Consider the following 60,442-nt stretch of genomic DNA (forward strand, 5'->3'; position numbering starts at 1 on the left):
AGTTATTACATTACAAATACTCTAAACAAACACAGTAGGACCTAAAATAGTCCTGGAACAACCATAAACCAGCACATCACTGCCTTAGATATATAGTTGAACAGTCTTATACATAACCCTCATGAATTGACAAGATATGCACTTTACCTCATCAACCATTGGTTCTATGAAGTCACATGACAGTTCCAGTTTTATGCAGCTTCTAACCTTTTGTTTTTAAATCACTTTTTACTCTCATGATTTGCATTTATTAAAGTAAACCTGTTTTACTCTCAGACCATGTTCATATTCTTTGTTCCCTTAATGAGATGATAACGTTTTAACACTGGTGGATCCTCTGACCAACAAAACTAATAGTCTAGTTTTAGACCAGATACAACATGTGGCAAATATCGACTCACTTCTTAGCTGAATGAAAGAATGAGCCCTGGTATATGTCCTCACTTTAGCTTAGCTTGACACTTCACACTAGTATCATGAACTTAACACTGTTGGTCTGTTCAACATGTCTTTTACTGAGAACTCATTCTTGTGCCTTTATACTTAGCACTTAGTTTAGACTTTATTAGAGCTTTTACCGACCTTAAACAGTTCTCTGTTTTACTGCTGCGGTCCACACTGACTCGTGTCCGCCATCCAGCAAAATGTGGGGACTCACTTTCAAACTGGTCAGTTTACTCTTTAAGTCTATAACACTATCTGTTAAGTTATAAAAAGAAAAGGGAAAAAACTTCGTAACACTTGGAGAAGCTGAGTTTTTGACAAATAACCTTTTTCAACACACACATGATGATATCGTAGTTAGACGGACTTAAACAGTTTAACCAGTTGTTTCAAAACCTGAGCATGAAAATTAAATGGGGGGCAACTATTTCTATGTCTATTACAATCACACACTGCCACACTAAACTGTTTCTAGTGTATATGCTAAGCTAAGCTATTTCCATTCTTTATGCTAAGCTAAGTGTTTCAAGTCCTTATGCTAAGCTAAGATAACTGTTTCCAGAACAAGAGGCTGATGACACAGAACAAAGTTCACAAATCTTTATAAATTAAGGGATAAAAACAAAATCAATGATCAGTGAAATGAGAGACAACAAATATCAAAGACAAGTTCAAAGTTCATTAAAAATTAAAAACATATAGAAAAAAGCAAAGAGACATGAACAAACATGAACAAAACCATGAACAGACAGGAACAAAACTAGATCTCATGGTGATGGAGTTTCCAGATGTTCTGCTGTTTTTTTAAACAATTTGACTCAGTTTTGTTGTTTTGACCTGAGACAGTGCAGCCTCTGAAACCAAATGACCATTGGATGGTGTCAGTGTCTGTTTATTGGAAATTAGCAGAGGAGAAATTCTTTTGGTTCACACACGAGTTTTAATTGAAATTCCAAACTCTTGTACAAGGATTATATGTCAGCCAAAAATCACATCTCATTGGTTAACTACAGGTGGGGGAAGTCGCGGTTTTTCACTTGACACCCCTTGTCGGTGCTCAGGCTCAGTCCTGGCCTCTTAGCACTTGTCTCCTCCAATCCCTGGGGGCCCTGTTGTGAGAACTAGGAAGTTAGAAGCCTCAGTCTTATCTGTCCCTCCCTTATTTGGAGTTATTCATCACTCAGCAGGGTCGAGGTCCAGTCTCTTCTCTGCCTCCAGCTTTCAGTGTCTAATTACTCTGAGTCACAACACAGTGTTAACCTGCTGTTCATATCTACATCTACAAAGGTATATTAGTACGCAGTATTACTGTGAGTGTAACTGCTGTGTTCCTACGCTCTTTTCAATACCTTGTGTGTCTCTTCACACCGTGGAGACAGAGCTTTAACCTTCTTTCTTTAGTGTGTCAGGTCTGCATTACTCTTTGCAACAATGTGTGCATAAACAATATTTAACAAGCTAAATGGAAGGTAACTGCTGATAACGTTTTCCCAACAATGGATTCCTGCCAAGCTCTTTAAAGGTGAGAAAAGAAAACAACCTAAAACCCAAAAGTGGACGACTCTCAGTCTGAGATAAAGGCCAAGGAATAAAAGTGGGTTTGGAGACGTTTTTTAAAAGCAGCCAGACCAGAGGACTGTCTCACATGGACTTTATTCCAGAGCACAGGCCCCACGACTGAGATCTCACGGTCTCCTCTGCTCCTGAGTCTGGTCTTTGGAAGCTCCAGGAGCAGCTGATCAGTTGACCTGAGGGACCGAGTGTAGGGATTTAAAAGGTCCGAGATATAAAAGGGGGCAAGACCATTAAGACCTTTAAACACAGACAATAAAATCCTGAAATCGACTCCAAAATGGACCAGAAGCCAGTGAAGAGAAGTTACAGGACAGGAGTGAGACTGAGGACTGGCTGTCTACAGAGCTTTACAAGAGTCCAGTGTGTTGTGATAAAAGCGTCTATGACAGGTTCAAAATTAGACTTAGATTAAAACGGTTTTACTTTGGACAAAAGTCCCAGTTGATAAAAACCAGCTTTTCCAACATTGTTAGTCTGATGGTCCAGTTTAAAATCAGGGTCCATTTTCACACCAAGGTTTGTCACCACAGGCTTGAATATGGCTTAAGTGGGCCCAGGTCCAACAGAGAGACAGAGGAGCTGTTTATAGGACTACCTCTGTTTGACTCTCATTAAAATGTAAAAAGTTAAGGGCCATGTCCCATTAAAGCTCCTCCCAAAAAACAATGTCCCCAGTAACATCATGGTTATCCACCAATAACATTTACATCTGGGATGATGGAATCTGTGGAAAAGATAAATGAGAAACATGGCTGAGGACTTTCAGTTTGTTTAGAAACCACATGGGAGCTCAGCTCATGTTTCAGTTACAGCTCAGTCCAAATCCCCTTCATTTCTTACCAATAGATTCCAATTAGTGAAGCACTTAGGTCCTGGACTCTGCTACTGTTGGAAGTCCTGAGGTCTAGACTGTCCTTTCACTGTGGTCTCTCCTAAACTGTGGAACTCTCCTCCATGTGATATTGACTGTGTCCCTGATTTTGGTCTTTGTCAGTCCAAACTTCACTAATAAAGGTTTATTGATCGATCGATCGATTGATGGAAACATGGAAATGTGCAGTTTGTCCTCCCAGTTAGTGGAGTCCCATCATGGGCCACTAATCCTCAGTCAGAGCCAGTAAATAAAGGTTTGATCTGGACATTTGACAATGACACTAAGTTAGTGAAGAAACAGGGAGTTGTGCTGTTGGTTGTTCACACACCACAGACTCTGTCTCTGTTAAATGGACCAATGGGACAGATTTCAGACTGGAACCAGTCAGACCTGTTTCCACTACAAATATTTCACTTCATACAGTCAAAGAAAATGTGTCAGTGCTGCTGCTGCTGTCTGTCCAGCTCATGTTGTGTCTGTTGTCCTCTCAGTCCCACAGGTGGAGGTGGAATCATGGGCGGAGTCTGTCCAGCTGCCCTTCATAACCACAGCTGTCCTGCCTGAAGACGTCAGAGTGGAGTGGAAGAATATGTACAACAGGAAGGTCCATGTGTATCAGGACGGCTCTGACCGACCTGAAGAACAGCTCGAGTATTACAGAACCAGAACAGTGATGAAGAAAGACCTGCTGAGAACTGGAGACCTCAGTCTGACCCTGAAACATCCAACAGTCGTAGACACAGGAACCTTCACCTGCAGAGTCTCCAGGGAGGGAAGACTCCTGAGAAAGAAACAAGTGATGCTCAGGGTCAAAGGTCAGAGGTCTCTGTGTTTGTCTCTGGTTGTTTGTTTGTCTCTGGTTGTTTGTCTCTGACTGTCTTCTGTCTCCTCTGCAGATGATTGAAGAGAATTGAGGACAAAGAAGAATCAGTGGACATCAGGAACAGAAGCAGCTCCACTGATCCAACTCCTCTGATGGCTGATCAATCAGTTTGATCAGTCTTTGATTATTGATCAGATCTGACTTTGGATCAGAGAGAAAATGGAGGTGAAGGAGCTGATGGACGATGGATGAAGAACAGAGGACGCTTTGTCTTCTTCTTCACTCTGACTCCTCCTGACTCTCACAGTCTGACACTCACTATTGATCAGTATTGATCAGTGATGTCACAGTGATCGGTGTGATGTCACTGGTATTCTGCTTGTTATTTGCAGTCGTCTTTTTCTGCACTTTCTAAATTGTGTTTTTGTTCATTTCATTCTGTGTTGATAAGTTTCCATTTTCATCAAGCAGACGACCCAAATATCTTTTTCATCCATTTGGCCACAAATAAAAATGTCTTCCTTCTTCCATCGACTCCAACAAAACCCAAAGTCCAGTGTTGAATGAAGTTTTCCAGAGTCGGCTTCAACACCTTGTCAGGTTCCTGTAGCTCCACACTCTACAGAGTCAGATGAACATTTCCTAAACAGCTGAACATTGAAGACTCTGCTAGAGTTCCTTCTTTCCCTCCCAAACAGTGTTACAGTGACACTACGAGGGTCTGGAGAACATCACTGTTCCCAGGTCCATGTTCCATATTGGACTAGTGTCAGTGTGACTCCATACAGTGGAAACTAACAGTATCCCATTTCATATTCCCATCATTCCCAATTAACACCCAGTCATTTTCCAGTTTCTGCTGTTTTCCAGTTTGTATTAATCAGGGCCCGTATTCCCAAAGCTTCTTAGAGTCCTCTCAGAGCTCCTGGCTCAGCCTCCAAAGTCCTAGCTGGGAGTCCTGGACTAAAAGTGGTTTAGGAAACTTCTTCTTCTCGTCCCTGTGCTTCATGTTAACACTGGATATGGCTGCCTTAACAAGAAACCTGGTTTGTCTTTGGTCCACGGTTGCAATAAATGATATTCCAAGAACATGTGTCTATAGTTTATATGGTTCTTAACTAGTAAAACAATAAATCCTAATCAGATATATGGAATTCTGAGCCTAAAGTGATGAGATAAAAAATACAATTAGAAGGAAGAATGATAGTTAAGGTACAGACATGTTGTACATATTTGAGTTACCATAGCAACGGTGGCACTAACACGTTTAACACATCAGAGAACGAACCATGAGGATTTGGAAACTGCTGAGTTTCTTCAGGACTCAATGCCTGTGGAAGCTGCACTTCAGGAATTCTGAGGCCTTCAGTGTGGTAGCCAGATGGGTCTTCCCAGTCTATTCTGTACCTGGTATCGGTCTGAAGAAAGGGGGGGGGGCATGAACACATAAAAACCCTTTTGAGTGATAAAGTAGATTTAGAGGTAATATATGTAAATGTCACCCTGTTGGACCATGTTGTGGTGCTTTATTAGCATGAGGTACTATCATGAGACATAAATCTGGCCAGTATCAGTTCTAATAAACCTGGGCAGGGTCTTCCCCCTCACGCTGGTTCAGGGTCCATATCTGAAGAGGTGGCCGATTGAGTTCAGTTGGCAGTTTGTGGTTGTTCCACCCTTCCTTGAAAAACTCCAGGTGCCTCTGGATGTGTGGTAAAAAGCTCCAATGCAGTGCACACAGATGGATTTCATCATCTGGACTGAGTAGACCTTCATCTTCCAAACTGCAGAAACTGGAGTAAAACAGATCCAACACTCCCCCAGAGACATCAGCCCATAACCTCTCTATCCTGCAAACATGGCAAGACCCTTAATGTCATAAGACTGAGCAGGCTGAAATAGTTGTGGTGCAGGCTGAGCCTCTACACATCTGCTCCACCTTTGGGACCCCAAAAGCTTCTTAACATATTTTAAGGTCATGTTCTAATAATTGGATAATAAGATAAAATGTCAAAGTCCAGGAAGAGAAATCATGAAATCTTAAACATTTGCTATGAACATCATCACCTCTGATCACTTGTCCTTCTTCCAGTAATGGGAGAATTACGGTTGGCTCCTCTGTGTGTTACCACATAGGGTGTCACTTCAGTATTTGCCCCTCCTGTGTCAGACCTCACACCAGATGCTAGTCCAAAGTACCAACAGGTTCCAAGAAGCCGATGAGCCCTGTTGGTGCAGGGTTATTGGTGGCTGCAGACAGGTAAACAATAAGACGGCTAAAGCCGTGGACCACCATGGACCACAGTCCTCCATCTGTAAAACAGTCCACAAGCAACATGTGACATGGGAGACATGTTTTCAGCTGCAGAGATTCTGCTTCTACTTCTGTATATTTGCTGTCCAGGTTGTTTATTGTATGAAACTATTGTAGAGGCCGACTGATTCCCAAAGCACAGCCTCACCATATTAGTCTGTGGTTGCCATCAATGTGCCACAGGCTGTTAGGAGCTGGAAATGAAGATCTCCTGAGCCTCAAAGTTCGGAGCTGTACAGTAGCACTCTGATGCCATGTGGGTCCACGGGCTTCATGGATTCTTGTTCACGTCGTCCTGCAATAAAGAACCTGCAGAAACCTGAGAATGTTTGGCCCAAACACAGATGAACAACATGGGTTTATAGGCCTGCTCTGTTATATCAAGTGTTGATCGGCTAACTCTGATGTTGGTTTAGCAAAGTGAAAGAAAATACTCCAGGTTCTGCGATAGATGACACTAAACACTTCCTTTGAATTAGTGTTCCTTAAGATGACCCATCATCATCTCATATCCTGTATCTGGATCATAACTGAGGATCTCGAGAACAGCGGCATCCAGATCATGGTCGGTAGTGACGTTCTTCAGATCAGACACCCTACAGATACGTTTTCATTCTGAAACTGTTTGAAGGAACTTTATAGCTCATTTTCAACAGCTCTGAATACAGTCACAGTTCAGTCAACATATCTAATTATTGGAAATGCGTCGCACGGCGAGCACCGCACCTGGAATGAGGCCTCTCGGAGCCCCGTCTGGTCTCTACGGTGATTCTGTGACTGTTCCCTGATGTACGTCTACAGTCCGAACGGATGAGTCCAGTCCATTTAAATAAGCTGCTATGTGTTCACGTTAATGTTGCAACGAGAAGAATGAGACAAATAATCTGCCGTAAACCGAAATAAAAGATCATCAGATCGAACGTGAACATTGGCCCGTGGCTCCTTAACACACAGGAACATCACCAGGGTTAAATTCAACACTAGTCCAGAGTTTATATAATTCTTAACCCTTAACACTCTGCAGAGAGTTAATGGGTCATTCTCCAACTATTGAAGAATTTGGGTCCCTGGCAGAAATAAGAAAAACAAAAACACATTTTTCATTTTTTATTTTTGACACTAAGATGAACATACAAAAAATAAAAGATAGATCAATTATTATTTTTATTCTATAAAATATGGTTTTGTATAACTGTTTTTTGCTATATTTCCTTTGTCCCTGGACCAGATTTTGTACATTCAATCCTCATAATATTGAGTTCAATTTTGATCTAACAGTAACTTTATGGACAAATGACACATAAACTCCTTATTTTAATGAAATGTATCATGTGTTTGTGAGATAGATTAGGATTTTATGTATTTTTCATAAAAAAGAACACCTGTCCCTTGGGTCACTGTCATTTCCACCACACACCACAAAATGCAACTTCAGTTTTGTTTTGTTTTTAAACACTGTTTACTTGCAACCACAGCAATTGTCATGTGACAGTAGAGCACATGCCAGGAGAGCATAGTTAGCTCCATGGAAAGAAACAAGAAAAAAATCAAGGTAAATGTTTGCAAAACCAGTGTAGGTTTATTGGTCGTCATTTCCAAACAGCTCATATTTCCTTTGAATGTACAAATAATGAGAAAAATAGCATTTATTATTGTGTACTTTGAGTACTATAGTAATAGTTATACAAAACACAACTTCAACACTTCAACACTTGTGTATACACTTAAACTACAAGAATAGAATAGATACTTAAAGGCGGCACCGTCTGTTCTTTAGATGGCACGCAAGACCACAGCAGCCAGATCAAAAACATACAGAGAAAGGATTAAATCAGATCCACTTAAATACCAAGAGTTTCTCAGAAAAGACAGAGAAAGATACCTGAAAAAAAAAGAAAAAGGTGTGTGTCAAATCTGTGGCAGAATTGACACACAGAGAGAAAAGAAAAGTTAGAAGACAATGGCGAACTTCTCAACAAAACAGACGCAGAAGGTTGAAAAGACTGGCTGAAGTTGAGAGTTTTATGGCTGGAACAACACCACCACAGTCACCAGAAGACATTGGTACTGATCCAGAATATGCCTCACCAGGTAACTCCAGCTCCACTGAGCCACCCCAAACACCTCGACTGCCTGCACCTAAAAACTGTGCACAGAGAAGAGGGAGGGAAAAGGTGGCAAAGACAAGGGCAAAGGTCTACAGAGATCTTTATGCAACTACTGTGAAGCTTGAAGATGCTTTACGGAAGGTAGAAAAATACAAGAAAAGTTGTGACCGACTTAAGGAGAAAATGGAAACGGCCAATTCCCCAGAGCTCAAAACCAAACAACAGATGAAGCAGAGAACAAAGGGTTTAAAAAGAACTCTCCTGTTTCAGAACACAATTATTTCACAGAGAAAAAAGAAATACCAAAATATGCACACTGCTAGAGATCGTCAAGTGAGCTCCAAAGTTGTAGCTGGTCAGCTTCTGAAGAAATACTGCTCACTCTGCTTTGCCAAAAAGGAGTTTGGGTTCTCACCTAAGCTGATGAAAACAAATGTGACAAGGGCCATCAGACTCCAGTACACCCGAAAAATGCAGTGTGACAAAATCAGCAAAGAAGTGGAGGAAAAGAGAACATCATTTCTGGAGCGTGATGACAACAGTAGGATAACAACAGGAAAGAAGGAGACAATTACAAAGAGCAAGAAACAAATGCAAAAACGTTTCCTTGTTGAGTCCATGAGAACACTTTATCAGAAATGTAGAATGGAACATCCTGAGACTGCAGTTTCTTACAGCACATGTTCCAACAATCAAGGACAGAGACACATGCCTTTGCAAAATACATGCAAACCTCCAGTTCATGGCAGACAGACTGTTTTATCACACAGTAACAAAAAGTGCCAAACCCAATGACCTAATGGAGTCTGTGGCATGCACAACTCCAACAAAGGAGTGCATGTACAGGGACTGCCCTGACCGCAAGGACAAGGAACTGCCCACCTCTGACTTTGATGCAGGAGAGCAGACCTGGTGGTTTGAATGGAAAAGCAAGGAAGAGGAGAGGGAGAAGGCTGGAAAAGATGGAACAAAAGAAAAATGTAAAGCTCACCTCACAGTCAAGGAAAAAGTCCAGGGGACTATACAGACACTGCTGGATGATGTTTCAGACCAACTTAACAAAAAGATGGGAAAACACATGTAGCATTCCCAGCTGAACCAATGCACTTTACTCTCTGATAACTGATGTTTACAAAAGCTTTTATTCCAGGACCATCCAAATCCACTTTGATTGTAAAACACCGTAAGAGCTGATTGAAGACAGAACAAAACATACACTAATTAGACATTTGCCAACTAAAAATACAAAACATGCATAAATCTTATTATCTATAATATGTTATTACGCTGACAACCGACTGTTAACTACCTGCTTAGCGTTAGCCCATAACTTCAATTAACCATAAACGGAAATTGTTTCTAAGTCACTAAATAAGAATGTGAAAGCGACACCTTGTGCCCTTTATCAGCCAGGTGCTAGACAAACCTTTCTAACTTCAGTTATCCACGTTAAATTTGTCCCACACTGAGTCTCTATCATGCCAACATATTTCAATAAAGTGTTCTTCAGTAATATTTGGCTCCATTTAATAAGAAAGTCCTTTCTTGAGAAATCCTTCGTGGAGTGATCTTTGAAGCTACACCGCCCTCTACTGGAGGATGCGAAGATGCCAAGCCAATTCAATGAATGGGGGATTTAATGGTCATTTACAACACATCTACAACATCATACATCAGTATTCTGCTCTCAGGGCCCTGAAGGAAAATATAAGCGGAGGTGATATTGTCTTGCAAATTGATTTTGCAGAAAACTATTTGTGTAAATATGCGAATGAGATCCAAGCAGTACATTTTGGTGATTCCCACAGACAGGCCACTCTCCATACAGGTGTGGCTCACACCAAAACTGGGGTGGTGTCTTTCTGTTCCATTAGCTCATCAATGCGCCATGACCCATCAGCTATCTGGGCTCATCTCAACGCAGTGCTCCCCTACCTCAAAGCACTGAAACCAGCAGCAACCACACTGCATGGCATCAGTGATGGGCCAACCACCCAGTACAGGTCCAAGAAAAACTTCTTTTTCTTAAGCAAAATTCCCTTTCAGATTGGATTCAAAAGGATCACATGGAACTTTCTGGAGGCGGGACATGGAAAAGGCCCAGCTGATGGGATTGGTGCAGCTGTTAAACGGCAGGGTGACTCAATAGTGGCAAATGGCATTGATCTTCCAAATGGAAGGGTGCTGTATGAGGAACTCTCAAAACAGCCATCTACTGTGAAGCTGATGTATGTCACTGAGAAGGAGACTGAGAAAATGGACAGTCTCCTTCGTGATGGCCTGCAGACTATCCGAGGCACAATGCAGATACATCAGGTAATTTTCACCACATCCAGATCAGTTTTTCTATGAGAAGGTGGTTTGATGTGTGTAAAGCATTTATGTTTATTCATGTTTATGTGTGTAATCTGAATACCATGCGCTCCTCTAGATTGTCTCTACAAGACCAGGAGAAATATCTTGGCGTATTCTAAGCTGCTTTTGTTCAGAGCCCCAGCTTTGCAGATGTTCTGGTCCACAGACAGTAGACATGGAAGTAACAGGTGATACTGAGACTCCTGCATCCAAAAGCACACCTGTCACCACAGCTCAGCCCATTGGAGACCTTCATGAGGGACTGATGGGAAAATGGTGTGTGGTCACATATGATGCTGATCCTTATCCAGGCATCATGCAGGATGTTGACTCTGACAGCTGTGCTTTGGTACAAACCATGAGTTGTGTTGGCAAAAACAGGTTTTTTTGGCCAATGAGAGAGGACATGATCTGGTACCGACTTGAAGATATTGTTAGACTGGTCCCAGAGCCTCAACCAGTTACAAAGAGGTACGTGATGTTGCATCCCACAGTTTGGGCAGAAATATGCGCTGCTCTTGAGCAGAAGGATACAGGAAAGCCTCCATATGCAAATTTGACAGTTGGTTTATAAGTTGAAAGCACTCATTTCAGAAAAATGAATGAATGATAATATTAGTTTCAACTTTTAACATATAATTTGAAAATGGAAAAATCTATGGTTTGAATTTGATCGCCATAAACTCTTTTAGTTCAACTTTTGCAACGTGCTTGTAGGTTTCAGCACATAGCAAACAGGGAAGGAGCAATTTTCTACCATCTGATGAAATGTTTCTTATTGTTTAAAGTTTGAATAACAATGTTATGTTTCCAAATGGATGTTATTTTGTGTCAAAGATAATAAAAGTGAACATTATTCAGCTTCGCTGTGTGTCATGTCATTTCCAACAAATGCTGTCTTTTCCACCACACAATGTCATCTCCATCACAACACATATTTATACATAAAATTCATAGTAATAACAGTCACACTAATAATATTTTCCAGTTTTAAAAATGATGCACTCATGGTTACAATTCACTTCCGGGATTGGAAAACTCATGATTGTGCCATGTAAGAACTTGATTGAAAGGCTTCAGTGACACAGTTAAAAATTGCTTGTCATCTAAAAAAAGGATAAATATTATCTTTAAAATCCTTAAAATAAATACAATTATACATTTGGGCACATCTATGTGTGACATTTCATTGAATATCTCGAAAACATGGTTTATGTTAGTAAATTTATTTGAAAAATACCTTTTTTGTGGTGTGATGGAAATGTTGGGCTAAATCCAGACCAGGTCTGGGCGGCGTGGACGACCCTCCCTCCCCTTATTCATTTAGTTTAGTGTGACGTTAAAACACTGAACAGTGTTTCAGCCTGTTTCATCCAAACCAAAGCGAAGGGAAACCTGTTTCCTTTGTTCAGCCTTAGTCACCACTGAGGCTGCTACAGCTGCTCCCCTTAGCACAACCAGCAGTCGGTCCCTGCATCAACGTCACAGGCACTGGTCCGAGTCCAGAACCCGAACCACGACACTTGGACAGTTGTGGCTAGAAGCTGAGCCTGCTGACCGACACTGGGCCTGAACAACCGTCTTCTTGTGCAGTTCTTCCCTTTGAAACAGAATCATCCTGACAAGACATCAGAGCTTTCACCACAGCCACAGTCTGACCGACGCTCAGTCTGACGTCTGGTCCAAGAGGACTCCCTCCTTCAGCGCCTTCAACAGGCCCAAACACTGGCCAGCATCTCTTAGACTTTATAACATTAAATGTTCTGTTGAGCGCTCACACTACATGAACACATTTATACCAGCTGGACCATATTAACCTGTGGAAGATGGTCGGCTTCACTTAGGCTGACGAGTCCAGGTGTCCTGTGGGAACACACTACCTATAGAGATATGCTACTTTTACTTTAATTTAAAAGTTAAACACGTCATTATAAACTGTGTGCTCTTCATTCTTTAGCCAATGCAGCTATTTGTTCCTTACTTTGTCCTGATTAAGTCGATCATGTTTGTTACTGTTAAATGAGGAGAAACAAACTTAACAACTCCTCAGTATATTTAAGTTATTTCCTCTGTAGGTTCTTTTCTTGTTATCGTCATCTCAGCTATTTAAGCAGTTTGCCTTGTCAATACTTTTCCTGTTCTAACGAGACATGTATCGTGTAGTAACAATAAACACACTGGTGTTTTCACCAAAAGAAAACACAAGTGTATCAACAGGCTCGAACAATGTCTATCAGGACCCAAAACCATGCATTAACAGCTCTCAGAACAATGGCTTCACAAAACAGTGTCTACACAGACAACCTGGCAACTAAAACATGGACAACAAAGGTATATAAAGGCAAGACACAAACAAGGAACAGGTGAAAACAGGAACTAATTAGGTCAACGTAAAGTGAACACAGTAAAACAAAAACCAGTTCCTATCAGGATCCTACAAAATAAAAGAAACAGGAAGTCAAAAGATACAGACCCTGACAGGTTGGGCACATTTTGAATGTGATACTACACACAAACTGATACTACAAAGCAGCAGTGTCAGAGCAGCACTTTGAGCTAGTAATCCATGCCTTTGTTACATCACGCCTTGATTACTGTAATGCTCTGTATGTTGGGGTCAGTCAGTTTCCCTTTCACGTCTCCAGCTGGTCCAAAATGCGGCGGCTCGTCTTTTAACTGGAAAGCGAAAATACAAGCACATCACACCAGTCCTGGCTGCACTCCACTGGCTGCCAGTGTCTTTTAGGGTTCATTTTAAGGTTTTATTATTTGTTTTTAAATCTTTAAATGGTCTTGCCCCTTCTTATCTTACTGAACTCCTTCACCCTTATACTCCTGGCCGCTCCCTCAGATCAGCCGACCTCCTGCTTCTTGATGTACCAAAAAGGAGGAGGAGGCTCTGTGGAGATAGATCTTTCTCTGTTGCTGCCCCAAGGCTGTGGAACAATTTGCCTTTGCACATAAGACAAGCCCCTACATTAGTTATGTTCAAAGTTCAACTTAAAACCTATTTGTATACTCAAGCCTTTGGACCGGTGTGATGGAGTGAATATGGACTGTTTTTATTGTTTTTATTTTATAAAACTCTTAACTTACTTTTAAAATTCTTATTTATGTAAATGTATATATATATATATATATATATGTGTGTGTGTGTGTGTGTGTATAGAAATTTTTTGCTTTGGTGTACGGCGCTTTGTGTCAGCTCTTGCTGTTCCTAAGGCGCCTTATAAATAAAGTTATTATTATTATTATTACAGTGATACTACAGTAATACTACAGTGATACTACAGTACAAAGCATTTCAAATAGTCAATGTGTGTGTGTGTCAGAACACACACTCATCTGTTTGCTGCTCCGTCTGTCATCGGTCACACGAGTCAGACGACGTTGATCCTTCATAAAACACACACACACTCCACCTGAGCCATGACCTCTGACCCCACACAGTCCACAGAACAGTTAGTTATTAAGTAACACCTGAGCAGGGATGGAACCTGATCCTGTAGTTACCAATCAGCTTCCTGGAGCTGAAAGAGAAAGAGAAAGTGTGAGGAGCTGAGGAAGGGCAGTGGCAGCTGCTGTCAACACGTCCTGAAGCTGTTTTTGAAGCTGAACTCAGTTTAGGAAGAAGCAGCTTTACGGGGACTTTGTGTTTGTTGGAGCCTTTAGTGAAGATGAAGATGTTGGTGGTGTTTGGGATCCTGGTGCACGGTAAGACCACCTTTCTCCCTCTGATCTGATTCACCAACACTTCAGCTCTTTGCTGTTTCATCCTCGGTGTAACTGCACCATGATGGTGGTTTTTCATGCCCTGAGTCTGATCCACAGCCAAAGGACTGAGAAGAAAAGGGACCAAGTATCTGTGATCTTATCAAAAGAACTTCACATCGACAAATATTGAAATCATTCAGGGCTAAAAATAAAGGAGCCTCCAATCCTAACTAGAAGACACAATTTCAACCATGACAGACTGACACAGCAGCGTCTTTGTATCACGACCACAATTAAAGTCAATCATTGACAGTCCCCAGGTCACTGCAGGTCATGGAAGAACTATATCTGCTTTATTGACTGATGAGATGTGAACACACTGACTGGAATTAGTTGGTTCTAAACTTGTCCAGTGGATCAAAAAGAGCAAATCTACAGTAAATCAGTGACCAACAGGAAACAGAACCAACAGCACAAATCTGGACCCACAGTAGATCAAAGAAATCCAACAGGACCAACCTGTGAAGCTGAAGCTCTAAAGGAAAAAGACAAACAATATCAATGAAATTCCTTCTTAATAAACACTGAACATGAGACCAAATGTCATGAAACTTCACTTGGTAACTGGTAGTTTCACACAGTGTTTGTGTCTAATGTGAACCAGGGAACCAGATCAGACCGGTCTGAGTTACTGAGGAAGGAAAGAGTAGATAACAAACCTGCCTGCAAGTCCAGTCCAGTGTTTACACACCTGTGGTAGGCAGGTACCAAACACACCTGAGGAGACTCTGCCACTGATGGATGTCTCCACTCTCCACTGCTTCTGATGATTTGTTCCCCAGAAACAAACTAATGGCCTGTGGTCTGAGCAGCCAAACAGGGACTTTCCAGTCCAGGTCCCAACAATCTGAGCACTTCCTGCCCCTGATCATTGTTAGTTTGACTCTGCTTATCCAAAGTCCAACTTTGTCATTTGGTTTGTACAAGTGTTAGTCAGCAACAACATCTGAGTCCAGTTTGAACCACTGATGCACGTTTCTGTCTCTGTGTCCTCACAGTTTCCCAGCATGCCTTTGGTGTAGAGGTGTCTGAGTGGGCGGAGTCAATCCTGCTGCCATGTTTGATCTCTTCTGTACCTCTGCGTCCCACAGTGGTGTGGAGCCGCTACGACCTCACACCTTCAACCGTCCACCAGCGGGACCTGCAAGGTGACGACCTCAAAAACCAAAACCAGCGTTACAGAGACCGAACGTCGATGAAAACTGACGCTCTGGACACTGGAGACCTGAGCCTCACTCTGAGAAAACCCCGCCTCTCTGACAGCGGCACCTACACCTGCACCATCACAGCGTTTGGAAACGAAAAAAGACTGGCAGATGTAGAGCTGCAGGTCAAAGGTCAGCACCAACACCTGCTGTAGGTACAGGTCAGAGGTCAGAGGTCATGTTGTTCTTTATGTTTCTGTTCTCCACAGAAGTTCCACCCTGGGCCAAAGGTCTTGTTGCTGTGTCTGTGGTTCTTGTGGTTCTTGCTGTTGCTGTGGGTCTTTTCATATATTGTTACTACTTCAGGACAGGTATGTCACTACTACATTACCCATAATGCTGCTGGTTACCATGTTTCCTGTAGTTGATCTTTGTGTCTCAGCTCATTTCAGGACCAAACACAGAATGAATCAGTCTCTAATAAGTAGCTGCTGATGGTCCTCAATCAGGACTGAAACCTGGACTTTAGTATCACTGGAGTCATTAGTCCAGTTCCAGTCCAATGGGACCAGACAACAAACATGTTCTTGTTGTTTCTGACCTTTTCTATCCAGCTGTGTAATTGTTGGATTTTGTCTGTAACTGTAGTTTCCCAATAATCTCACTAACAGAGTCTCAGAGTCTGGTCTCAGTCCTTTGTCATCATGGACTGCACAGTCCGTGAGTCAGTTCTTCAGGAACACTGTTACTGATTCATTCATCTGATTGGTTCCTGACTCGTTCTTTGGGAACTGCTCCAAATGTCAGGAACAATGAAACATGTCTTCATTCACAAACTAGTTTCCATTGGTTTCTGTTAGAGAAGGATGGAACAGGGAGCTGCTGTTCCTGTCAGTCCTGCTGCTGTCTGTCCAGCTCATGTTGTGTCTGTTGTCCTCTCAGTCCCACAGGTGGAGGTGGAATCAGGGGCGGAGTCTGTCCAGCTGCCCTGCAGAGCTTTAGTTAACCTGCTTCAAGTCTCCACAGTGAAGTGGACGGACAATGACAACAGGAAGGTCCATGTGTATCAGGACGGCTCTGACCAACCTGAAGAACAGCACGAGTTTTACAGAAACAGAACAGAGATGAAGAAAATCCTGCTGAGACCTGGAGACCTCAGTCTGACCCTGAAACATCCAACAGACACAAACACCTTCATCTGCAGAGTCTACAGGGAGGGCAGAGTCCTGATGGAGAAACAGGTGGAGCTCAAAGTCAAAGGTCAGTCTTTATGCTAAGCTAAGCTAACTGTCCCAGTCTTCAGTCCTGGATCTAAAGGAGAAATTCTGTTAGACCCAGTCCAATCTGCTCTGTCAGGGTTTAAAAAGCTCCATGTGTGGATCGAAGAGAGATCACAGTCACCTGTTGCTGTCTGTCCAGCTCATGTTGTGTCTGTTGTCCTCTCAGTCCCACAGGTGGAGGTGGAGGTGGAATCAGGGGCGGAGTCTGTCCAGCTGCCCTTCATAACCACAGCTGACCCGCCTGGAGACGTCACAGTGGAGTGGAAGGACAAGGACAACAGGAAGGTCCATGTGTATCAGGACGGCTCTGACCAACCTGAAGAACAGGACGAGTTTTACAGAAACAGAACAGAGATGAAGAAAGACCTGCTGAGACCTGGAGACCTCAGTCTGACCCTGAAACATCCAACAGACAGAGACAGAGGAACCTTCACCTGCAGAGTCTACAGGGAGGGCAGAGTCCTGATGGAGAAACAGGTGGAGCTCAAAGTCAAAGGTCAGTTCAAAGTCTCTATGCTAAGCTAAGCTAACTGTTTCCACTGTATATGCTAAGCTAATGCTACATGGCTAAGAACGATGGGCCGACTCAGTCTTGGTGGAACATATTTAATTTCTTTCAGAAGCTTAAAAAATACAAAGAACATTAACAGGAGTGCAGTCGGTCCATGTGTCTGCAGACTCACTTCTTAGCTGAATGAAAGAATGAGCCCTGGTATATGTCCTCACTTTAGCTTAGCTTGACACTTCACACTAGTATCATGAACTTAACACTGTTGGTCTGTTCAACATGTCTTTTACTGAGAACTCATTCTTGTGCCTTTATACTTAGCACTTAGTTTAGACTTTATTAGAGCTTTTACCGACCTTAAACAGTTCTCTGTTTTACTGCTGCGGTCCACACTGACTCGTGTCCGCCATCCAGCAAAATGTGGGGACTCACTTTCAAACTGGTCAGTTTACTCTTTAAGTCTATAACACTATCTGTTAAGTTATAAAAAGAAAAGGGAAAAAACTTCTTAACACTTGGAGAAGCTGAGTTTTTGACAAATAACCTTTTTCAACACACACATGATGATATCGTAGTTAGACGGACTTAAACAGTTTAACCAGTTGTTTCTAAACCTGAGCATGAAAATTAAATGGGGGGCAACTATTTCTCTGCCTATTACAATCACACACTGCCACACTAAACTGTTTCTGGTGTATATGCTAAGCTAAGCTATTTCCATTCTTTATGCTAACCTAAGTGTTTCAAGTCCTTATGCTAAGCTAAGATAACTGTTTCCAGAACAAGAGGCTGATGACACAGAACAAAGTTCACAAATCTTTATAAACTAAGGGATAAAAACAAAATCAATGATCAGTGAAATGAGAGACAACAAATATCAAAGACAAGTTCAAAGTTCATTGAAAATTAAAAACATATAGAAAAAAGCAAAGAGACATGAACAAACATGAACAAAACCATGAACAGACAGGAACAACAACTAGATCTCATGGTGATGGAGTTTCCAGATGTTCTGCTGTTTTTTTAAACAATTTGACTCAGTTTTGTTGTTTTGAACTGAGACAGTGCAGCCTCTGAAACCAAATGACCATTGGATGGATTCCTGCCAAGCTCTTTAAAGACAGTTTTCCTTCTGTAGGATCCACATATTGTACCATTAGTCTGGAAGACATCCAGTCCAATCCACTTTATTTATAGAGCACATTTAAAAAGTGTTGTACATGGAGCAAATACATTTTATCAATAAAACACATAAAAATAAAAACAATAACATAAACAAAATAAAATCAATCAACAATAAATAAAAGATAATAAAAGAAAAGAAAACAACCTAAAACCCCAAAGTGGACGACTCTCAGTCTGAGATAAAGGCCAAGGAATAAAAGTGGGTTTGGAGACGTTTTTTAAAAACAGCCAGACCAGAGGCCTGTCTCACATGGACTTTATTCCAGAGCACAGGCCCCACGACTGAGATCTCACGGTCTCCTCTGCTCCTGAGTCTGGTCTTTGGAAGCTCCAGGAGCAGCTGATCAGTTGACCTGAGGGACCGAGTGTAGGGATTTAAAAGCTCCGAGATATAAAAGGGGGCAAGACCATTAAGAGCTTTAAACACAGACAATATAAAATGGACCAGAAGCCAGTGAAGAGAAGTTATAGGACAGGAGTGAGACTGAGGACTGACTGTCTACAGAGCTTTACAAGAGTCCAGTGTGTTGTGATAAAAGCCTCTATGACAGGTTCAAAATTAGACTGAGATTAAAACAGTTTTACTTTGGACAAAAGTCCCAGTTGATAAAAACCAGCTTTTCCAACATTGTTAGTCTGTTAGTCCAGTTTAAAATCAGGGTCCATTTTCACACCAAGGTTTGTCACCACAGGCTGGAATATGGCTTAAGTGGGCCCAGGTCCAACAGAGAGACAGAGGAGGTGTTTATAGGACTACCTCTGTTTGACTCTCATTAAAATGTAAAAAGTTAAGGGCCATGTCCCATTAAAGCTCCTCCCAAAAAACAATGTCCCCAGTAACATCATGGTTATCCACCAATAACATTTACATCTGGGATGATGGAATCTGTGGAAAAGATAAATGGGAAACATGGCTGAGGACTTTCAGTTTGTTTAGAAACCACATGGGAGCTCAGCTCATGTTTCAGTTACAGCTCAGTCCAAATCCCCTTCATTTCTTACCAATTGATTCCAATTAGTGAAGCACTTAGGTCCTGGACTCTGCTACTGTTGGAAGTCCTGAGGTCTAGACCTAAGTGCTGGGGGACTGTCCTTTCACTGTGGTCTCTCCTAAACTGTGGAACTCTCCTCCATGTGATATTGACTGTGTCCCTGATTTTGGTCTTTGTCAGTCCAAACTTCACTAATAAAGGTTTATTGATCGATCGATCGATTGATGGAAACATGGAAATGTACAGTTTGTCCTCCCAGTTAGTGGAGTCCCATCATGGGCCACTAATCCTCAGTCAGAGCCAGTAAATAAAGGTTTGATCTGGACATTTGACAATGACACTAAGTTAGTGAAGAAACAGGGAGTTGTGCTGTTGGTTGTTCACACACCACAGACTGTCTCTGTTAAATGGACCAATGGGACAGATTCCAGACTGGAACCAGTCAGACCTGTTTCCACTACAAATATTTCACTTCATACAGTCAAAGAAAATGTGTCAGTGCTGCTGCTGCTGCCTGTCCAGCTCATGTTGTGTCTGTTGTCCTCTCAGTCCCACAGGTGGAGGTGGAATCAGGGGCATCTGTCCAGCTGCCCTTCATAACCACAGCTGACCTGCCTGAAGACGTCACAGTGGAGTGGAAGGACATGTACAACAACAAGGTCCACGTGTATCAGGACGGCTCTGACCGACCTGAAGAACAGGACGAGTTTTACAGAAACGAAACAGAGATGAAGAAAGACCTGCTGAGAACTGGAGACCTCAGTCTGACCCTGAAACATCCAACAGTCGTAGACAGAGGAACCTTCACCTGCAGAGTCTCCAGGGAGGGAAGAGTCCTGAGAAAGAAACAAGTGGAGCTCTGGGTCAAAGGTCAGAGGTCTCTGTGTTTGTCTCTGGTTGTTTGTTTGTCTCTGGTTGTTTGTCTCTGACTGTCTTCTGTCTCCTCTGCAGATGATTGAAGAGAATTGAGGACAAAGAAGAATCAGTGGACATCAGGAACAGAAGCAGCTCCACTGATCCAACTCCTCTGATGGCTGATCAATCAGTTTGATCAGTCTTTGATTATTGATCAGATCTGACTTTGGATCAGAGAGAAAATGGAGGTGAAGGAGCTGATGGACGATGGATGAAGAACAGAGGACGCTTTGTCTTCTTCACTCTGACTCCTCCTGACTCTCACAGTCTGACACTCACTATTGATCAGTATTGATCAGTGATGTCACAGTGATCGGTGTGATGTCACTGGTATTCTGCTTGTTATTTGCAGTCGTCTTTTTCTGCACTTTCTAAATTGTGTTTTTGTTCATTTCAGTCTGTGTTGATAAGTTTCCATTTTCATCAAGCAGACGACCCAAATATCTTTTTCATCCATTTGGCCACAAATAAAAATTTCTTCCTTCTGACTCTTATTCCACAAAGGAACTTTATGAGGATCAAACTGTGTTTGCAGATCATTTTCCAGCACAATAAGACTCAATGGTGGAAAACAGATATTTTAACAGGAAGTTTAGATATTCCAAAACCACATTTCAACAAGAAATCAAGGTTATCAAAAACCGCTGACGGACCCAGATCTGGTCCTTCATTTGAAGTTCAGTATTTATGATTCCAAAATCACAGGCTTTAATCCACCTTCTCTGTAGTCTACAAGGAAATCTGTTTTCCTGATCTAATGGGGTTTAGCACGGCTCAGCAGGCCTCTAGTTCCTGTGAAGGCTGAGGAAAGACCACCTCCCACCCCCCATCTTCTACAGAGGGGCTATAGAGCTGATCCTGAGCAGCTGCAGCAAAAGGGGAACTCATGGTTTGGTGAGCTCAGACTTTGCGTTGGGGGAGTCCTGCCAGCAGGGGAATTTATCCTGCCTCTGTAAAGCATGGCATCACTGAAGTACGATATGTCAGGTGGTGTCGTACATATGTGTAGGTCAGTGGACACGGTTCTGAGCATGACTGGGTTTCTGTTGTTGGGAGGCAGCAAGTCTGGCAGAGACAGACGGTTCAGACGACTGGACAGAAGCTGCTGGAGCCTCAGTTTGTGTATGTTGGTTTCATTTTCCATCTAGTGTTACGCCCCAGCCTAGGGGTTGGCGGAGCGTAACACGATTGTGGAGTTTTCCTCCAAATCTCTTCCACTCTCAACAAACACGAACGAATAATCGAATTACAATTAACAAGAATATTTATTCTGTCAAAACACAGAATACAATACAGAATGTACAAAACAAACAAAACGCTAATTTAGCCCTACGATATCAAACAAACGAAAATCAGTAACAGAAACGCTAATTTAGCCCTACTCAAACAAAAACGCTCCGTGAGCCCTACGATATCAAACAAACGAAAATCAATAACAGAAACGCTTCAATAGCCCTACGATCTCAAAACAGAAGAAACAACACAAAATCACAGGTCGTCAGCCTGGAAACTCCTAAAACAAACAGGAGAAAACAAAACACAAACAAGCACAAGCCAAATGTGGAGAAAAATCTCACAAGTGCCTTGACTATGGCTCGAGTTTTTTAATGTTCGGAGTGGCAGCACACGTTATCGTAAGGATGTATTGATTTCCGGATTTGGTTTTAGGCAACGGACCCACACAATCAATAATGACGTGCTCAAATGGTTCCCCAATTACAGGAATTGATTTTAATGGGGCAACAGGAATTACCTGATTGGGCTTACCTGACACCTGACACGTATGACAGGAACGACAGAATTTTACTACATCGGACTTGAGTCCTGGCCAGAAGAAGTAACGAAGAATACGATTGTATGTCTTTCGTATTCCCAAATGTCCTGCCATACTGTGATCATGTGCTAATGTCAACATTTGGAAACGAAAGGGTTGGGGTATTACTACCTGACAAACAGAGTCATGTACATCACCAGAGCTCGGAGTCCAACGTCGCATCAACACACCATCATTCACAAGGTAAGACACACCTCGATTACATTGTTGACTTTGTAACAATGACATACAGGAAGACAAAGTGACATCAGCTTGTTGTGCCTCAATTAGCTGGTCTCTGTCCACTGACAGAGACAGTGTTTTGTCATCAGGCTGTAGTTCAACACACACAGATTCTTCTTTTTCACATTTTGTAGGTACAACACTTGGCGGATCAGAGGTGCTCATAAAAGAATCACTGAGATCCACCAAGTTTCCAAACTTTCGTGCCTGAGCACGGGTTACAGCACACATGGGAAATACTACAGGTGAGTGTAGTGGATGATCCGGTCCCGGGGTGCACCGCCGCCGTTATCAATATTCTTGCGGTTGCGAAGCTGCCGGTGTGATGTCGTGTAAGAATGGCACCGACACGGGATTGCTCTCAATCTGTCTTTACTGGTACAAAAGACAAACACACAGTTTCCTTCAAACGTGTGTTGTAACTGCGACTTGGGTCTGGTACAGGGCAAAAATAGCACAATTACATTTAGCATCATGACTATGCGGTGACAAGCTAGCCTGTAAGCTAGCGCTAACTTAATATGCTACTAAGTGTAGACAACATAGCAGTAACATTTTATCCACGCATATTTTCAATCTGGTTTACGAAATACAATCTAGCAGTGCTTATGTACCAGTTACATACTATAAACACTGTCATAACCAGGATATTAATAATTTTTATGTCGAAAACCGGTCTAAGCCATGCTACCATGCACTTACCACCAACCAGACATCACTTGCTTTGCTGGAGGTAGTGCAGAATGCCTGTAGGACCTCTGTACATGCAGTTACATATAACAACCAGCAGGCGGCTCTATTTCCCAAATTCAGCACATCAGTTTGGGTGAAATTCATTATATTTTCATCTCTGTTACATGAGTTTAACGCAGAGTCATCTGAAACAGTTACGGAAGCGGTCGGACATTCGATCACTTCCGGTGACGGGAACACTTGTCCGCCAGCTAAATCATTCCCAAGGATAAGATCTATCCCTTCTATTGGCAATTTTTCTTGAATGGCAACTTTACATTTGCCTGACATAAATCGGAATGACAGTTGCACAAAGTGTAATGGGGCACGTACAACATTCATTTCAACTCCCCACATCAATATGTCGGACCCGCAGTAAGACTGGGCCGAGAGATGTAGTACGTCTTTACGTAACACAGACTGTTTTGCACCAGTATCTCTCAGGATCGTAATTGGAATTTGGACTGACTCATTTTCCAATGACACAAACCCTTTTGTAACAAACGGCTTAAGGGTCATTCTCCAACTACTGAAGAATTTGGGTCCCTGGCAGAAATAAGAAAAACAAAAACACATTTTTCATTTTTTATTTTTGACACTATGATGAACATACAAAAAATAAATGATAGATCAATTATTATTTTTATTCTATAAAATATGGTTTTGTATAACTGTTTTTTGCTATATTTCCTTTGTCCCTGGACCAGATTTTGTACATTCAATCCTCATAATATTGAGTTCAATTTTGATCTAACAGTAACTTTATGGACAAATGACACATAAACTCCTTATTTTAATGAAATGTATCATGTGTTTGTGAGATAGATTAGGATTTTATGTATTTTTCATAAAAAAGAACACCTGTCCCTTGGGTCACTGTCATTTCCACCACACACCACAAAATGCTACTTTAGTTTTGTTTTTTTTTTAAACACTGTTTACTTGCAACCACAGCAATTGTCATGTGACAGTAGAGCACATGCCAGGAGAGCATAGTTAGCTCCATGGAAAGAAACAAGAAAAAAATCAAGGTAAATGTTTGCAAAACCAGTGTAGGTTTATTGGTCGTCATTTCCAAACAGCTCATATTTCCTTTGAATGTACAAATAATGAGAAAAATAGCATTTATTATTGTGTACTTTGAGTACTATAGTAATAGTTATACAAAACACAACTTCAACACTTCAACACTTGTGTATACACTTAAACTACAAGAATAGAATAGATACTTAAAGGCGGCACCGTCTGTTCTTTAGATGGCACGCAAGACCACAGCAGCCAGATCAAAAGCATACAGAGAAAGGATTAAATCAGATCCACTTAAATACCAAGAGTTTCTCAGAAAAGACAGAGAAAGATACCTGAAAAAAAAAGAAAAAGGTGTGTGTCAAATCTGTGGCAGAATTGACACACAGAGAGAAAAGAAAAGTTAGAAGACAATGGCGAACTTCTCAACAAAACAGACGCAGAAGGTTGAAAAGACTGGCTGAAGTTGAGAGTTTTATGGCTGGAACAACACCACCACAGTCACCAGAAGACATTGGTACTGATCCAGAATATGCCTCACCAGGTAACTCCAGCTCCACTGAGCCACCCCAAACACCTCGACTGCCTGCACCTAAAAACTGTGCACAGAGAAGAGGGAGGGAAAAGGTGGCAAAGACAAGGGCAAAGGTCTACAGAGATCTTTATGCAACTACTGTGAAGCTTGAAGATGCTTTACGGAAGGTAGAAAAATACAAGAAAAGTTGTGACCGACTTAAGGAGAAAATGGAAACGGCCAATTCCCCAGAGCTCAAAACCAAACAACAGATGAAGCAGAGAACAAAGGGTTTAAAAAGAACTCTCCTGTTTCAGAACACAATTATTTCACAGAGAAAAAAGAAATACCAAAATATGCACACTGCTAGAGATCGTCAAGTGAGCTCCAAAGTTGTAGCTGGTCAGCTTCTGAAGAAATACTGCTCACTCTGCTTTGCCAAAAAGGAGTTTGGGTTCTCACCTAAGCTGATGAAAACAAATGTGACAAGGGCCATCAGACTCCAGTACACCCGAAAAATGCAGTGTGACAAAATCAGCAAAGAAGTGGAGGAAAAGAGAACATCATTTCTGGAGCGTGATGACAACAGTAGGATAACAACAGGAAAGAAGGAGACAATTACAAAGAGCAAGAAACAAATGCAAAAACGTTTCCTTGTTGAGTCCATGAGAACACTTTATCAGAAATGTAGAATGGAACATCCTGAGACTGCAGTTTCTTACAGCACATGTTCCAACAATCAAGGACAGAGACACATGCCTTTGCAAAATACATGCAAACCTCCAGTTCATGGCAGACAGACTGTTTTATCACACAGTAACAAAAAGTGCCAAACCCAATGACCTAATGGAGTCTGTGGCATGCACAACTCCAACAAAGGAGTGCATGTACAGGGACTGCCCTGACCGCAAGGACAAGGAACTGCCCACCTCTGACTTTGATGCAGGAGAGCAGACCTGGTGGTTTGAATGGAAAAGCAAGGAAGAGGAGAGGGAGAAGGCTGGAAAAGATGGAACAAAAGAAAAATGTAAAGCTCACCTCACAGTCAAGGAAAAAGTCCAGGGGACTATACAGACACTGCTGGATGATGTTTCAGACCAACTTAACAAAAAGATGGGAAAACACATGTAGCATTCCCAGCTGAACCAATGCACTTTACTCTCTGATAACTGATGTTTACAAAAGCTTTTATTCCAGGACCATCCAAATCCACTTTGATTGTAAAACACCGTAAGAGCTGATTGAAGACAGAACAAAACATACACTAATTAGACATTTGCCAACTAAAAATACAAAACATGCATAAATCTTATTATCTATAATATGTTATTACGCTGACAACCGACTGTTAACTACCTGCTTAGCGTTAGCCCATAACTTCAATTAACCATAAACGGAAATTGTTTCTAAGTCACTAAATAAGAATGTGAAAGCGACACCTTGTGCCCTTTATCAGCCAGGTGCTAGACAAACCTTTCTAACTTCAGTTATCCACGTTAAATTTGTCCCACACTGAGTCTCTATCATGCCAACATATTTCAATAAAGTGTTCTTCAGTAATATTTGGCTCCATTTAATAAGAAAGTCCTTTCTTGAGAAATCCTTCGTGGAGTGATCTTTGAAGCTACACCGCCCTCTACTGGAGGATGCGAAGATGCCAAGCCAATTCAATGAATGGGGGATTTAATGGTCATTTACAACACATCTACAACATCATACATCAGTATTCTGCTCTCAGGGCCCTGAAGGAAAATATAAGCGGAGGTGATATTGTCTTGCAAATTGATTTTGCAGAAAACTATTTGTGTAAATATGCGAATGAGATCCAAGCAGTACATTTTGGTGATTCCCACAGACAGGCCACTCTCCATACAGGTGTGGCTCACACCAAAACTGGGGTGGTGTCTTTCTGTTCCATTAGCTCATCAATGCGCCATGACCCATCAGCTATCTGGGCTCATCTCAACGCAGTGCTCCCCTACCTCAAAGCACTGAAACCAGCAGCAACCACACTGCATGGCATCAGTGATGGGCCAACCACCCAGTACAGGTCCAAGAAAAACTTCTTTTTCTTAAGCAAAATTCCCTTTCAGATTGGATTCAAAAGGATCACATGGAACTTTCTGGAGGCGGGACATGGAAAAGGCCCAGCTGATGGGATTGGTGCAGCTGTTAAACGGCAGGGTGACTCAATAGTGGCAAATGGCATTGATCTTCCAAATGGAAGGGTGCTGTATGAGGAACTCTCAAAACAGCCATCTACTGTGAAGCTGATGTATGTCACTGAGAAGGAGACTGAGAAAATGGACAGTCTCCTTCGTGACGGCCTGCAGACTATCCGAGGCACAATGCAGATACATCAGGTAATTTTCACCACATCCAGATCAGTTTTTCTATGAGAAGGTGGTTTGATGTGTGTAAAGCATTTATGTTTATTCATGTTTATGTGTGTAATCTGAATACCATGCGCTCCTCTAGATTGTCTCTACAAGACCAGGAGAAATATCTTGGCGTATTCTAAGCTGCTTTTGTTCAGAGCCCCAGCTTTGCAGATGTTCTGGTCCACAGACAGTAGACATGGAAGTAACAGGTGATACTGAGACTCCTGCATCCAAAAGCACACCTGTCACCACAGCTCAGCCCATTGGAGACCTTCATGAGGGACTGATTGGAAAATGGTGTGTGGTCACATATGATGCTGATCCTTATCCAGGCATCATGCAGGATGTTGACTCTGACAGCTGTGCTTTGGTACAAACCATGAGTTGTGTTGGCAAAAACAGGTTTTTTTGGCCAATGAGAGAGGACATGATCTGGTACCGACTTGAAGATATTGTTAGACTGGTCCCAGAGCCTCAACCAGTTACAAAGAGGTACGTGATGTTGCATCCCACAGTTTGGGCAGAAATATGCGCTGCTCTTGAGCAGAAGGATACAGGGAAGCCTCCATATGCAAATTTGACAGTTGGTTTATAAGTTGAAAGCACTCATTTCAGAAAAATGAATGAATGATAATATTAGTTTCAATTTTTAACATATAATTTGAAAATGGAAAAATCTATGGTTTGAATTTGATCGCCATAAACTCTTTTAGTCCAACTTTTGCAACGTGCTTGTAGGTTTCAGCACATAGCAAACAGGGAAGGAGCAATTTTCTACCATCTGATGAAATGTTTCTTATTGTTTAAAGTTTGAATAACAATGTTATGTTTCCAAATGGATGTTATTTTGTGTCAAAGATAATAAAAGTGAACATTATTCAGCTTCGCTGTGTGTCATGTCATTTCCAACAAATGCTGTCTTTTCCACCACGCAATGTCATCTCCATCATTGACCAATGACTGTAAAGTGACACAATTAAGACACGCCCCCTCATTAACATACACTCAACGAAAAAGAAATTCATTTTGAAATAAAGAAAAGGTCAATGAAAAGTTAAACAATATCTCTATAAGTGACTACATAGATAAATGAATGTGAAAATGAATGAGCGTATTATGATCCAGCTTCCTGATCAGGGGCCAAAGGTCTTCAGTCAAAGACACCGAGCACAGACAGGAAGAGTTTTGGGACCAGGCTTTTATAGAGATTTCCTGGGAGATGGAAATGTGGAACAGCACTGAGTCGAGGCTTTTCAGCTTCGTTAAGACAAAGCTGTTCCCAGAAAACAACAAGCTGTTGATCTAAACTCGTCCTTCAAAGGTTGTTTAAAGTCATTGTTAGGGTGAAACTGCTGACAGCAGCTGGTGCTGACATACCAAGTGTCTAAAAGCTTTTGGTTGTCATCAAACTTATGTTTTCTATTTATTAGAGTTACCAATAACCTTATATCCAATCCATAATCCTAAGAGACTCTGAACTATGAATCCAGTTGGTGTTTGGACTTAGTTATTAAAGAAAAAGCCAAAGTCCATCAGCCTTATTTCTGAAGCCTGTTCTGCCAACAGCTGCTTTTCTAAAGTCCAAACACCATCACTGAGTAGCCACAGTGGCTAGCGTTTGGTCAGCCGTCTCCCTTGTCACATAGTGGGCGGGTGCGTGAAGCTCCTTGTCAGTACCGAACAGAAGTCAAATATCTGTGTATCCCTGGGCGTTCTGAATAATATCAGCCAGGGTTTTCAGCAAACGGGAGATCAGTCAGTCCTCTGGGGTCAAGTCCACTGGGTCCTTATCTGGTAGAAGCATTCTGTTACGGGTTGGTGGTGTGCTGGAGAAAGAGAGGCGTAGGACCCAAAAGGAAAAAGGCTTTATTTGCCTGGAGTATCTCAGGGCTCAGGAAAAACAAAATATAACCGAATGTAACGGTATCTTTAGCACAACACCAGGCACACACTAAACATTTGCCAATGCTTCCACAACACACTAAGGGCAGCAGGGCACATATATAGGGGAAAGAACGAAAAGGAAATTGAAGTCAGGTGAAACTGATTAATGTTAATCAACGCAAAGCTGCCGGGGACCAGTACAGAGGAAAAAAGGAAGTCACTTACAAAGTAAAGGTCCCTGGCAGGAAGTCCCAACAGGGACACATGACAGAGTCAGGAGGAGTCAGAGTGAAGAAGAAGACAAAGCGTCCTCTGTTCTTTATCCATAGTCCATCAGCTCCTTCACCTCCATTTTCTCTCTGATCCAAAGTCAGATCTGATCAATAATCAAAGACTGATCAAACTGATTGATCAGCCATCAGAGGAGTTGGATCAGTGGAGCTGCTTCTGTTCCTGATGTCCACTGATTCTTCTTTGTCCTCAATTCTCTTCAATCATCTGCAGAGGAGACAGAAGACAGTCAGAGACAAACAACCAGAGACAAACAAACAACCAAAGAAAAAGAGACCTGTGACCCAGAGCTCCACTTGTTTCTCCATCAGGACTCTTCCCTCCCTGTAGACTCTGCAGGTGAAGGTTCCTCTGACTGTTGGATGTTTCAGGGTCAGACTGAGGTCTCCAGTTCTCAGCAGGTCTTTCTTCATCTCTGTTCTGTTCCTATAATACCCGTCCTGTTCTTCAGGTCGGTCAGAGCCGTCCTGATACACATGGACCTTCCTGTTGTTCCAGTCCTTCCACTCCACTGTGACGTCTTCAGGCAGGTCAGCTGTGGTTATGAAGGGCAGCTGGACAGACTCCACCCCTGATTCCACCTCCACCTGTGGGACTGTGGAACAAAAACAGAGACAGTATAAAGAACCCTGATGAGTCAGTGGATTGAACCGCTCCTGATGTGAACTTCATGAAAATTAAGTACAGGGATGAAGCTGTAAAGCCTGAACTGAACCGGTGTGTAAGGACAGAAGAGAGGCTGAGGAGAATTAGATAAACATAACAATCAAAGACCAGACAAAACAGTTTTTCTCTGGATCCTCCAAAGCCTCAGAGTCTCAGACTGGACCACGACCTCAACCGTGTCCCCTCCAGGTCCAGCAGCCCCTCCAGCATCAGCACCACCAATATCAGACTGACTCTATGTGGTCACCTCCATCATCAACCAGACGGCACAACAGAGTGATTTCTGGGGGTTTCCCTGTTTGCAGCTGGACCAGAGGCCCCACTGCTGAGCACCATAGTGGAAGCAGCAGGTCCTCAGAGACCACAGCTGGTTTCTGTCCACAGTCAGAGGCTGATATCAAAGAAGCCAGGACTCATTTGCCTCACCTGAAAGACTCTGGTGAGAAGCCACCTGATGAACTAACCATCTTGGGCCAAGAGTTCAGTCCCACTGAGGCTGAACTGAAGCATCTTCTCATGTTGCTGCCTGAGCTTATCACAAAGACTGGAAACAGTTAGCTTAGCTTAGCATGAAGACTTTCAACTGACCTCTGACCCAGAGCTTCACTTGTTTCCCTTTCAGGACTCTTCCCTCCCTGTAGACTCTGCAGGTGAAGGTGTTTGTGTCTCTGACTGTTGGAGGTTTCAGGGTCAGACTGAGGTCTCCAGTTCTCAGCAGGTCTTTCTTCATCTCTGTTCTGTTTCTGTAAAACCTGTGCTGTTCTTCAGGTCGGTCAGAGCCGTCCTGATACACATGGACCTTCCAGTTCTTCCAGTCCTTCCACTCCACTCTGATGTCTCTAGGCAAGTCAGCTGTGGTTATGAAGGGCAGCTGGACAGACTCCACCCCTGATTCCACCTCCACCTGTGGGACTGAGAGGACAACAGACAACATGAGCTGGACAGACAGCAGCAGGGCAGCTGTGATCTCTCTCTGATCCACACATGGAGCTTTTTAAACCCTGACAGAGCAGATTGGACTGGGTCTAACAGAATCTCTCCTCTAGATCCAAGACTGAAGACTGGGACAGTTAGCTTAGCTTAGCATAAAGACTGACCTTTGACTTTCAGCTCCACCTGTTTCTCCATCAGGACTCTTCCCTCCCTGTTGTAGACTCTGCAGGTGAAGGTATTTGTGTCTCTGCCTGATGGTTGTTTCAGGATCAGACTGAGGTCTCCAGTTCTCAGCAGGTCTTTCTTCATCTCTGTTCTGTTTCTGTAAAACTCGTCCTGTTCTTCAGGTTGGTCAGAGCCGTCCTGATACACATGGACCTCCCTGTTGTCCTTGTCCGTCCACTTCACTGTGGAGACTTGAAGCAGGTTAACTAAAGCTCTGCAGGGCAGGTGGACAGACTCCGCCCCTGATTCCACCTCCACCTGTGGGACTGAGAGGACAACAGACACAACATGAGCTGGACAGACAGCAGCAGGACTGACAGACAGCAGCTCCCTGTTCCATCCTTCTCCAACAGAAACCAATGGAAACTAGTTTGTGAATGAAGACATGTTTCATTGTTCCTGACATTTGGAGCAGTTCCCAAAGAACGAGTCAGGAACCAATCAGATGAATGAATCAGTAACAGTATTCCTGAAGAACTGACTCAGGGACTGTGCAGTCCATGATGACAAAGGACTGAGACCAGACTCTGAGACTCTGTTAGTGAGATTATTGGGAAACTACAGGTACAGACAAAATCCAACAATTACACAGCTGGATAGAAAAGGTCAGAAACAACAAGAACATGTTTGTTGTCTGGTCCCATTGGACTGGAACTGGACTAATGACTGCAGTGTTACTGAAGTCCAGGTTTCAGTCCTGATTGAGGATCATCAGCAGCTACTTATTAGAGACTGATTCAGTCTCTGTTTGGACCTGAAATGAGCTGAGACACAGTCAAAGATCAACTACAGGAAACATGGTAACCAACAGCATTATGGGTAATGTAGTAGTGACATACCTGTCCTGAAGTAGTAACAATATATGAAAAGACCCACAGCAACAGCAACAACCACAAGAACCACAGACACAGCAACAAGACCTTTGGCCCAGGGTGGAACCTCTGTGAAGAACAGAAACATAAAGAACAACATGACCTCTGACCTCTGACCTGTACCTACAGCAGGTGTTGGTGCTGACCTTTGACCTGCAGCTCTACATCTGCCAGTCTTTGTTCGTTTCCAAACGCTGTGATGGTGCAGGTGTAGTTGCCGCTGTCAGAGAGGCGGGGTTTTCTCAGAGTGAGGCTCAGGTCTCCAGTGATCAGAGCGTCAGTTTTCATCGACGTTCGGTCTCTGTAACGCTGGATTTGGTCTGTGAGTCTGTCACATTCTTCGTTGCGCTGGTGGACAGTTGAAGGTATGAGGTCGTAGCGGCTCCACACCACTGTGGGACTCTGAGATACAGAAGAGCTCTGACAGGGCAGCAGGACTGACTCCGCCCACTCATATACCTCTACACCAAAGGCATGCTGGGAAACTGTGAGGACACAGAGACAGAAACGTCCATCAGTGGTTCAAACTGGACTCAGATGTTGTTGCTGACTAACACTTGTACAAACCAAATGACAAAGTTGGACTTTGGATCAGCAGAGTCAAACTAACAATGATCAGGGGCAGGTAGTGCTCAGATTGTTGGGACCTGGACTGGAAAGTCCCCGTTTGCCTTAAATGCAGCGGCTGCTCAGACCACAGGCCATTAGTTTGTTTCTGGGGAACAAATCATCAGAAGCAGTGGAGAGTGGAGACATCCATCAGTGGCAGAGTCTCCTCAGGTGTGTTTGGTACCTGCCTACCACAGGTATGAAGACACTGGACTGGACTTGCAGGGCAGGTTTGTTACCGACTTTTTCCTTCCTCAGAAACTCAGACTGGTCTGATCTGGTTCCCTGGTTCACATGAGACACAAACACTGTGTGAAACTACCAGTTACCAAGTGAAGTTTCATGACATTTGGTCTCATGTTCAGTGTTTATTAAGAAGGAATTTCATTGATATTGTTTGTCTTTTTCCTTTAGAGCTTCAGCTTCACAGGTTGGTCCTGTTGGATTTCTTTGATCTACTGTGGGTCCAGATTTGTGCTGTTGGTTCTGTTTCCTGTTGGTCACTGATTTACTGTAGATTTGCTCTTTTTGATCCACTGGACAAGTTCAGAACCAACTAATTCCAGTCAGTGTGTTCACATCTCATCAGTCAATAAAGCAGATATAGTTCCTCCATGACCAAACAGTGACCTGGGGACTGGTCACTGTTTGGTCCCTTTTCTTCTCAGTCCTTTGGCTGTGGATCAGACTCAGGGCATGAAAAACCACCATCATGTTGCAGTTACACCGAGGATGAAACAGCAAAGAGCTGAAGTGTTGGTGAATCAGATCAGAGGGAGGAAGGTGGTCTTACCATGCACCAGGATCCCAAACACCACCAACATCTTCATCTTCACTTAAGGCTCCAACAAACACAAAGTCCCCGTAAAGCTGCTTCTTCCTAAACCGAGTTCAGCTTCAAAAACAGCTTCAGGACGTGTTGACAGCAGCTGCCACTGCCCTTCCTCAGCTCCTCACACTTTCTCTTTCAGCTCCAGGAAGCTGATTGGTAACTACAGGATCAGGTTCCACCCCTGCTCAGGTACTGCAACACAGTAAAGAGCCTGCAGCAGCTGGGACACTGAGATCCACCTTGAGTTGGAAGTGTTGTCCTACCAAACAGTCCACAGTCCAACCAGCACAGCACCAGCTGCTGCTGGACTGGACCCAACGCAGCGTCAGTGAGCAGTAAAGGCTGTGGACTGTGCGGGGTCAGAGGTCATGGCTCAGGTGGACACTGTGTGTGTGTGTGTGTGTGTTATGAAGAACGAACGTCGACTGACTCGTGTGGCCGACGACAGACGGAGCACCAGACACCATAGTATCACTGTAGTAATGCTGTAGTCAGAGTCAGTAGTCAGATTGTTGACTTGTCTGTCCTGGTAGCAGGACGTGGGTCCAGCTACGTCAGCGACAACGATTTACAGGGGTGGGATAAGAACCCCTGCTGGGAGGCCTCCCCACGGGACCGGAATCGAAATGCGAAGTTGGACCTTATCAGGACTCGAGATTCTGTTTGGGAGGGAAACTTGGCAGAGACGACCCAGAGACTGAACCCTCAGGTACAACCAAGATTATATTTCTGTTTAAATTTGAGGGGTGATGATCAACATCAAAACTACTCTTAACGTAACTTCCTGCTTTGGACAATCCCAGTCTGACGGGTCAAGACTTCCCTGGTCATCAGTCTCCAATTCATACAATGAGCCAATCATTATTAAAGCCTGGTCTATTCATGGTTAAGAGTTAAAATTCAACATCAGGCAAAGAGGACTTAGGACTGTGGACTTAGGACTGTGTCTGGAGGCCTGACCATGATCTGGTGCCATAAGGCCAAGGTCCGATGGTTAGCGGCTAAACTGCTCCCCCTACAGGACACCTGACAGACAAGTGCTTGTTGGAGCCCAGGTTCTTCAGTCTCAAGGAAACCAGACTTGAGATGTGCTCGTTACCTACAAGATCCATTAAATATTTAGTGCACCAACATTTTCTAATCTGGAATATTTTATCTGAATCTGGATGTGGACAACCTGGACTCTTTATCTGGCCTTCTCCACAGGAGGCAGTTACTGTCCCCAGAACAAAGGTTGTGGATCTCTGTCACACCATCCAGCAGCCAATATGATCCGTTTGTGTTTGAGCATCTCATCTGATGCAGCTGTAGAAGGACAAGAGACCAAAAGACGTATTGAAGGACGACTGACATTTGTCAGAACAAAGTTTCTTTGACTGAAAAACAAAAAGCTCAGGGCCTTACCAATTTCAGATGGACTGTTGAGGCTTCACTTTCCAGCAGGTTCCAACAGACAAACATGGACACAGACACGTTTATGCAGACAGACGGACATGCAGACACTTAGGCATGCTAACATATAAACCAGTGCACCCATATGGACAGACACCCTTGCACATAGTGAGGTCAAAGGTCAAGTATGCAGTGACGGGGGAAAGAGTTGCAGCTGCACCAACCAACCACCTCCAGGGCACAAACAGGCCTATTGGAGCCAAAACTGGCAACAGACCTCTAACCACTACCGACTAATCCAGTCCAATACACAACCACCAATAGGCCTTTTGGAACCAGAACAGGTCAGACCCCCTTTAAAGGTGACACAGCAACAACCCAAAGGCCTCATGGAGCCAAAACCAGACCAGTCAAACCTCCTGGCCCCATACCAGGACTTTTAGCACCACTGACTCCATCAACAACAACCAACAGACCTATCAGAGCCAAAAGCTCTTGGCACCACCAGCCCAGCCACCTCTAATTAGGTGGAAATGAAAGAATTCTACATGAGAGAAATGGAGAGACATGAGAAATGACCAGGCCGTCACAACAGACCTGATTATTGGTACAGACATATGAGACATGACAAGGCATTTAAAATTACAGACAACTGATTATTGGTCTGTTGAGCTGTCCAGGTGATCTGGTCGGTGCCTTGTGCCTGAAGAGAGACAGGCTCCAGTAGATCCTCATGATGTATGACAACTGACAATGTATTGAAAATAATAAACTGGTTTTTGGTAAATAAAACCAAAGAGGGGGCAGAGTTGAGGTCAGGACTGACGGACATGCAGACACAGACTTGCTAACATATAAACCAATGCACCCAGTGTCACCAAGTGCTGCTCATAAGGGATTTGTTGGGTTTTTGGTTTTGTAAAGGGCCTTGAGATGATTGTGTTGTGATCTGGTGCTATACACAAAACTGAACTGAACTTGGACAGACACATATAGACAGTGAGGTCAAAGTTCAAACACACAGTGAGAGGAGGAAAGAGTTGCATTGAGACAGAGCTGGACCAACACCAACCCAACCACCAGTGCACCAACAGGCCTACTGGAGCCAGAACACACAGGTCAGACCTCTAAGCTCCACAACAGGCAACAGACCAGACCACTAACACTCAACAACCACCAGGCCTGTTGGAGCTAAAATAATCCAGTCAGATCTTCTGACACCACAACAGACAACAGGACTTCTAGCACCACTGACTCTAGATCAACAACTGACAGACCTATCTGAGCCAAAACCGACAGGTCGGTTCTCTTGGCACCACCAGCCCAGCCGCTTAATGGAAATAAAGATGAATTATAGATTAGACAGAAATGGAGACAAATAAGTGACATGGCAGTAAAAATAACTCATTATTGGTAGAGACACATAATAAATAACTAAGGCATCAAAATCACAAACTACTAATTATTTCTAACGTGACAGATGAAATGACAAGGCAGTCAAAATAACAAAGGACAGGTTGGGGATCTTTTTAGTTTGTGTTATTATGACGTATCTACACTGACTAACATATTTAGAGCTAATGTTTTTGTTTGTTTCGTGCCTCCACATGAGAAAGCACAGAACAAACCTCTCATGCTTAGGTCACTGCTTTAAGTCCTTAAAACACTGACCTAAGTCGGTCTATCGGAGCGACCGGTGGCCACGCTGTGCTAAAGTTACTGACCGAAGGGGAGGATTGTCCAACAGCCCTCGGCTGTAGAACAGCAGGGGGTCACTGGACGGGAACCGTGGCACCGTGACCGCAGACCAGATCGAACAACCCTCCGCTCTGGGCTCTTTGTCAGCAGGCGGCCATTCGACGTGAGCCGCGGCACAGTGCCCGCAAACATCACAAACCACATCACAGAACCACTTACCGTGTGACCTTGTCACCCTTACCTCATGTAGACCAGGCTGAAGATCCACTGGAGGCTGAAACGAAAACACGGTAACGCCAGAGGAAGAAAGAGAGACAGAGAGAGAGATGTGTGGAACCGATAAGTGTTGGGACACACTAGAACCAGAAACACAACCACACCTTTTATTATTTTGATTTATTTTAGAAAGATGTTTTTATTTTGGCATCATGCCTTTTGTTTTAGAGCAGATGGAACCAAACTATAACAGTTAGTCCACAAACATGGATTCAAACTGCACAGACTATATATTATATATATAAAAAACTATGTTGGAGAGAGAGAAGAGAAAGAGGAGGCTGACTACCACAACAACAACAACAGCCAAGACCAAACACCTTCACTACACAACCAACAACAGGAAGAGAGAGAGAGAGAGAGAGAGGCACAGTTCACAACGTTATTAATATTGTTATTATTGTTTGTCATCATCATGTTTATTATTGTGGAGACGGAGAGTGTGTGTCCAGACGAGAGCCGGCCAGTCAGGCAACAGACGACGAGGAGGACGGAGAGCTGACCGGCTGGGTGTTGTGGCCTAAAGGAGCCTTTTAGTAACGACGCATTGTTCTAATGGCCACACTGGTTATCTAGACTTGTTTTTTAAAAGCTGTTTGTGTTTCTGTTTAGTTTTTTATTTTAGTATTTTTTAGGGGCCATCTTGGGGCAGAAAGAGACAGAGGTCACACTAAGCTCAGCCCTCAATGACACAACACCTTCCAAACAACAGGCTGAGACAAACATCCAAACATCTGCCCCTGGTCTGACGACAAACCACAGACGGCTGCTCTCACCTGACTATGGGCAGCCATTTGATGGGACAGACTGGATGTTGGCGGCTCATGGGCTTGGTGGCCAAAATAAAAAATAAGGATAGAGTTAAGGACAGGTGCTAGATCGCACAGAGAGGATTTTAAAGATGATACAAGGCCGCCATGACTGGAAAGTGGGGGAGGGAGGGAGAGAGCACCCATGGCACCATGACCATGTTCGACCTTTGACCTGTAGCACCAAGAACCTGAACACAGGCATCATGACGGGAGAGAAAGACCCTGACCCTAAGCCCTGCACAGAAACCACTAAAACAACCACTACAGGCTTCACTTTGGCCCAGGGGCCAGGACAGGACAGAGACAGAGTCATGGTGGCCAAGTATGACAAGAAAACAACATCCTTACTATTTGGCAGACCTCACAGTGGACAGGGATCTGGAAAGAGAAAGGACAACAGTCAGTCTGGTCTCATGGGGTCCAGGAGTTTGCTTCATTTATTGCTCAGAGTGAGCACGGCCTCATTCAGACTCTGCACTTTGAGCTGCTACATCAACCCAAAGCTCAGGTGAGACTGGGTCTGAACACCTGCTGGACTCTATACTGGGCCCTGAAAACCCCCAGTGCAGCTCCAGTTTGTGGCTCTAACCCAAACCGACAGGCAGGTCCCCCCTGGGTCTTTCAGGGCCAGAAACAAATCACGTCCAAGGCTGATGTGAACTGAACGGACACTTGACCTGGTCTCCTGAATAATAATGAGCTTCAACTAGTTTCATCTTCAGTGTCTTTGCTGTCACTTCCTGTTTGGACTGTTTCTGTTTGTTTCTTCATTTATTTCTTTATTTGATATGAAGGAAAGTCAAATAGTTTGAACCAAGAAAACCCAGAAAGATAAAAACCAGCTTTTATGACCAGGCTACTAAATAAACTGGATTTGGACTAATGATTCCAGCAGCTTATGGAACACTTAGTGGGTCATTGTGGGCCCAGGACAACCGACCGTCGGTGGGCCTGCTAACAGGGCTCATGGCTAAAACTGCGTCACACTGAGCCGCCACAGGTTTTTCCACCTGACTGACCTAAAGGACAAGCTCACCTTAGTCCACGAGTCTTCAGGGCCCTTATGGATCCACACGTTGCAGACCCGAGGACTGGTCTCAGTCCGACGTGATTTTAAGGAGGCACTTTGAGCCTAAAGGCCTTGAAGCTCAGTCCGCCATGCGACCACGCTGCTCTGCGTATTGGGGCGTCACGCACCTGACGCACCTGTAGCAGGTGCAGACAAACAATGAGGGAGGGTCGCACCAACAAAGTGTCTTTGCTAAAGAAACGCTCGGTGTCTCAGCTCTGCCGGACTCTGGGTCCCTGGTCCTGCAGACACAGCTCTGTTCAGGTGATTATGACGTTTGTCTGCAGGTTTCTATCGTCTCTGCCTCCACACCTGTTCGCTCCTTTCTTCTTCTTCTTCTTCGGGTTTAATGGTCAAGGTGCTGGTCCTAATTGATCCGGCTCCAAACCGACGTGTTCGGACCAACGAGGGAGAAAAGGTTCGGGTCTTGGTTGTACAGCTTCAGCGGGCTGAGCACCTGGACAACACCTGAGCACCTGGCGCTCAGAGTTTAAAAAGCCGTGATTGACGGCCACGCCCACTGCGCACGGCTCCCGGCTGGTGATTGGCTCAGGCTGATCCATCGGTCATTTCCGGTTGCGGTGCTAGTTATCCTGTCAGATTATTGATAAATTCTAAGGCTGGAAGAAAATCCCATTCATTGTTATCAGATTTATAATGACAGAGGAAGATCATCATCCTCTTCACACATGCAGGTTGGTTGTTTTTATTATGGATGAAAAAAAACATAAACATAAATCCAGACAGTAATTTCAAAATAAAAGCCTCACTGAAAACACATATGTGGATATTTTAATGAAAAACTGTTTATTTAAAAAGAGAAAACACTTTGAGAACAAAACATTTACAGGAAAATGAGATAATCTGGGAAGAAGAACAAGAAGAAGAAGAAGAAGGAGAAGAAGAAGTGTGTGTGAGAGGCAGCAGAAGAGAAGGATGAGGATGTGATGCAGGAACCAAAGGTGTGTGGATCAGAAACTCCAGGTTCAGTCCTCTGTGCACAGCAGATAGAAAGTAGGTTATTTGCTGAAGCTGAAACAATAAAGTAGGAAACATATAATGACTGAGCCACATTTCTAGTGTGAGCTGAAGAAACTGATCAGTGACAGTGACGTCCTATAAAAACCTTCAGGACTGTTGGACTTGGAAGACAAATGTTGGTCTGACAGTGGAAAGCTGATGTTGCTGAAGGATACAGATGTGCACGCTCACTTTCCTCCAGCTGTTTCTTCTTCTGACCGCTTGTCATCTGTGACTCAAAGCTGCGTCAGGGTCGTGTCTCTGTCACAGTTAAAGTCTGCAGAAGAAGAAAATCTGCTGCCATGTAGATGAATCATGTTGTGTAGCTGCTGCAGAGCCTCTTTCTTCTTAGAACCAGTCCGTTCAGATTCCAATCAGCAGGTCCACATTAAATCCATCCACACAAATACAGCACCAAGAGTCGACCAGCAGGTGGCACCATTTGACCTGGATCAAACCCTTTGACACAGCAGCTTCACTGGGATTGTTTCAGAAAGTTTCCCCCCATCACTCCCTGACAACCAGAGGAAATCCATCAGTCCAGGACTCTCACAGCTGCTTCAGTCCTTCCTCACCAGCTGCTCCTTCCCTTTGGACTTTACTGATGAGATCAGGACCAACAGTCCAACGAGGCCACGGCGCCATCAAGTGGCAACACCAGAAAACAGCAACACACAATCAGGACTCAGAGAGGGAGAAGCTGCAGCAGATCCAGATGTGTTTCCAGGCCTGGTCACAGCTGGACACCCCATGTCCTTGTCTGGGCCTGATTTGGGTGTTTTCTGCTCAGCTTTGGTTCATGTCTGTCTCCATGGACTGAGCAGCAGCAGCAGCTGGGACAGTGTGTCCTGTGCTGCCCCCTGCTGGACTGAAGTACAATAACACACTTTGTTTCCTGTGCTGTCATTAGATTTGAATTGGAGACTGAAAATTCAGGTTCACACATTTATTAAAGACACAGGACAAAACAGCCTCAGTTTCATTAGGACGAGGCAGATGGAGACAAAAGAAAAAAACAAACTGTGCATTTTTATCTCCTATTATTTCCTTATATATATATAATATTATTTATACATTATTATAGTATAGTTACAGCGATACCACAGTAATACTACAGTAACACTACTGTAATACTACACTAATACTACAGTAACACTACAGTGATACTACAGTAATACTACAGTCCACAGCCTTTACTGCTCACTGATACTTTGGGTCGGGTCCAGTCCAGTCCAACAGCAGCAGCTGGTTCTGTGTTGTTTGGACTGTGGACTGATTGGGAGGACAACACTTCCAACTCAGGGTGGATCTCACTGTCCCAGCTGCTGCAGGCTCTTTCCTGTGTTGCAGCACATGAGCAGGGGTGGAACCTGATCCTGTAGTTACCAATCAGCTTCCTGGAGCTGAAAGAGAAAGTGTGAGGAGCTGAGGAAGGGCAGTGGCAGCTGCTGTCAACACGTCCTGAAGCTGTTTTTGAAGCTGAACTCAGTTTAGGAAGAAGCAGCTTTACAGGGACTTTGTGTTTGTTGGAGCCTTTAGTGAAGATGAAGATGTTGGTGGTGTTTGGGATCCTGGTGCACGGTAAGACCACCTTCCTCCCTCTGATCTGATTCACCAACACTTCAGCTCTTTGCTGTTTCATCCTCGGTGTAACTGCAACATGATGGTGGTTTTTCATGCCCCGAGTCTGATCCACAGCCAAAGGACTGAGAAGAAAAGGGACCAAGTATCTGTGATCTTATCAAAAGGATTTCACATCGACCAATATTGAAATCATCCAGGGCTAAAAATAAAGGAGCCTCAAATCCGAACTAGAAGACACAACTTCAACCATGACAGACTGACACAGCAGTGTCTTTGTATCACGACCACAATTAAAGTCAATCATAGACAGTCCCCAGGTCACTGCAGGTCATGGAAGAACTATATCTGCTTTATTGACTGATGAGATGTGAACACACTGACTGGAATTAGTTGGTTCTGAACTTGTCCAGTGGATCAAAAAGAGCAAATCTACAGTAAATCAGTGACCAACAGGAAACAGAACCAACAGCACAAATCTGGACCCACAGTAGATCAAAGAAATCCAACAGGACCAACCTGTGAAGCTGAAGCTCTAAAGGAAAAAGACAAACAATATCAATGAAATTCCTTCTTAATAAACACTGAACATGAGACCAAATTTCATGAAATTTCACTTGGTAACTGGTAGTTTCACACAGTGTTTGTGTCTAATGTGAACCAGGGAACCAGATCAGACCGGTCTGAGTTTCTGAGGAAGGAAAGAGTAGATAACAAACCTGCCACTAATCATTACTTTGACTCTGCTGATCCAAAGTCCAACTTTGTCATTTGGTTTGTACAAGTGTTAGTCAGCAACAACATCTGAGTCCAGTCTGAACCACTGATGGACGTTTCTGTCTCTGTCCTCACAGTTTCCCAGCATGCCTTTGGTGTAGAGGTGTATGAGGGGGTGGAGTCAGTCCTGCTGCCCTGTCAGAGCTCTTCTGTATCTCAGAGTCCCACAGTGGTGTGGAGCCGCTACGACCTCATACCTTCAACTGTCCACCAGCGCAGCGAGGAATGTGACAGACTCAAAGACCAAAACCAGCTTTACAGAGACCGAACGTCGATGAAAACTGACGCTCTGATCACTGGAGACCTGAGCCTCACTCTGAGAAAACCCCGCCTCTCTGACAGCGGCAACTACACCTGCACCATCACAGCGTTTGGAAACGAACGAAGACTGGCAGATGTGGAGCTGCAGGTCAAAGGTCAGCGCGAACACCTGCTGTAGGTACAGGTCAGAGGTCAGAGGTCATGTTCTTCTTTATGTTTCTGTTCTTCACAGATCCATTTCCACCCTGGGCCAAAGGTCTTGTTGCTGTGTCTGTGGTTCTTGTGGTTCTTGCTGTTGCTGTAGGTCTTTTCATATATTTTTACTACTTCAGGACAGGTATGTCACTACTACATTACCCATAATGCTGTTGGTTACCATGTTTCCTGTAGTTGATCTTTGACTGTGTCTCAGCTCATTTCAGGACCAAACAGAGACTGAATCAGTCTCTAATAAGTAGCTGCTGATGATCCTCAATCAGGACTGAAACCTGGACTTTAGTAACACTGCAGTCATTAGTCCAGTTCCAGTCCAATAGGACCAGACAACAAACATGTTCTTGTTGTTTCTGACCTTTTCTATCCAGCTGTGTAATTGTTGGGTTTTGCCTGTAACTGTAGTTTCCCAATAATCTCACTAACAGAGTCTCAGAGTCTGGTCTCAGTCCTTTGTCATCATGGACTGCACAGTCCCTGAGTCAGTTCTTCAGGAACACTGTTACTGATTCATTCATCTGATTGGTTCCTGACTCGTTCTTTGGGAACTGCTCCAGAATGTCAGGAACAATGAAACATGTCTTCATCCACAAACTAGTTTCCATTGGTTTCTGTTAGAGAAGGATGGAACAGGGAGCTGCTGTTCCTGTCAGTCCTGCTGCTGTCTGTCCAGCTCATGTTGTGTCTGTTGTCCTCTCAGTCCCACAGGTGGAGGTGGAATCAGCGGCGGAGTCTGTCCAGCTGCCCTGCAGAGCTTTAGTTAACCTGCTTCAAGTCTCCACAGTGAAGTGGACGGACAAGGACAACAGGAAGGTCCATGTGTATCAGGACGGCTCTGACCAACCTGAAGAACAGGACGAGTTTTACAGAAACAGAACAGAGATGAAGAGAATCCTGCTGAAAATTGGAAACTTCAGTCTGACCCTGAAACATCCATCAGGCAGAGACACAAACACCTTCACCTGCAGAGTTTACAGGGAGGGAAAAGTCCTGATGGAGAAACAGGTGGAGCTCAAAGTCAAAGGTCAGTCTTTATGCTAAGCTAAGCTAACTGTCCCAGTCTTCAGTCCTGGATCTAGAGGAGAGATTATGTTAGACCCAGTCCAATCTGCTCTGTCAGGGTTTAAAAAGCTCCATGTGTGGATCGGAGAGAGATCACAGTCACCTGTTGCTGTCTGTCCAGCTCATGTTGTGTCTGTTGTCCTCTCAGTCCCACAGGTGGAGGTGAAGGTGGAATCAGGGGCGGAGTCTGTCCAGCTGCCCTTCATAACCACAGCTGACCTGCCTAAAGACGTCACAGTGAAGTGGACGGACAAGGACAACAGGAAGGTCCATGTGTATCAGGACGGCTCTGACCGACCTGAAGAACAGGACGAGTTTTACAGAAACAGAACAGAGATGAAGAAAGATCTGCTGAGAACTGGAGACCTCAGTCTGACCCTGAAACATCCAACAGACACAAACACCTTCATCTGCAGAGTCTACAGGGAGGGCAGAGTCCTGATGGAGAAACAGGTGGAGCTCAAAGTCAAAGGTCAGTTCAAAGTCTCTATGCTAAGCTAAGCTAACTGTTTCCAGTGTATATGCTAAGCTAATGCTTCATGGCTAAGAACGATGGGCCGACTCAGTCTTGGTGGAACATATTTAATTTCTTTCAGAAGCTTAAAAAACACAAAGAACATTAACAGGAGTGCAGTCGGTCCATGTGTCTGCAGACTCACTCATCACATCCTGACTTCTCTTCTTCTGCTGATTAGTTATTACATTACAAATACTCTAAACAAACACAGTAGGACCTAAAATAGTCCTGGAACAACCATAAACCAGCACATCACTGCCTTAGATATATAGTTGAACAGTCTTATACATAACCCTCATGAATTGACAAGATATGCACTTTACCTCATCAACCATTGGTTCTATGAAGTCACATGACAGTTCCAGTTTTATGCAGCTTCTGACCTTTTGTTTTTAAATCACTTTTTACTCTCATGATTTGCATTTATTAAAGTAAACCTGTTTTACTCTCAGACCATGTTCATATTCTTTGTTCCCTTAATGAGATGATAACGTTTTAACACTGGTGGATCCTCTGACCAACAAAACTAATAGTCTAGTTTTAGACCAGATACAACATGTGGCAAATATCGACTCACTTCTTAGCTGAATGAAAGAATGAGCCCTGGTATATGTCCTCACTTTAGCTTAGCTTGACACTTCACACTAGTATCATGAACTTAACACTGTTGGTCTGTTCAACATGTCTTTTACTGAGAACTCATTCTTGTGCCTTTATACTTAGCACTTAGTTTAGACTTTATTAGAGCTTTTACCGACCTTAAACAGTTCTCTGTTTTACTGCTGCGGTCCACACTGACTCGTGTCCGCCATCCAGCAAAATGTGGGGACTCACTTTCAAACTGGTCAGTTTACTCTTTAAGTCTATAACACTATCTGTTAAGTTATAAAAAGAAAAGGGAAAAAACTTCGTAACACTTGGAGAAGCTGAGTTTTTGACAAACAACCTTTTTCAACACACACATGATGATATCGTAGTTAGACGGACTTAAACAGTAGTTTAACCAGTTGTTTCAAAACCTGAGCATGAAAATTAAATGGGGGGCGACTGTTTCTATGCCTATTACAATCACACACTGCCACACTAAACTGTTTCTAGTGTATATGCTAAGCTAAGCTAAGCTATTTCCATTGTTTATGCTAAGCTAACTGTTTTCATTCTTTATGCTAAGCTAAGCTAACTGTTTCCAGAACAAGAGGCTGATGACACAGAACAAAGTTCACAAATCTTTATAAATTAAGGGATAAAAACAAAATAAATGATCAGTGAAATGAGAGACAACAAATATCAAAGACAAGTTCAAAGTTCATTAAAAATTAAAAACATATAGAAAAAAGCAAAGAGACATGAACAAACATGAACAAAACCATGAACAGACAGGAACAAAAACTAGATCTCATGGTGATGGAGTTTCCAGATGTTCTGCTGTTTTTATTTTAACAATGTGACTCAGTTTTGTTGTTTTGACCTGAGACAGTGCAGCCTCTGAAACCAAATGACCATTGGATGGTGTCAGTGTCTGTTTATTGGAAATTAGCAGAGGAGAAATTCTTTTGGTTCACACACGAGTTTTAATTGAAAGTCCAAACTCTTGTACAAGGATTATATGTTAGCCAAAAATCACATCTCATTGGTTAACTACAGGTGGGGGAAGTCACGGTTTTAGACTTGACTCCCCTTGTCGGTGCTCAGGCTCAGTCCTGGCCTCTTAGCACTTGTCTCCTCCAATCCCTGGGGGCCCTGTTGTGAGAAGTAGGAAGTTAGAAGCCTCAGTCTTATCTGTCCCTCCCTTATTTGGAGTTATTCATCACTCAGCAGGGTCGAGGTCCAGTCTCTTCTCTGCCTTCAGCTTTCAGTGTCTAATTACTCTGAGTCACAACACAGTGTTAACCTGCTGTTCATATCTACATCTACAAAGGTATATTAGTACGCAGTATTACTGTGAGTGTAACTGCTGTGTTCCTACGCTCTTTTCAATACCTTGTGTGTCTCTTCACACCGTGGAGACAGAGCTTTAACCTTCTTTCTTTAGTGTGTCAGGTCTGCATTACTCTTTGCAACAATGTGTGCATAAACAATATTTAACAAGCTAAATGGAAGGTAACTGCTGATAACGTTTTCCCAACAATGGATTCCTGCCAAGCTCTTTAAAGGTGAGAAAAGAAAACAACCTAAAACCCCAAAGTGGACGACTCTCAGTCTGAGATAAAGGCCAAGGAATAAAAGTGGGTTTGGAGACGTTTTTTAAAAGCAGCCAGACCAGAGGCCTGTCTCACATGGAGTTTATTCCAGAGCACAGGCCCCACGACTGAGATCTCACGGTCTCCTCTGCTCCTGAGTCTGGTCTTTGGAAGCTCCAGAAGCAGCTGATCAGTTGACCTGAGGGACCCAGTGTAGGGATTTAAAAGCTCCGAGATATAAAAGGGGGCAAGACCATTAAGAGCTTTAAACACAGACAATAAAATCCTGAAATCGACTCCAAAATGGACCAGAAGCCAGTGAAGAGAAGTTATAGGACAGGAGTGAGACTGAGGACTGACTGTCTACAGAGCTTTACAAGAGTCCAGTGTGTTGTGATAAAAGCGTCTATGACAGGTTCAAAATTAGACTGAGATTAAAACGGTTTTACTTTGGACAAAAGTCCCAGTCGATAAAAACCAGCTTTTCCAACATTGTTAGTCTGATGGTCCAGTTTAAAATCAGGGTCCATCTTCACACCAAGGTTTGTCACCACAGGCTTGAATATGGCTTAAGTGGGCCCAGGTCCAACAGAGAGACAGAGGAGGTGTTTATAGGACTACCTCTGTTTGACTCTCATTAAAATGTAAAAAGTTAAGGGCCATGTCCCATTAAAGCTCCTCCCAAAAAACAATGTCCCCAGTAACATCATGGTTATCCACCAATAACATTTACATCTGGGATGATGGAATCTGTGGAAAAGATAAATGGGAAACATGGCTGAGGACTTTCAGTTTGTTTAGAAACCACATGGGAGCTCAGCTCATGTTTCAGTTACAGCTCAGTCCAAATCCCCTTCATTTCTTACCAATAGATTCCAATTAGTGAAGCACTTAGGTCCTGGACTCTGCTACTGTTGGAAGTCCTGAGGTCTAGACCTAAGTGCTGCGGGGAGTGTCCTTTCACTGTGGTCTCTCCTATTGACTGTGTCACTGATTTTGGTCTTTGTCAGTCCAAACATCACTAATAAAGGTTTATTGATCGATCGATCGATTGATGGAAACATGGAAATGTGCAGTTTGTCCTCCCAGTTAGTGGAGTCCCATCATGGGCCACTAATCCTCAGTCAGAGCCAGTAAATAAAGGTTTGATCTGGACATTTGACAATGACACTAAGTTAGTGAAGAAACAGGGAGTTGTGCTGTTGGTTGTTCACACACCACAGACTCTGTCTCTGTTAAATGGACCAATGGGACAGATTCCAGACTGGAACCAGTCAGACCTGTTTCCACTACAAATATTTCACTTCATACAGTCAAAGAAAATGTGTCAGTGCTGCTGCTGCTGCTATCTGTCCAGCTCATGTTGTGTCTGTTGTCCTCTCAGTCCCACAGGTGGAGGTGGAATCAGGGGCGGAGTCTGTCCAGCTGCCCTTCATAACCACAGCTGACCTGCCTGGAGACGTCAGAGTGGAGTGGAGGGACATGTTCAACTGGAAGGTCCATGTGTATCAGGACGGCTCTGACCGACCTGAAGAACAGGACGAGTTTTACAGAAACAGAACAGAGATGAAGAAAGACCTGCTGAGAACTGGAGACCTCAGTCTGACCTTGAAACATCTAAGATACAGAGGAACCGTCACCTACACCTGCAGAGTCTCCAGGGAGGGAAGAGTCCTGAGAAAGAAACAAGTGAAGCTCTGGGTCAAAGGTCAGAGGTCTCTGTGTTTGTCTCTGGTTGTTTGTTTGTCTCTGGTTGTTTGTCTCTGACTGTCTTCTGTCTCCTCTGCAGATGATTGAAGAGAATTGAGGACAAAGAAGAATCAGTGGACATCAGGAACAGAAGCAGCTCCACTGATCCAACTCCTCTGATGGCTGATCAATCAGTTTGATCAGTCTTTGATTATTGATCAGATCTGACTTTGGATCAGAGAGAAAATGGAGGTGAAGGAGCCGATGGACGATGGATGAAGAACAGAGGACGCTTTGTCTTCTTCTTCACTCTGACTCCTCCTGACTCTCACAGTCTGACACTCACTATTGATCAGTATTGATCAGTGATGTCACAGTGATCGGTGTGATGTCACTGGTATTCTGCTTGTTATTTGTAGTCGTCTTTTTCTGCACTTTCTAAATTGTGTTTTTGTTCATTTCAGTCTGTGTTGATAAGTTTCCATTTTCATCAAGCAGACGACCCAAATATCTTTTTCATCCATTTGGCCACAAATAAAAATGTCTTCCTTCTTCCATCGACTCCAACAAAACCCAAAGTCCAGTGTTGAATGAAGTTTTCCAGAGTCGGCTTCAACACCTTGTCAGGTTCCTGTAGCTCCACACTCTACAGAGTCAGATGAACATTTCCTAAACAGCTGAACATTGAAGACTCTGCTAGAGTTCCTTCTTTCCCTCCCAAACAGTGTTACAGTGACACTACGAGGGTCTGGAGAACATCACTGTTCCCAGGTCCATGTTCCATATTGGACTAGTGTCAGTGTGACTCCATACAGTGGAAACTACACTGAACATGAGTTAAATCAGCTCCAACTCACTCAGTCATTCCCATAAACATCATGTTGTTATTGTGATGGCCCACAGCTTCCCTGGCTCCGCCCACACTGAAGGTGAGGGCTGGCTGCAGGCCACAACTACCTGTCTCACCTGGGCCCTGAGGCCCCCTTGTGGCCAAAGTCTGTATTAGCGTCCTCTGCTCACAGCCTGTTGGACACTACATGTTGTGTCAATGGTTTGGACCAAAGGGACATGTTCATACAGTCCATTGTCCATTCAGGTTTCACAGCAGATGTTGGTCAGTTTCTCCATCAACAGGCTGCTGGACTGAAATCTGCTCTTTAGATCTTTGACATCAATGTTTTAGATACAAAAGGCTTCTTCTAACCTTGGCCAGGTGACAGGTGGGGCTAATTTAAGGAGCGTACTTCACCAACAAGTTAGAGAAGTTTTGGTGGTGGGGACCTGAGAGACACCAGACTGACTCTGTTTACCTGGTACCTCACTGGATGAAACACCTGATTCCCTTGGTTGTTGATATTTTTATGATATATTTCTACTTCACAATAATTTGAACAAGTCAAGAAGAATATCAACAAAAAAATATTTGCAGTTTTACTGATATTGTTTCAGTAGTTAAGACTCTCCAAATCAAACAGTTACACATCCCATCCCAGATTCTCTGCAGTAACTGGTAGATACATATTTTTTTCATGAAGAGACCAAGGTAGGCCCAAGCATAGAGGGCACTGTAATCCTGTAAAAAGTCACATCATTTGTTGTGTTAATCTTTGGAAACAGCTGCTTAGAAGAAATATCTGAGCAGAAAAAAATAGACTTTTTAAAACCTCCTAAAATGTAAAAAACAGACAGACACATTTAACTGTTATATTTCAGCAGGTTTATTATTTTTGTTAAACATTTTTTTTCATTTGAACAAAAAATTATTAGGTTTTAAAGGTGCCAGGCTGACTAGTCTATGAGCAATAGCTGCTAAGTGAATCACTTTTAGTCTGGCCCTTCCCTGAGAACACTTTGCCATGACAGTTTTCCAGGCAACATAGATATTTCTTCTCTAAGGGTCAAAGGGCACGCAAACCCTGCCACCACGATAAGGTAGTGATTCACGACAGGGGAATATTATTGATGACAGAGACCAGCTATCAGATGTAAAGAGGTCTGTGATTTTTCAGATGAGCTGCCCGTCTCCTGCTTCATCAGCAGCAGACGGGCCTGAAATCCCGGTCCTATGCCCTTTACGTACCCCCCAGACCACCACAGGAATTAGACAAAAAAATAAACCAAGTCCAGCCAACAGGCCTATGTGAACATGGTTTGTTTCCCTGGAGCCTCCATTTATGTTTCCATCCTTGTGGCCTCCACTCATATAGTTTTCATCTGTGGGATTTCCATTGTTGGAATCTGTAGAGAAAATGCAAATGAGTCTAAAATGACTGTGAGGTAGAAAACACTCCTTTCTATTGCTCTATGTAGGTGCAGACTCAAAACACTGGAGCAGCATCAGATACCTTGGACTAATCTGACTCCAGGACAGTGGCTCTCAGGGAGCTTCACACTAACTCACCTGGTGTTTTAAGCTCCAGTTTGATGGTTGTGATTGGTGGACCATCAATGTTGGCTCTCTTATGACGTCCTGTTGAAGCACGACACTCGTATGTTTTCAGGTCTGAGTCTGTGATGTTCTTCAGAGTCAGACTCAGGTCTCCATCCTTCAGCTTCCTGTCCTGCAGCTCCACTCGGCCTCTTAAGGATGGAGCCTGATGGGTTGGGTCTGAGTGTCCATCGTAGTGAAAGAGGACGTAGTCTGGTGGAGTTAGGTCTTCTCTGGTCCACTCTACGGCTCTGATGAGGGAACTGTGACTCTCACATGGCAGATTGGTGTCCTGTCCAAGTTCCACATAAACCACTTGTGTGCCTAATAAACAATAAACAAAACAAACAAAAAGAAAAAAATTTATTATATTTCAAAATGACTGTGATTCCTACAGGAGTGTTGAGCAGCTACAGCTGTTAAAACAGAAAATGTCTTCAGTGAATTCAGTTTTGGAGAATGTTCTGCTGTTTGTGTTCAGTTCCTGTCACATTAAGACAAGACTTTTATTTTGAAATGTATTTTGTCTTAATGTTGTAGGCTGTTTTATCATATCACATAAACACACATACACATGTATTACCAGCAGTGTGAGGACCCACAGGTTCATGTCTTCCCATTGGCTGGTTTAGGTTCAGGTCAGGGTCAGTGTGTTCCTTCTTTAAGTCACTGAGGATCCCCACAAAACTACAAGTATGAGCGTATGTGTGTGTGTGTGCGCACTGTCCCTTTATAACGTCCACAATATTTATTCAATTTTCTCTATCACACCTGCTGTGAAGAGTCCAGTACATGACTGGAGCACACGGGTCCATAGAAGGTGGTCAACTAGGTGGCGACTGAGTAGAAACAAGTTTTTACCACCATATGGAGGCTCAAGGAAGCCATCAAATCCAGTCCCTGTAAGATTTTTTCTTTCTTCACAACAAATAGTAGCAAGACCAGAAGTATTACCTCTAGAGGCTCTGAAGCATCCATGCACTGGTATTTCAGTCTTTGAGTATGAGACCAGGCGGACTGTAGGTGTGGAGACTGGAGACCCTGAATCAACAACCAGGTCCACAGTTTGTGCATTAGATCCTGTAGGTTGAACCATAAATGTGCATGATATTTTTCCTGTTAGGTCTTTTGAGTGTTCCAAGTAAAGTACAGTTAGATCAGGAACCTGCACTTCCCATACTGGGAGTGTGGGGGCAGAGCGGCACATGTGGGCAAAACGTCCAGTCTGTCCAGAATTCTTGCACTTGGCTTTAGGAGCTAATTGATGCTAATAACTGCTAAATTAGGCTAAAATCACAAATAAAGAGCCATTAGAATCCAATAATATCAGATCCATTCATGTGAAATGGGCCATTCTGCACAATGAGTACTTTTACTTTGGATACTTCAAGTACATTTGGATGCTGGTACTTTTGGACTTTTACTGCAGTAACATTTGAATGCAGGACTTTTACTGGGAACAGATGACTTGTACTCTGTGGTGTTACTGCTGTTTTTTCAGTAAAGTGTCTCAGTAGTTGTTTCACCACTGGAAGTTACATTAACTTCTTTTAAGCTGGACTAGTCTTAGATTCTAAGACTTGTGAGTAGATTCAGTGTTTCCACTGACCTTCACCTTAACACTCACCAGTCCTGTGGTGTGAATATGATCTGATCCCAGTCTAACCAGTTACCTCTGTCTTGGGATCTAACATTCACTGCAGCCCCTCCATGTTCCCATCAGGCTGTAGCTCATGGACTGTGTGTGTGTTGGGATGTAACGCCATCATGTGGTCACAGTAGAAAACAACAACCTGTTGATTCCATCATGCATGCTTCCAAATGAAGCTGTTCCCTGTCTGTCCCTGCAGCTGTTCAGGACAAACTTCACCAACGTCACGACCGTCTGGTTTTCCTTGTGTCCAGTCTGAACCAGCAGAGCAGTGAGTCCTGACAGCTGATAGTGTGATCAGCTCCACACAGCATCGGGCCTCGAACCACATCGTCAAGTTTTCTGTGGTTTCCACTTCACCAACTGCCCAAACTTGAAAAAGGCCTGGGTTAACCACAGGGGACGCAGGAACAACTCAGTTTCAGGTGCTTTTGGCTTTTTCTATTGCAGCCTTCTTCAGTCGTTCCAAACAGCCCAAACAGGTTGACAGCCTGAGGAAAAGAAGTAACTAAAGTACCATGTAACATATTATTAGTCTCATTTACACTGCAGGCTCTTTAATTCAACACTGGTTTTAGAAATGCTCCGTACAAACAAGTCCACATGGCTAATTAGCTAATTAATCACATGACCGGAAGCTGTTTTCTTGCGTCGCAACACAGCGTATACACACTAATAACACGGACCCAACAGAGATACACATCAGCACTTTACACAATATACTTTAACATAAACTCAGCTGTTAACCAGCCTGACGAAGCTTCCCCTTCCAATCCCAGTCGGAGCTGTTGTTTCACTTCGAAGCTTGTGCTCGTTCCCCCGACGAACTTCGACTCTCAGTCTCCTCCTCCTTTCTCCGCTGCAGCGGGATCACATACGCTGCTGGTACGTCGCTGACGTCTGACCCGGAAGAGCTGCGCTCCCACCATTCTACTTCCCCTCAGTGTTACCGAGCAACCACTCCTCCCCTTCTCAAACACGGTCACTTATGCTTCCTTCGTAATTTCTTCTAATTATTACTTTTTAGGGGAAACATTAAATATTCCTGAACTGAACTTCACACACATTAGCTCAGTGGTTAAAGCAGAGAGACGCTGTCACTTCCTGTCAGCTAGAGACCACTGTCATCTACAGCTTCTCACTGATCCTAAGACTGACTGTGACCCAGTCACGTGTTTCATTACACTGAATAACTGCAGGTCAGGATAACAATCCCAGAATGCCTCTGGTCAACGCTTCCTGCACATCATCTTCTTCTCTTGGATTTTCTGGTTGTTTTTCCTCCTGAAGCTCCAGTTTGAGCTGAGACTGTGTCTGATTTGTTGCAGCTGAACAGAGAAACCTTCTTCTTGTGTGAGGACAAACAGACGAGCAGAGCAGCCACACAGGAAGGACGAGGGTTTGACTTCCTGTCACCAGGAACTGATCTGAGATCAGACCTCATGTCGGCGAGTGTGAAGATGGAGACCACGTCTCTGCTCCGTCTGCTCTGAGTAAATCTCTCTCTCTCTCTCTCTCAACAGGTTCGCTCAGTCTGAGCAGAACTCTAGACGGTTCTGATCCACTGAGACCCAAACATTTAACATCAGATCATGAGGAAGTTCTCTTGACATGTTCTGACCATGTTTTCCAACGTTCTCATTAGGAGAACAGTGTTGTAGAACAGTGTTCCAAAGAACAGTCTCATAGTTTGACACCAAGAACAAAGACCAGTGGAAAATATTCTCTGAGTCGACTAACGGACATAAAACATGAACTTTGGACGTCGGACGTTTTTCATTGGAGGTTCTGAAGGTACTTCCTGTAGTACTTTATACAGTGAAACACAGTAATACACAGAGTAGGAGCAGCAGGATCCAGACAAACTCTGATTATCTGATGTCCCTGAGGAAACACTGGGTCAGACTGATGAAGATGTCCCAGTGTAAGATCTGGTGTAGAACCTCACACTGAGCTGGTTCCTCTCTCTGTTCATCCTGTACCAGTTTAACCAGCATGGCTGTGTTCCCTCTCCAGTGTTGGTCCAGTTGTCTCTGCTCCATGTTAAACCTCCCACTGACCTGACTCTCATTTCTCTGCAGCTGTGACGTCTCTGCTGAGCTGCACAACAGACCAAGGTCAGTGAGCTTCTTCTGCTGTCCCAGTTTAAAGCTGAGACCCTTGGGAGCCGGTTCCAGCTGATTCCCAGCCTGAGTCTCCATTAGCTGCCAAGACATCTGAATATTTAGGAACATGAGGTTCATTTACCTCCTTTATGGGCTAAACATCTGGTTTTTCACAGACAATTTAGTTTCAAAGAAAAGGTCCAGAGCACTAATCCTCCCCTGTTCCCACAGCTCGTCTGACTCTGAGTCCCAGCAGCTCCCAGTTTTTTAGTGGAGACTCTTTGTCTCTGAGCTGTGAGGAGGACGACAGCTCTGCTGGATGGACCCTGAGGAGGAACACAACCAGAGAAACCAGGACTCAGTGTGGACCTGACTGGGGAACATCAGCTGGTTCTTCCTGTAACCACAGTGGTGTCTTGCTGCGGGTCACGTGACCATCCTCCATGTTTCCAAGGCCGATGAAGGCGTCTACAGGTGTAACATCAGTGGCCATGGAGAGTCTCCACCCAGCTGGATCTCTGTCACAGGTCAGCAGCTTCACTTTGATTGACACTCTGATTTCAGCCACATGTTCACCTGACCAGGTGGGCTTCTGTCTGCAGAAACACCTACAACCACAGCCCCGCCCACAACTGCAGCCACACCCACCACTGCAGTCCCACCCTCAGACTCCACCCCCCTCCAGCAGGTGTTCACAGTGGTCCGTTACCTGGTGGTGTTCTGTCCCTACGTCATCTCCACTGTCCTCATGGTGTCTCTGTATCGACACAGACCCACAGGTAACACTCTGAATCAATCAATCAATCAATCAATCAATACCAGTTGTCTCTGACTCTTCTTGTGTCCAATGTTGATAAATTCTCCATTTTCTTTCTCACCTGCTCTGACTGCAGGAAATCACCTGTCTGTCTCCATGGTGATGACCCCGCCCACCCATGCTGAGCAGGGATTGGACGATGACTATGATGACGTCACCACAGAGCATCAGTTCTGAACTGATCCAGTCTGAAACAGCAGCAGCTCCTGCAGTTTTGTACTGTAAATACTGCAGTATAAAATACTTCATTGTTACTGTTTGTGCTACTTGTTGTCTGATCATCATCAGAGTCATTAACATGGAAATGTCAAACTAAATCAGCAGGTTCCTGCTAAATGGGACAACTCTGCCACCTGCTGTTCTAAACTGGCACCTGCAGCTCAGAGCAGAAGGAAAAGGACTCGGTGGGTTCGGCTTCAGACTAACCAGGTTGGGTCTTTCAGTCTGCACCTGGATGAAACTGTGTATCATATGCACCTGTATGACCTGAAGGAAAGCAGGGAGCTGACAATCAAAATGGCAGAAGCTGCAGATAAACAGCAACAGAAGATCCATAAATAAAGTTCAGCAGATTTTTGCAGGTGATAAAATGCTGCAGGTTGTTTTGTTTGAAGTTTGACCTTCCAAGATCATGTGTGAACAAACTGTCATGTTGTTTGTTTCCATTGCTGACTCACTGAGTGGAAGAATCAGCCATGGTTCAGTGTCTTTGCATGGAATAAAATCAGTGTTGGACAAAGTCTCCAACGTTTCTATCAGACAGTCTGCCTGGTTAAAACCCACAGACACCATCCAGGTTCTCCAGGGGCAGCTTTAACTGTTCTGACACCACCTGCTGGTGGATTTTGGGAACAGGTCCCACTGGTTTGGTTGAGTTTGCAATGAGAAATGATCCAGTGAATTGGACTGTGAAGCACCAAGATGAGGAAGGAGACAAACACAGCCAGCAGACAATTAAAGAACTAAAAGTTTCAAATGCAGCTGAGGTTTGTTCCAACCAAAGGACCAGGTTTAGTGTCGACTCTGCCCACAACATAAACACAAGGTCACAGTCCCACAGCAGGAATTTCATTCAGAAAAATTTTTTTATGTTCAGGCCAAATTTAGCAGAACAACCTTTGAAGAACACAACAGTTTGATTTCTGAATAAGCCTGAATAAGCCTTGTGGAGACCAACGGTAAATAAGAACCTACGAGTGTGGGACAGAAAAGTGAGCCAGAGAAAAACTGAAGTCAGATGTTTATTACAAAGACAATTACACACTGACCGCAAACATTAAGTCAGTTCACAGGAAGTCAGTCACAATATAACGGCACCATCTCAAAGACTTCAAACGAGGCTTCAGCCTGGACATTTGACACTAATCAGGTCTTCAGAGCCATAACCTGTCATCACCACTGGATGAAAAATTAAACTAACACACGCAAACCAAGTGTCCAACAGCTTCAGTCCAGTTGTCTGAACGGTCTCTCTGCCAGGTTCACTGCCCCCAACAACAGAAACCCAGTCCTCGCTGGCACCACGTCCACCGACCGATCGATATGTACGAAACCGTCCGACATATCCCTACGTCAGCGACACGACGGTTTACAGGGGTGGGATAAGATCCCCTGCTGGGAGGCCTCCCCACGGGACCGGAAACTGAACGCAAAGTTGGACCTTATCAGGACTGGAGATTCTGTTTGGGAGGGAAACTTGGCAGAGAGACGACCCAGAGACTGAACCCTCAGGTACAACCAAGATTATATTTGTGTTTAAATTTGGGTGGTGATGATCAACAACAAAACTACTCTTAACGTAACTTCCTGCTTTGGACAATCCCAGTCTGACCAGGTCAAGACTTCCCTGGTCATCAGTCTCCAATTCATACAATGAGCCAATCATTATCAAAGCCTGATCAATTCATGGTTAAAGAGGTAAAATTCAACAACATCAGGCAAAGAAAAGTCTCAAACCAGTTTTGGACAGACAGAACCATCAAACCCAAGACTATCACAATCCTGATCTGGGCTGCAGGTGCTAATGTGGAAGACTAGTTCAGGTGTTAGTAACTAGGCTGCTGACTTTCTACAACACAACACAGATACAAAGACAGACTCTACAATACTTCCCTTAGGACTGTGTCTGGAGGCCTGACCATGATCCGGTGCCATAAGGCCAAGGTCCGATGGTTAGCAGCTAAACTGCTCCCCCTACAGGACACCTGACAGAGAAAAGTGCTTGTTGGAGCCCAGGTTCTTCGGTCTCAAGGAAACCAGACTCGAGATGTGCTTGTTACCTACAAGATCCATTAAATATTTAGTGCACCAACATTTTCTTATCTGGAATATTTTCCAGAACATTAACTAACAAAACCTGAGCATCCCAGACCTGTCACAGCCAACAACCAACACTGGCCGGATAAGTTAGAGCTCAGGCTGTCACTCACCTTCCTGGATCAGTTTTTAAGGTCCTTCTGAATCTGGATGTGGCCAACCTGGACTCTTTATCTGGCCTTCTCCACAGGAGGCAGTTACTTTCCCCAGAACAAAGGTTGTGGATCTCTGTCACACCATCCAGCAGCCAATATGATCCGTTTGTGTTTGAGCATCTCATCTGATGCAGCTGTAGAAGGACAAGAGACCAAAAGACGTATTGAAGGACGACAGACATTTGTCAGAACAAAGTTTCTTTGACTGAAAAACAAAAAGCTCAGGGCCTTACCAATTTCAGATGGACTGTTGAGGCTTCACTTTCCAGCAGGTTCCAACAGACAAACATGGACACAGACACGTTTATGCAGACAGACGGACATGCAGACACTTAGGCATGCTAACATATAAACCAGTGCACCCATATGGACAGACACCCTTGCACATAGTGAGGTCAAAGGTCAAGTATGCAGTGACAGGGGGAAAGAGCTGCAGCTGCACCAACCAACCACCTCCAGAGCACAAACAGGCCTATTGGAGCCAAAACTAGCAACAGACCTCTAACCACTACCGACTAATCCAGTCCAATACACAACCACCAATAGGACTTTTGGAACCAGAACAGGTCAGACTTCCTTATACAGGTGACACAGCCACCTCTAAACAACAACAACCTGAAGGCCTCATGGAGCCAAAACCAGACCAGTCAAACCTCCTGGCACCATACCAGGACTTTTAGCACCACTGACTCCATAAACAACAACCAACAGACCTATCAGAGCCAAAAGCTCTTGGCACCACCAGCCCAGCCACCTCTAATTAGGTGGAAATGAAAATTCTACATGAGACAGAAATGGAGAGACATGAGAAATGACAAGGCCGTCACAACAGACACCTGATTATTGGTACAGACATATGAGACATGACAAGGCATTTAAAATTACAGACAACTGATTATTGGTCTGTTGAGCTGTCCAGGTGATCTGGTCGGTGATCTTGTGCCTGAAGAGACCTGGGACAGGCTCCAGTAGATCCTCATGATGTATGACAACTGACAATGTATTGAAAATAATAAACACCTAATTAATGGTACAGACATGACAACTGACAATGTATTGAAAATAAACTGGTTTTTGGTAAATAAAACCAAAGAGGGGGCAGAGTTGAGGTCAGGACGGACGGACATGCAGACACTTAGACTTGCTAACATATAAATCAATGCACCCACTGTCACCAAGTGCTGCTCATAAGGGATTTGTTGGGTTTTTGGTTTTGTAAAGGGCCTTGAGATGATTGTGTTGTGATCTGGTGCTTTACACAAAACTGAACTGAACTTGGACAGACACGTATAGACAGTGAGGTCAAAGTTCAAACAGTGAGAGGAGGAAAGAGTTGCATTGAGACAGAGCTGGACCAACACCAACCCAACCACCAGTGCACCAACAGGACTACTGGAGCCAGAACACACAGGTCAGACCTCTAAGCTCCACAACAGGCAACAGACCAGACCACTAACACTCAACAACCACCAGGCCTGTTGGAGCTAAAATAATCCAGTCAGATCTTCTGACACCACAACAGACAACAGGACTTCTAGCACCACTGACTCTAGATCAACAACTGACAGACCTATCTGAGCCAAAACCGACAGGTCGGTTCTCTTGGCACCACCAGCCCAGCCGCTTAATGGAAATAAAGATGAATTATAGATTAGACAGAAATGGAGACACAAATAAGTGACAGGGCAGTAAAAATAACTCATTATTGGTAGAGACACATAATAAATAACTAAGGCATCAAAATCACAAACTACTAATTATTTCTAACGTGACAGATGAAATGACAAGGCAGTCAAAATAACAAAGGACAGGTTGGGATCTTTTTAGTTTGTGTTACTATGACGTATCTACACTGACTAACATATTTAGAGCTAATGTTTTTGTTTGTTTCGTGCCTCCACATGAGAAAGCACAGAACAAACCTCTCATGCTTAGGTCACTGCTATAATGACGTTTGTCTGCAGGTTTCTATCGTCTCTGCCTCCGCATCTGTTCGCTCCTTTCTTCTTCTTCTTCTTCGGGTTTAATGGTCAAGGTGCTGGTCCTTCTTGATCCGGCTCCAAACCGACGTGTTTGGACCAACGAGGGAGAAAAGATTCGGGTCTTGATTGTACAGCTTCAGCAGGCTGAGCACCTGGACAACACCTGAGCACCTGGCGCTCAGAGTTTAAAAAGCCGTGATTGACGGCCACGCCCACTGCGCACGGCTCCGGGCTGGTGATTGGCTCAGGCTGATCCATAGGTAATTTCCGGTTGCGGTGCTAGTTATCCTGTCAGATTATTGATAAATTCTAAGGCTGGAAGAAAATCCCCTTCATTGTTATCAGATTTATAATGACAGAGGAAGATCATCATCCTCTTCACACATGCAGGTTGGTTGTTTTTATTATGGATGAAAAAAAATAAACATAAATCCAGACAGTAATTTCAAAATAAAAGCCTCACTGAAAAACACATATGTGGATATTTTATTGAAAAACTGTTTATTTACAAAGAGAAAACACTTTGAGAACAAAACAGTTACAGGAAAATGAGATAATCTGGGAAGAAGAAGGAGAAGAAGAAGAAGAAGAAGAAGGAGAAGAAGGAGAAGAAGAAGAAGAAGGAGAAGAAGAAGAAGGAGGAGAAGAAGAAGAAGAAGAAGAAGAAGAAGAAGGAGAAGAAGAAGAAGAAGAAGAAGGAGGAGAAGAAGAAGGAGAAGAAGAAGGAGAAGAAGAAGAAGGAGAAGGAGAAGGAGAAGGAGGAGGAGAAGAAGAAGAAGGAGAAGAAGAAGAAGTGTGTGAGAGGCAGCAGAAGAGAAGGATGAGGATGTGATGCAGGAACCAAAGGTGTGTGGATCAGAAACTCCAGGTTCAGTCCTCTGTGCACAGCAGATAGAAAGTCGGTTATTTGCTGAAGCTGAAACAATAAAGTAGGAAACATATAATGACTGAGCCACATTTCTAGTGTGAGCTGAAGAAACTGATCAGTGACAGTGACGTCCTATAAAAACCTTCAGGACTGTTGGACTTGGAAGACAAATGTTGGTCTGACAGTGGAAAGCTGATGTTGGTGAAGGATACAGATGTGCACGCTCACTTTCCTCCAGCTGTTTCTTCTTCTGACCGCTT

The 60,442-nt window shown here is 43.7% G+C and overlaps 4 protein-coding genes and 1 long non-coding RNA gene across 6 annotated transcripts in view; 3 read left to right on the forward strand and 2 right to left on the reverse strand.

Annotated features, from left to right (window-relative positions):
- LOC113139819 (uncharacterized) overlaps positions 1-4,805 on the forward strand; it is a 7,862-nt gene extending 3,057 nt beyond the window's left edge. The window contains exons 5-6 of the mRNA XM_026323371.1: positions 3,385-3,708; positions 3,790-4,805. Coding sequence (XP_026179156.1) covers positions 3,385-3,708; positions 3,790-3,797 — 332 coding nt within the window. The 3' untranslated portion in view covers positions 3,798-4,805. The remainder of the gene's footprint in view (positions 1-3,384; positions 3,709-3,789) is intronic.
- Positions 4,806-31,950: 27,145 nt separating this feature from the next.
- Positions 31,951-33,591, reverse strand: LOC113141660 (butyrophilin-like protein 2). The gene is made up of 2 exons (XM_026326211.1): positions 33,275-33,591; positions 31,951-32,357 (listed from the first exon to the last, which is right to left on the reverse strand). Exons 1-2 carry the CDS (start codon positions 33,309-33,311, stop codon positions 31,996-31,998), a joined length of 399 nt encoding a protein of 132 aa, XP_026181996.1. The 5' UTR covers positions 33,312-33,591; the 3' UTR covers positions 31,951-31,995.
- Positions 33,592-40,999: 7,408 nt separating this feature from the next.
- On the forward strand, positions 41,000-49,484 carry LOC113139810 (uncharacterized). The gene is made up of 6 exons (XM_026323361.2): positions 41,000-41,161; positions 42,016-42,354; positions 42,432-42,536; positions 43,113-43,436; positions 47,556-47,879; positions 47,961-49,484. The coding sequence occupies exons 1-6, from the start codon at positions 41,125-41,127 to the stop codon at positions 47,966-47,968; spliced, it is 1,137 nt and encodes a 378-aa protein (XP_026179146.1). The 5' UTR covers positions 41,000-41,124; the 3' UTR covers positions 47,969-49,484.
- Positions 49,485-49,560: 76 nt separating this feature from the next.
- LOC113140447 (uncharacterized) lies at positions 49,561-52,774 on the reverse strand. Of its 2 annotated transcripts, none has more exons than XM_026324248.2 (3): positions 51,243-52,774; positions 50,262-50,612; positions 49,561-50,098 (listed from the first exon to the last, which is right to left on the reverse strand). In XM_026324248.2, exons 1-3 carry the CDS (start codon positions 51,493-51,495, stop codon positions 49,866-49,868), a joined length of 837 nt encoding a protein of 278 aa, XP_026180033.1. In that variant the 5' UTR covers positions 51,496-52,774; the 3' UTR covers positions 49,561-49,865. The 2 variants fall into 2 exon arrangements, with proteins under 2 accessions (XP_026180033.1, XP_026180039.1); XM_026324254.2 differs by having other exon boundaries at positions 50,872-52,774.
- Positions 52,775-54,341: 1,567 nt separating this feature from the next.
- LOC113141875 (uncharacterized) lies at positions 54,342-55,600 on the forward strand. The gene is made up of 3 exons (XR_003296852.1): positions 54,342-54,571; positions 54,647-54,823; positions 54,938-55,600. It is a non-coding gene; the product is annotated as an uncharacterized LOC113141875 (long non-coding RNA).
- Positions 55,601-60,442: the final 4,842 nt, after the last annotated feature.

The sequence above is a fragment of the Mastacembelus armatus genome, chromosome 18, assembly GCF_900324485.2.
Source record: "Mastacembelus armatus chromosome 18, fMasArm1.2, whole genome shotgun sequence".
In the NCBI taxonomy this organism is placed as follows: domain Eukaryota; kingdom Metazoa; phylum Chordata; class Actinopteri; order Synbranchiformes; family Mastacembelidae; genus Mastacembelus; species Mastacembelus armatus.

Coding starts and splice junctions, on each gene's coding strand:
- LOC113141660 (XM_026326211.1), bottom strand. CDS start 33,311: ATGAAGATGTTGGTGGTGTTTGGGATCCTGGTGCATG. Junction 32,358..33,274: donor GTTTGGGATCCTGGTGCATG/GTAAGACCACCT, acceptor GTGTCCTCACAG/TTTCCCAGCATGCCTTTGGT.
- LOC113139810 (XM_026323361.2), top strand. CDS start 41,125: ATGAAGATGTTGGTGGTGTTTGGGATCCTGGTGCACG. Junction 42,355..42,431: donor TGTGGAGCTGCAGGTCAAAG/GTCAGCGCGAAC, acceptor TGTTCTTCACAG/ATCCATTTCCACCCTGGGCC. Junction 43,437..47,555: donor GGTGGAGCTCAAAGTCAAAG/GTCAGTCTTTAT, acceptor TTGTCCTCTCAG/TCCCACAGGTGGAGGTGGAA.
- LOC113140447 (XM_026324248.2), bottom strand. CDS start 51,495: ATGTGCCGCTCTGCCCCCACACTCCCAGTATGGGAAGTGCAGGTTCCT. Junction 50,613..51,242: donor ATGCTTCAGAGCCTCTAGAG/GTAATACTTCTG, acceptor ATTGTTTATTAG/GCACACAAGTGGTTTATGTG. Junction 50,099..50,261: donor ACTGGAGCTTAAAACACCAG/GTGAGTTAGTGT, acceptor TTTTCTCTACAG/ATTCCAACAATGGAAATCCC.